The sequence below is a fragment of the Ovis canadensis genome, chromosome 5 (assembly GCF_042477335.2).
Source record: "Ovis canadensis isolate MfBH-ARS-UI-01 breed Bighorn chromosome 5, ARS-UI_OviCan_v2, whole genome shotgun sequence".
NCBI lineage: Eukaryota > Metazoa > Chordata > Mammalia > Artiodactyla > Bovidae > Ovis > Ovis canadensis.
In genome coordinates, this window is record NC_091249.1 from 75,410,671 (window position 1) to 75,471,618 (window position 60,948).

The following is a 60,948-nucleotide window of genomic DNA, read 5'->3' on the forward strand; positions in this document are numbered from 1 at the left end:
GTTAAAGGAAGCTCCCAGGAAGAATCTCTCATTCTCTTTATGTCTAGTGGTATAAGAAAGAAGAAAAAGGAAACAAAGCAGAAAGAAAAGAAACAACTACAAGAAAAAAACAGAAGGAGCAGAAACATGTTGATAAAAGAAGAGGAAAAAAGCAAAAAGATCCCTCAATTCAGAAAGTGTGAGTATGGACTTCATTTATTAATAAGTAGGTTTCAACCCATGATATTTTTTAAGAACACCAGCTGTGGAGTTATGCAGAGCTTGTCTCCTGGCTTCAACACTCAGATTCTTGTGTGACTTTGGGCATAGTTTTTCTGTCTTCTTGCCTCAGTTTGACCTATTAAGTGGAATTAAAACTAGTGATATCATAAGATTTTAGGTGGGGAGTAAATCAGTTGTAAAGCACACGGCAAGCACCCAGGGCATCTGAGATCTTACTATCAATACCATCACTTTCCTGGGGTCACTCTGAGACACTGGGGAAAGGAATTCTTCTTCCTTTAAGGTGTCTGTAAGTCGCTCTGCCCTTTCCCATCCTCATGAGGCCAAACAACTCCAATTCCTGACTGAAAAACCTAAAGAGGCAAAGAAAGCATATTATCCTCATGCTAACCAAGTCTGAGGAGGACAGTGAGAAAAATAAGAATCACTTCTTGTGTCGGTGGGCTGATCTACAGTGTGCCAAATGCTCTGACGCCCATCAGACCCTTTCTGGCTGATAGATGAGGAGGCAGAGGCTCAGGGAGGTTAAGCCCCAAGAGGTAATGTCACCTGCCCAGAGCTATAGAAGGTCGAGAGGCTATATCTCAACAGTTGTGACATTAATAGCCTGCTCAGTTTCTCCAAGGAGGAACATGCAAGCCTGCATGTTCTCAGCCCTTCAGTGACATTCTCCACTCTCCTGCTTCATTAACTTTGGGTGCTGCTGAGTGGTGGGTGTGGTGAGATGATTAAGTATGTGGTCGCTGGAATTCTGGCTTCAGCCCTGATTAGCCATGTGAACATGAGTGAGTGTTTTTAATCTTTCTAAAGTCTACTTTTGGACTTGTGGACACAGTAGGGGAAGGAAAGAGTGGAGCGAACAGAGTAAGTAGCATCGACATATATACACTACCATGGGTGAGGCAGATAGCTGATGAGAAGCTGCTATATAACATAGGGAGGCCAGCCTGGTGCTCTGTGATGACTTTGAGGGGTTGGATGCAGGGAGGGGAGGGAGGCTCAAGAGAGAGGTGATATATGTATAATTGTGGCTGATTTGTGTTGTCGTACAGCAGAAACCAATACAACATTATAAAGCAATTTTCCTCCATTTAAAAAATAAAATAAATAAAGTCTACCTTTCCTCATCAGTAAAATGGGGATGATGCCTTATGCCTATAATGAGAAGCTGAGATACGGCTTCTTGAGCAAGTGATTTACTGAGGGAGTATTCTCAGGAAAGGAGAAGGCAATGGCAACCCACTGCAGTGTTCTTGCCTGGAGAATCCCAGGGAGGGCGGAGCCTGGTGGGCTGTCGTCTATGGGGTTGCACAGAGACGGACACGACTGAAGTGACTTAGCAGCAGCAGCAGCATTCTCAGAAGGGATGAGAGGGAAGCAGAAGTGAAGAAAAAGGGAAAGGCTAAGTGAGGATGCGGTCTCAGCTGGAGACTCGCTTCAGCCGGATCCCACGGGGAATGCTGGAGCACAACTTGCATCACTGAGCTGGTCCCACCTAAAGGTCAGGGGACTGACCTTTGGATCCCATTCCCCTTAAGTAATTGGCTGTGAGTGGCACTTTCCCCATCTGTCATAGAGTGTAAAGGAAATGGATTGGGGACTCAAGGAGTCTTGGAAGGAGAGATGGAGAGATAAGGGGAAACTGAGCAGGACTCATAAGACACACACAATCTCACCATTCTCCTTATTTTTTCCTGTAGGGATATAACTGGAATTTGCTTCAAAATAATTTAGGGTACAGGGGCATTGGGTGTGGTGGTGTTTGGTTGGGATACAGATAAATAATACTGGCCAAGAACTCCCTCCAGAGTTGGGTTCACTCCCAGCACCCAGTCACATCTGCTCTTTTGAGCACCATTTGGGGGGAGGGGGCTGTTCTGGGTCTTTTTTGTTTTGCATTGGCTTCTCTAGCTGCGGTGGGTGGGGATTACTCTTCATTGCAGGGCACAGGCTCTAGGTATGTGGGCTTCAGTAGTTGCAGCTCACAGGCTTAGCTGCCCCACAGCATGTGGGATCCTCCTGAACCAGGGATCGAACCCATGTCCCCTACATTGGCAGTGGGACTCTCAGCCACTAGAGAAGTCCCCATCAGTGGTTATTCTTTACTAGATACAATGGTCTGTTTTCAGTCCTCTTTCTACATGACCAAGCAGTAGCATTTGACATGGCAGTCCTTCCCCTCCTAGAACAACTTTCTTCAGCTGGCTTCCAGGACAACACCACTCCTGGTTTTCCTCCTAGCTCAATGACCATGCCTTCATGGTCACTTTTGCTCACTCATAATCATCTTTCTGTCCTCCCCTATACTTGATTTTTGGGTTTTCTCTCATCTTTATTTGCACTCACTTCCTTGATGATCTCATCTAGTCTCTCTGCTTAACTACCATTAATTTGCTGACAATGGTGACATTTTTATCTATAGGCTGGATCTCTCTCCTCTCCACAATAATTCCAATGCCTACCTAACCTTTTCCCCTGGATGGCTAATAGGGGCTTCACACACAACAATCTCTAATTCCTCCCCACTCAAACCTATTCCTGCCATTGTCTTTCTAATCTAGTTAAAAGCAATTCTCTTTCCTGTTGCTCAGACCATTGTCTCCTCTGGCTCATATTCCACTTCCAGTCCATCAACATAGCCAACCTATTATAAAAATGTTTTCAGAAACTGACCACATTCACCTCTGTCCCTCTTGTCAAGTCATCACAATCTTATTCTTACTGCAAACTGCCTCCCAACAGATCTCTCTGTTTGTGATCAACCCAACAGACAAAGCATCCTTTTAAAACCCAAGTCAGATCATGGCGCTCCTCTGCTGAAACTCCTCAAATCTCTTCCCATCTCATTCACACACACACACACACCCCTTAAAACGGCTCACAGAGCACTATACAATTTCCACCCTCGGTGTTGCTCTGACCTAATCTTCTTCTCTTTCACTAACTCTCTCTGCTCCAGCCACAGTGACCTCGTTGTCATTCTTCAAACAGGTGAGGCACACTCCCACCCCAGGGCCATATACTATTCCCTCTGCCCAGAATGCTCTCCCTAAAAGAAGTCCACATGGCCTGTTTCTTCACCTATCTCAGGTCTTTGTTTACATTTTGCCTTCTCAGTGAGACCTTTCTTGACTGTTTTAAAAGGTTGTAGGGACTTCCCTGGTGGTCTAGTAGTTAAGACTCCAAGCTTCCACTGCAGAAGGCACAGGTTCGATCTTTGGTAGAGAAACTTAGTAAGATCCCATGTGCTGCGAGGCACAGTCATAAATAAATAAATAAAAATAAAGAGGTTGCAATCCTTCCTTCTGCCTCTAAACTCCCTCTTCCACTTTCCACTCTCCATAGCAGGTACACCTGCTGACTTGATATGTATCTTACTTAGCTGAATGTGTGCATGTGCTCAGTTGCTCAGTCATGTCCGAATCTTTTGTGGCCCCAATGGACTACAGTCCACCAGGCTCCTCCATCCACGGGATTTCCCTGGCAAGAATACTGGAGTGGCTTGCCATTTCTTTCTCCAGGGGATCTTCCCAACCCAGAGACGGAATCCTGAGACTGCACTGGAGGGATATTCTTTACTGCTGAGCCACCAGGAAAGTCCACTCGATAAATATTTACTGATAAGAAAATTAACATTTTCTCATCCTTACTTTCTTACTATTCGATTTGATTCTTGATTTCTCTAACTGTATTTAAATTTCCAAATTTTTACTTAAATAAAATTTTTAAAATATAAAGTGTATAGTTTTTCTCAGAGTATTCTTTTTTGAATATTTATTTATTTGTTTTTGGTTGTCCTGGGTCTTAAGTGCTGTGTGCAGGCTTTCTCTCACTATGGCAAAAGCAGGCTACTCTCCAGTTTCAGTGTGCATTCTTCTCATCGGGGTGGCTTCTCTCCTGTGGAGCACGGGCTCTAAGGCATGCAGGCATCAGTAGTTGTGGTGCATGGGCTTAGCTGCCCCATGACATGTGGAATTTTCCTAGATCAGGAAGATTCTATCCTCTGCACTGGCACATGGACGCTTAACCACTGGACCACCAAGGAAGTCCAGAATATTCTTTTTTAAAACACATTGTGGTTTTTTTATTTTTACTTTTTAAAAAATTTATTTAATTGGAGGCTAATTACTTTACAATAATGTGGTGGTTTTTGCCAATGTGAATGTATGGCAAAAACCACCACAATATTCTTTCTGTTGTCCTCATCTTCTTTACCTTCCCCATCCAAACGAGGTTAAGGAGAGTTTTTTGTTGTTAGTTTTGCTCAACTGTCCATGCATGTTGTTTCAGACGAAAGGGATATAGCTGTGCAACTCTGAGTGAGCTTTTCACTTTTATGATGTTTTTTACTGATGCTTTCCTAAGATCTAGCCCCATCCCCAACCCCTGTCAGTCCCTTCACTCCTGAGTTTCTTTTCCTTTCTCCTACAGTTTCTGTCTAGTCTCAGATGCTTTACATGCCCTTACATGTATTTTGGTATCTGTGGATTCTGTTTCTCTTCTGGTTTTGTTGAAAAAGAATTTGAAAAGTTTTTTTCCTTTTTGCTTTTAAAATAGTTTGTAAGAGTCAAAACAGCTATTTACACATCCATTTGCATTGGAAATCTTTATTTTTTGAGTAAACAGTGGGACCAGGGGTAGACATTTGTATAGATTGGGGAAAAGTTACCTGGCAAAGATAAGAGTTATCTGGCAAAGATATAGAGATATGCTGTTGTGTGCTAGTTTTTCTCTTTCTTTCATTTTATTTTTGGTTGCACTCAGTCTTCTTTGTGGCACACAGGCTCTTCCTTGCTAACCACAGGCTTTCTCTATTTGCACTGAGAGGGGGCTACCCTCTAGCTGTGGTGCATGTGTTTTTCATTGTAATGGCTTCTCTTGTTGCAAAGCAGGGGCTTTAGGAAGTGCAGGCTCAGTAGTTGTGACTCATGGGCTTAGCTGCCTGAAACATGTGGGATCTTAATCCCTGGTCCAGGGATCAAACCCATATCCCTTGCATTGGCAGGTGGATTCTTATCCGTTGGACACCATGGAAGTCTCTAATTTCTAATTAGGGCTTCATAATAATAAGGTTGGGCTTCCCAGGTGGCGCCAGTGGTAAAGAACCCGGCTGCCAAAGCAGGAGATGTAAGTGATGTGGGTTTAATCCTTGGGGTCCGGAAGACTCTCTGGAGAAGGAAATGGCACCCCATTCCAGTATTCTTGCTAGAGAATTCCATTAACAGAGGAGCCTGGTGGGCTACAGTCCACGGGGTCGCAAAGAGTCAGACACGACTGAAGTGACTTAGCATGCACGCAATGATAAGGTTGGGTTTCTCTGGTGGCTCAGTTGTTAAAGAATGTGCTTGCAATGCACAGGCAGGAGACCCAGCTTCGATCCCTGATTTGGGAAGATCCCTTGGAGAAGGAAAGGGCAACACGTTCCAGTATTCTTGCCTAGGCAATCCCATGGACAGAGGAGACTGGCAGGCTGCAGTCCATGGGGTCACAAAAGTTGGACAGACTCAGTGACCAAACTACCTTCAATGATAAGGCTGATAGAGTCCTAACAGTATCTGAAAACTGTGCAGCCTTTTTTTAAGAGTCTCTCTAATAACAGTATAGCAGGGTTTCCCTGGTGGCTCAGAGGTTAAAGCGTCTGCCTGCAATGCAGGAGACCCAGGTTCAATCCCTGGGTCGGGAAGATCCCCTGGAGAAGGAAATGGTAACCCACTCCAGTATTCTTGCCTGGAGAATCCCATGGACGGAGAAGCCTGGGAGGTTACAGTCTACAGGGTCGCAAAGAGTCGGACATGACTGAGCAACTTCACTTTCAGTCATCATGGGAGGAAGAATCTTAGCTACACTAAAGGACTCCCAGGTGTACATGGGGAAGGCAAATTTCCACTTGCTTCAGTAATTCCAATAAGTTCTGTCTTTCTGGGTAAAACATTAGGAGGAGCCATAGAATAAATAAAATTTGAGGCCCGGAGGTGACCTAAAAGAGGCATTCTGGACTTGGGCTCAGCAGCATTTCAAGCATAGCTCCTGGCACTGAGCAGTCAATGAACTGGGGAGTTCTACCAGGGATGGGATGAACTCATTCATCCTCTTATTTTGACTGGGCATGAATCTACATTCTTTTCTTTTTCCCTGGTGAAATGAACCAACCAGAGTAGATTTTTAAAAACATATAAATAGGTTATAGAACAAATAAAGATTTTGAACATATATATATAAAGTAGTATATGTTTATGAAATAATTTAAACAATGCAAACAGTGAAGAGTAAAAACTTAAGCAAAACCGTAAGTACTAGTATTCATGATTCTAAATTTTAACACCACGATCTGTACATGCCTATATATAGGTATTTCTATAAATACATAGCATAGTGTTTAGAAAACAACAGTAACATGATGGTAACTGTAAATCTTTGGAGAGGAGAGCGAATTTGGGAGAAGAATTTTCACTGTTTACAGAGTCACATATTGTCAAACATTTTTAATAAGGACATGTTACTGTATTACTTGTTTTTGCTGACTGTATAGAGTGTCTCCATCTTTGACTGCAAAGAATATAATCAATCTGATTTCAGTATTGACCATCTGGTGATGTCCATGTGTAGAGTCCTCTCTTGTGTGGTTGGAAGAGGTGTTTGCTATGACCAGTGCATTCTCTAGGCAAAACTCTGTTAGCCTTTGCCCTGCTTCATTTTGTATTCAAAGGCCAAACTTGCCTGGTTCTCGAGGTATCTCTTGACTTCCTACTTTTGCATTCCAGTCCCCTATAATGGGGCTTCCCTGGTGGCTCATATGGTAAAGAATTTGCCTGCAATGCAGGAGACCCAGGTTCAATCCCTGGGTTGAGAAGATCCTGTGGAGAAGGAAACAGCAACCCACTCCAGTATTCTTGCCTGGAAAATCCCTTGGACAGGGGAGCCTGGTGGGCTACAGTCCATACGGTCACAAAGAGTTGGACACACCTAAGCGAATAACACTTTCTCTTTCTTCATGATGAAAAGGACATCTTTTTTGGTGTTAGTTCTAGAAGGTCCTGTAGGTCTTCAAAGAATCATTCAACTTCAGTTTCTTTTACATCAGTGGTTGGATTACTGTGATGCTGAATGGTTTGCCTTGGAAAGGAGCCAAGATCATTCTGTCCTTTTTGAGACTGCACCCAACTACTGCATTTTGGACTCTTTTGTTGACCCTATGACTATGAGGGTTATTCCATTTCTTTTAGGGAATTCTTGCCCACAGTAGTAGATATAATGGTCATCTGAATTAAATTTGCCCATTCCCATCCATTTTAGTTCACTACTTCCAAAAATGTCAGTGTTCACTCTTGCCATCTCCTGTTTGACCACTTCTAACTTACCTTGATTCATGGACTTAATATTCCAGGTTCCTATGCAATATTGTTTTTTACAGCTTCAGACTTTACTTTCATCACCAATCACATCCACAACTGGACTTTTTTTTTTTTTTTTCACTTTGGCTCTCTCTCTTTATTGTTTCTGGAGTTTCTTCATTGTTTCTCCACTCTTCTCCAGCAGTTCATCTCCCAGGGTCCTAACTTTTTGCCTTTTCCTTGTGTTCATGGGACTCTTGAGGCAAGAATACTGAAGTGGTTTGCCATTCCCTCTTCCAGTGGCCCAGACTAGCACGGACATGCCCTCAGCCACTCCACACAACTGGACAACATGCCCAGCACCCTGGTCATCCCACTGCTCATCGTTGTTGAGCCTGTAAACCTTCACTGGCCACCAGGTGGCCTTTGCCAGGCAAAGGCCTTGCTGGAATCCACGGGAAAGGGGTGTGGGGAAGCCTGGAGTCGAGGTTGGAGGCAGCCAGGAGCGGAGGGCTTCTCGGCCCAGCTGCTGCTGGCCGCCGTGGGCCCCTTTGGCTGTCTGCATGGCCGGCTGCCGGCCAGGCTCTGGTCCCCGCTCTGGTCCCCGCCTTTCCTCTCCTCTGGCTCCTCGGCTTTATTGTCCAGGCCCAGGAAGCCCAGCCACCGAGAGAGGGGCGAGCAGTGCTTCCCAGCCTTTCATGGTTCTGCCACAGGAATTTGGGGGCTCCCGCCTCCGCCACAGTCTCTGTGAAGCTGCTTCCTTGCCATAAGTCCCCTCCTCAGGCCCTGCCACTCTACTTATAATTTTTACTGAATATTTTAACAGCTTTATTGTGGTATAATTTACATACAATAAACTGCACAAATTTAAAGTGTATAACTTGATAACCTTCAACATGTATATTCACCAGTGACACTATTACCACAGTCGAGATAATGAACGTATATGTCACCTGAGAAGTTTCCTTATGTCCCTTTATAATCACTTTCTTCTCTCCTGACCTCAACAACCATTCCCAGGCAACCACTGATGTGTTTTCTGTCAGTGTAGATTATTTTAAAATTTCTAGATTATATAAATACAATGTTTTTTTCTGACTTTTTTCAATATAATTAAGATTTATCCATTTTGTAGCTGTATCAATAATTTGTGGGTTTGTTTCTGAGTAGTTAATCTTTTTAAAGTTAAATCTTTAACTTTTTAAGTTAAATTAAAAATTTTTTAATCTTTAAATTTTTAAAGACATTTTTTTAAAGTAAAAGAGAAGCGTAGATAAGACATTCACCTCAAACATACTGAAAAGTTGTCATTCAAAAATGTTACTTAAATTTTTAAAATAGAAAGAATTGGCCTTACCTCAGAGTCCCACTTCCGGTCGCCACCACATACGTTTGGTAGAAGTTTTAAAATATGACTAAAGTTTTGAAAAGATGTATTATTTCTCACTCATAAAAGCAACATATGATCATTGAAACATCTTAAAGAAAGTCCAGCGGGTGGAAAACTGAGCCACCTTCCACAAGCCCACACCTCAGGTGACTGCGCTCTGCGACGCTGGGCTCGTGGCTGGTGCCCAGATGTCCGACGCCGGGCTCAGTCCCAGCTCCCAGAGAACCGTTGTTCCCGCAGTTTCAGCTCCCCGTCGCCAGGTGGTGCTGCGAAGCCGAGCCCACTAGAGGGGAGGCGTAGCCGCGCGAGGGAGCACGTGACCCGCGCCTAGGTTTGAGCGCCTGGGTCACGTGACGGGCCCGGAAGCGGCTGCTTGGGCAGCGGAGGGTGGGGATGGCTAGGGCTTCGAGCTGAGGCAGGAACTGGTGGACTGGTGGGCTGCTGCACCGAAGTGGGAGCCAGAGCTGGAGTCGGAACCCGAGCGGTAAGTCTGGGGCTGGCGGCGGGTGGTCGCCTTCTGCTGGACCCAAGTCGCCTTCCTCCGGGTTCAGCAGATGCTCCGGGTCTGGCACCGACCGGCCTGGGCTGCGAGTCCTGGTCTCCTCGGCTCTCCGGTGGCAGCTGCGGTGCGTTGTGGGCTCCCCTCCAGGATGAGAGGTGTTCTTCGCGCTGTCTCCTTTGACCTCCCCATCCTTTTTGACAGGTGTGGGAATAGGTCCAGAGATGGGAAGGATCACCGAAACGACTAGCTAGGGCTTCTGCTGCGCTTCCTACAATGGTCCAGACATCGCGGGGAGGTGACCCAGCAGTTGCGGGAGCCCTGCTGGGAGATGGCTGATAGCCGGTCTTTGGGTCATAGGATGCCGGAACTACCAGGACTCTGGGAAATTACCTTTTGCAATCACTTTCTAGAGCTGTTGAGGAAATCGAGGTCCAAGAAAAAGTAGGGGTTGCCTAAGGTCATCCGGTGAGTTAGTCGCAGCCTTGCGACTAGAATCCAAGTCTCCGTGAACCCCAGCGGCTCTTTGCTTTTCACCAGACTGCCTCCTGCAGAAAATTTGACAGGTTGGAAAAAAAAAAAACCAACAACACCCTTTTCCTACGTTCGTTCTTCTCCCCCTTTCAGCTTTGCATTCTCAATTGCCGCTAGATCGGCTTGGCTCTGGGTGTGGTTCCCTCATTCACTGTTCCCCGATTTTTCTGCAAACTCATCATTCTGTAGGTTTTGTTTTTAAGCATTCTGCAATTTTGTGTAAGTCATCCCAAAATATGAAATACGAAGCAAAGTATGATGCTCTTGGGAGGGTAGGCGGCGCCCAGCTGAGGTTATGGAGAATGCTAGCATTAATTTGAAGAATGTCAAGACCTTTGCTTTGTTTTTAATGTAGCTTGTCAGATTTGAGGAATGCTGGTTATTCCGATGAATGTTTTGCAGTAATTTGAGGCTTGCTGAAAGAAGATAGCTTGGTGTAATGGAAAGAACTGAGATTGGGAAATTAGGAGATTTTGTTCTAGTTCTGACACTTGCTTTGCAACCCGGGATGACTTCCATCCTTACTTGGGTTTAGGTTTCCCAGTCTGTACAGTGATGGGGTGGAATCCCTAAGGTCTCCTTCTGCTCTGACATTGTCTGTATCTCAGTCTGTTTTCTAACCAGAGAGATCCTACCTACCCCCTCCATTTGTTTCTTAATACAGTTGTCCAGGAAGCAGTTTCCCTACTTGTTTGTAGCTTGCCATGAAATCCACCTCCTTTTTTCTTACTGTTTATATTATATCTAAGCTAAATGCTGACAGCTGAAAATGATTTTAACTTTTATTATTTTAAGTATGATCAAGGGCCTCTTTGATTCTTGTTGAGAGCCTATTTTACAGTAATTAACATGATTATATGTTTAGAATGTGGTTTTTTAAAAGGTGTTCTTGAGTCAAGAGGACACCAAAGGCTTAATCATTTGCTCTGAGTTTGAGAGTGAGGTTGAGGCCTTATGCAACAGAGCCTTCTCTGATGATGATATTAAGTCCCTCTCTCTTTGTTTTCTGATTGTGCCATTTATAATTGTCTGTTCTTGAGTCCTTGTTTTGCCTTTGAAGCATGTATCTGTTCATTTGGCCTCATCCCTGTGGCAGCTTGAAGCGCTCAGAACTTTGTCTATTTTAAAGGCAGTATAAGGAGGCGGATTCCCATTTCTTTTGTAGTGTTCCAGATTCAACAGCTGGGACCAGTGGATGGAAATACCATAATGGAAGTGGATTTTGGGTGAGAATGCTGTTGCTGCTGCTAAGTTGCTTCAGTTGTGTCCGACCCTGTGCAACTCCATAGACGGCAGCCCACCAGGTTTCTCAGTCCCTGGGATTCTCCAGGCAAGAACACTGGAGTGGGTTGCCATTTCCTTCTCCAATACATGCATGCATGCTAAGTCGCTTCAGTCGTGTCTGACTCTGTGTGACCCCCGTGGACAGCAGCCCACCAGGCTTCTCTGTCCACGGGATTCTCCAGGCAAGAATACTGGAGTGGGTTTCCATTTCCTTCCCCGTTGGGTGAGAATAAGAACTTTGAAAGAAGTGCTGCTTTAGCATGTTGCAACACGGAGTATGCCAGTCCCTATCACTAGAGGTCATTGTCACTGGGCAGTTGCTTTTGGGAATGTGGTAGGCAGAGGATCAGACTAGATAAAATTTTTAAGTTTTCTCCTAACTGAGGTGATGTGAAATTCTAGGACTGGACTTGTTAGCAGGTGGGATGTGAGTTAGAGATAGTGGAGCAGCGGGTCCACTTTTGTGCATGCTTTATTTTTCTCTTTGCTTAGATAACAATTCTCATGTTAAATGCTTCTGCTTTTTCTTTTTCTTTTCCCCCTCTCTCTCCTCCCTTCCCCACCGAGTGTCTCAGTTCTTTAAGTTCTTGATACCTCTTCCAGGATCAGATGCTGAGGAGACATTACTGTTAATGATATATTCCTTCTTTCCACCCTGACTTGGAGTGAGATCCTAGAACTGGGCTGAGTGAGTGGACTTTGGTTTCTACTTTTGTTGACTCGTCCTCATAATTTCTTCCAGAAGTATGTGACTACCCCCCTAAGTCCTAGGCTGGCATTTCTCTTTTTCCCAAAGAGGAAGTTCACATTGAGTCTTAACTCAGATCTTGGAGGAATCTTGTACCTCCTTCCTTTGGCCAGGCCTAACTAGGTCTGAGCACACAAAGCTAGCTTCTATTTAATGAGTGTGTGGGGTCCATTGGATAGGACATTCTGCATATACTGAAAAGAGTAAGCTCCTGATACTATATTTGGTGCTATCTCTGCTCTTTTCTCCCAGACATTTCTCTTGGAATCCTTGACACCCAGGGCCAGTTCTCAATGATGCTCTCTAGTAGGAAGGATTCCTCTGTGCTTCCCTTTTCTGTGAAGTTCAGCATTCTGTCTCCATGGGTTACTGGGATGCTCTCAGCAGATAGATGATTGTTTCTGAGGTGAGGACCTGGCTCAGCTCTCCAGAGTGAAAGGATGGAGGAAGTCCTGTGGCACTTTATTTGTGTAGTGACTCCCTGCCTTGAACTTCCTTCTCTCTAGTAATAACATAGTTGCTACCATTAATAAGGGTCCATTATGCACCAAGCAGCATATTTAACATCTTTTTCTTCTACATTTGTAACAATATTGTGATGTAAGTGTTATTAATAACATTTTTCAGATGAGGAAAGTAAGACAAAGGGAGATTAAGGTCACATAACTAGGCTCTGAACTCATGTACTTTTTGTTATGTGGGATTCCGCCTGTAGACTTAATCCTGCCCGAGTTCTGTTCCCAGGGAGATTTTAGGAAGAGTAGGTGGTGTGTTAGAAAGAACACTGGGCTAGGAATCTGGTATGCTGGGTTCTGATCCCAAACTGTTAACCAGCTGAGGCTTTGGTGTTCTCATCTATAACTGGGAAGCTGGAGCTTGGTCACCTGTCAGTCATGCCTGGTGCTAATGTTTAGAGATTTTTATGATGGTGAGTAAAAGTCAGTTTGCTCATTCAGCTGCTGCTGTGCAGAGCCTGCTGAGGTCAGCAGCTGTTTCGTGGCTGCCCATGCACCACACTGTCAGGCAGGAGTCTCAAGTCAGGGGAAGTGATTCTGTGGTAGATCAGATGGAGTACTATCCCATGTCCTCGAAAACAAATCATGTGGATGTCAGACATTTTTACTTCCCTCCTTGTAGACCGCATATAGGAATACAGTCTATGACTTTGTTCGTGTGTTTGGAATTCCAGCAATGGAGAAGAGAGCGAATATCTAGAGAATTCACTGCTTCTCCGGGTTCTAGAAAATGTAATTGTTTTATAATGTAGTACTTTTAATCTGCATATATCACCAATCCATAAACTTTGGTAGGAGATGAGGCCTGGGGTGTACCTATCATAATAAGAAGCCTGTTAAGTGCTGAGACTGAATCAGATTGGGCCCAGAGATCGGTTTGTTTGTTTTAGCAGTTTTATTGAGATTAAAGTCACATAGCATACTATTCAACCATTTATAGCATACAGTTCAACAGCTTTTCTATTGAATTCACAAAGTTGTGCAACACAGTCATTTTCAGAACATTTCATCACCCCCAAAGAAACTCAACCCTTTAGCAGTCACCCCTTAATCCCTCCCAGCTCCCAAATGTTCCTCTTTGGCTGACTTCTTCCCCTTAGAATAATGTCTTCAAGGTTCATCCATGTGTAGCATCTATCAGTATTTCATATTTTTCTTTTTTCATTTTTTGCTAAGTAATATTCCATTGTATGGATATATCACATTTATCCACTCATCAGGTTTTTTTCCCCTCATTTTTTGGCTAATAGGAATAATGCTGCTATGAATATTTGTCTGTACATTTTTCTATGGACATACATTTTCATTTTGGTGTGTACCTAGGAGTGGAATTGCTGGGTCCTGTCCACCACTAATAGGTACATACCAAACTGAAAATGTATGCCTGTAGAAAAATGTACTCAAAGATGTTCATAGCAGCATTATCCCTAATAGCCAAAATTAGTGGGTTATATGGTAACTGTGGGCTTCCCTGGTGGCTCAGACAATGAAGAATCTGCCTGCAATGCAAGAGACCCGGGTTCAGTCCCTGATTCAGGAAGATCCCCTGGAGAAGAAAGTGGCAACCCACTCCAGTATTCTTGCCTGGAGAATCCCATGGGCGGAGGAGCCTGGCAGGCTATAGTACAGTCCATGGGGTCGCACAGAATCTGACATGACAGAGTGACTATCACTACTCTTCATGGTAACTATGTTTAGCCTTTCGAGGAACTGCCAGGCTGTTTCCCAAAGTGACTGCACCATTTTACCTTCTCATCAGCAACGTAAGAGACGATTCTCTACAATTCCTCTGCATCTTTGCCAATACTTGCTGTTACGTGTCTTTGATTCTAGCCATCCTGGTGTATGTGAAGTGATACCTCACATGTGATACTTGTTTCTCATTTACCTGATGGCTAAAGATATTGAGTATCTTTTCATATGTTTATTGGCTTTTTTCACATCTTCTGTGAAACAGCTCTTCAGGTCCTTTGCCCATTTTTAAATTGGGTTTCATTTTATTAATGAATTATAATAGTTCTTTATATGTTCTGGGCACAAATGCCTCATTAGAAATATAATTATTAGAAAACTTTTCCTATTCTGTGGGTTGTTTTTCACCTTCTTGGTGGTATCCTTTGAGGCATAAACATTTTAAAGTTCGATTAGGTCTAATTTATCTATTTTTTCTTGTGTTTCTTGCTGTCATATGTGAGAAACTGCTTAATTCATGGTTACAATGGTTTATGCTTATGTTTTCTTCTAAGAGTTTTTATAGTTTTAACCTTTACATGTAGGTTTTTGATCTGTTTTGAATTTTTTTTTGGGGGGGGGCCACGCTGAGTGGCATATGAAATCTTAGTTCTCCGACCAGGGATTGAACCAGTGACCCCTGCATTGGAAGCACAGAGTCTTAACCAGCGGACTGCCAGGAAGTCCTATTTGGAGTTAAGTTTTGTATATGGTGGGAGGTAGAGTTCCAGCTTCTTTTTTTTTGCACGTATATTTCTAGTTGTCCCAGCGTTAATTGTTGAAAAGACTTTTTTCCTCCATTGAATTGTTTTGGCACCCTTGTCAAAAATCACTTGACCTAGGTATAGAGTTTATTTCTGGACTCTCAATTCTGTTCAGTTGATTTGTACATCTGTCCTTATGCCAATACTGTACTGTCTTGAGTTTACTGTAGCTTTGTATTAAGTTATGCAGTTGGGAAGTCCTTCAGCTTTTTTCTTTTTTTCAGATTTGTTTTGGCTGTTTTGGACCTTTTGAATTTCCATATGGATTTTAGAATTGGCTTGTCAATTTTTGCAAAAAGGGAGCTGGGATTTTGATAAGGATTCAACGGAATCTGTACATCAGTTTAGGGAATATTGCCACCTTAATAGTGTTAAATCTCCTAGTTCATGAATATTGGGATGTTTTCTCATTTACCTAGGTCGTCTTTAATTTCTCTCAATGGTGTTTTATAGTTTTCATGTACAAGTTTACAGCTACTTGGCTAAATTTCTTCCTAAATATTTGATTCTTTTTGTTGCTGTTGTAAATGGAACTGTTTTCTCCGGTTTGTTTTCACACTGTTCACTGAAAGTGTATAGGAATACAACTGATTTTTGTATGTGGATCTTATATCCTGCAACTTTGCTGAATTTATTAGTTTTAATAGTTTTTAGTGGATAATATTTTTATGTGTTTACCAGTCACCCTTAGGAATGTTGTTTAGCTTTTGGTAATGAAGCGAACTGACACTTGCAGTGCCTTTCCCGCCCTCTTCTCTTTTCCCCTCCTTGACTTTCCTGTGGGCCCCAAAAGAGACCTACAAATTCATATAAATGGATTCTTCTTGTTGGAAGTCATCCTGTTTACTATACTGAAATTTGGAATAGAATGTAATCAGTAAATTAAATTTGGCCAGTCTGCTGTGCAGCATGTGGAATCTTAGCCCCCTGACTAGGGATTGAACTGGCACTGCCTACATTGAAAATTCAAGGAGTCCTAACCACTGGACAACCAGTAAAGTCCCATCACTAAACTCTTAAATAGCTGTCTTAAGAACATTTTAGATTTTCAAAAGTGAGTTCAGAAATGAGCTGCTGCTGCTGCTGCTGCTAAGTTGCTTCAGTCGTGTCCAACTCTGTGTGACCCCAGAGACGGCAGCCCACCAGGCTCCCCCGTCCCTGGGATTCTCCAAACAAGAACACTGGAGTGGGTTGCCATTTCCTTCTCCAGTGCATGAAAGTGAAAAGTGAAAGTGAAGTCGCTCAGTCGTGTCCGACTCCTAGCAACCCCATGGACTGCAGCCTACCAGGCTCCTCCGTCCGTGGGATTCTCCAGGCAAGAGTACTGGAGTGGGGTGCCATTGCCTTCTCCGCAAAAATGAGCTAACTGTTTTCAAAACTATGAGTCTGATAGGTGGAGGAAAGATGCTCTTAAAGTCTTGATTATCAGTTGTCTTTTTTTGGAAATTAAAGAAATGTAAAATAAAATAAATACAAGGAGCCATTCATTCATCAGAAATATCAGAAATAAAAATGATACTATCCATGTATTCCCTGGTTGTCCAGTGGTTAAGACTCAGCACTGTGAGGGCCCAGTTCAGTCCCTGGTTGGGGAACTAAGATCCTACAAGCCATGTAGCATGGCCAAAAAAAAAAAAAAAAAAAAGAAAGAAAGAAATAAAATCCAACATTGTCAGGGTTATGAAGAGATAGCCATGTCCATATATTGCTAGTGACACTTTAGGTTAGTTCAATCATTTGTGTAGTAAAACCATTTAAAAAACCTATTCACCTAACTCTACTCTCCAAGGATATGACTTGAAAATAAAAAATTATGTGTGGGAATTTTTTAGCTATAAAATAGTCATTAAAAGAAGGAGAAGCTCAAAATTTAACTGGGAGCTAGTGAAGCAAATTATTTTATTAATATAATGATGGACCATTATGTTACAACTAAACATCATTTGTGTGTGTACTGTATTGATTTAAGGAAGAATAGATATGAAATAAGTGAGAAAAGACCTTAAAATAGCAATTGTTGATTAGTTAAAAATAATTTTTATATAAGGGAAAAGAGCATTTATCAAGGTTATTTAAAGAGTTGATGTTTCAATTTTGGTTCGAATGTATTCTTGAATATATATATTTGTCACCCAACATGCAGACTTTTCTTAGTTAGTACTCTCTTGAATCTGAATATTTTATGGAGATTTTTTACTTTGTGTTGATGGACCACACATGTTATATAAACTCAGTTCATTGTCCTCAAGAACCTGAAGAACAAGCTTGTTTTGAGCTCTTAAATATTATATCCCTCATTTGGACAGTTAACAGGGTCTATTAAAACTCCCACAGGGCAGGAATTGGCAATTATAGCAGCAGATGGTGGAAACCAGATTTCATCACAGAGAGCTCAGGGCAGGGTGGCCAAGGAGACTAGCACTGCGTGGGGATGGCTGGAGGAAAGATGCGGAGGCCTCGGTCGGCAGAAGAGCCCTGGAAGGAAGTAACCTCCAGAGCGATCACACCCACCCTCTACAGGCTTCATTTCCTGCCTGGCAGTTCTGAGAAGGGCTTCCGCTTGGAACTTTCCAGGAATAAGATACACTATCTCCTGCAATGATCCAGTGATCCATTTGGACAGCTCCTGTTTTGTTTTGTTGTTTTCCTTTTTGGCCATCGTGCAGCTTGCAGAATCTTAGTTCCCTGACCAGGGATCAAAGCCGGTATGTCTGCAGTGGAAGCATGGAGTCTCAACCCCCTGAACCAAGGACTCAGGGAAGTTCCTGGATACTGCCTTTAATATACACACACACACACACATATATTTTTTATTTTTATTTATTTATTTATTTTTTTTTATTTTTTTAATTTTAAAATCTTTAATTCTTACATGTGTTCCCAAACATGAACCCCCCTCCCACCTCCCTCCCCATAACATCTCTGTGGGTCATCCCCATGCACCAGCCCCAAGCATGCTGTATCCTGCGTCAGACAATAGACTGGCGATTCCATTCTTACATGATAGTATACATGTTAGAATGCCATTCTCCCAAATCATCCCACCCTCTCCCTCTCCCTCTGAGTCCAAAAGTCCGTTATACACATCTGTTATATTTTTTAAAATATCCTTATTTATTTATATATTTGGCTGCGCCAGGTCTTAGTTGTGGCACACGGGATCTTTAGTTGTGGCATCTGGGATCTAGTTACCCAACCAGGGATCAAACCCGGGCCCCCAGAATCGGAAGGTCAAGTCTTAATCACTGGACCACCAGGGAAGTCCTGTGGATAACTCCTTTGAGAGTTGGCTTCCTTATGCCAAAGACCTGCCTCCCTTTACTTTCCACCTAATGATCCTGTTTCTGAGTAATCTTTGAGGCTCCAAAGGATGAATCTGATCCCTAGAACAGCTTTGAAAGACAATTTTTGTACCTCCTGAGTTTCCAGTTCTCCAGGTTGAACCTTCTCAGGACTTCCAACCATTCTTCATTTAGCTGCTTTCTTTCCCCCTAGTGACCTTGGTGCTGACCCCTGGCTATACAGCAGTTGATCATCATCCCCTTTATAGTGTGCTGCCTGGAACAGAGTACAAGATATGGCAAAAAGAAGAACAGTCTGTCATCTCCCTGGGGTTCTTTCTTGTAGTGAAACCGAGAATTGCATTAGCAGAATTGGCATCTATTGTGTTATCATTGATTTCTGTTGAGCTTATCATCAACTAAAACCAGTAAGTAGCATTATTCTCCTTTTTCAACATGCACAGTTGCCAAGCCACATCTTCCACATCCTGCAGTTGTTCACTGGACTTTTGATCTGTAGATTTTCAGCTTCTTTCTGAGCAGTCTTCTTAGTGATAATCTGCTGTGGGTCACTTCAGTTTTTACAGTGACATGAGGAGGCTTCTTAACAGTGTCTGAAATAAATTGAGTGTCTGTACCAAGAGTGGTTTCTTGGTTGATGGGGAGGGATTGGGGAACTTGTCAGTGTCTGTTTTCTGTTCCTCTTCTTTGGTAATATGCAGGGTTCACCTGGAAGGCTTCTGTTCCTCAGATGCTTTGGGTATGTTGGAAGAGACTCAAGAGTAGCCGTTGTTTGCATAAAGAATTACATTGATTCCTGGAAGAGGTGCTGAGAGATAGGTTAATATACCATACCCCCCACACCCAAATTTTTAGCATTTGGGACAAAGACCTGAGTCAAATAAGAATTGCTTCAGGCCACTGAGCAAACTAGTGATAAAAGGCAGCTTTAGCACCCAGGTCGTCTGACATGCTTTCCTAATGGCTCAGATGGTAAAGAATCTGCCTGAAATGCAGGAGACCCAGGTTTGATCCCTGGATTGGAAAAATCCCCTGGAGAAGGGAATGGCTACCCACTCCAGTATTCTTGCCTGGGAAATCCGTTGGACAGAGGAGGCTCAACAGGCTGCAGTGCATGGGATCGCAAGAGTCAGACACAGCTGAGCAACTAACACTTTCACTTTTCATACTTCTGACTTGCATAGATACTAACCTTTTTTTAAAAAAAAAAACCCAAACTATTTACTTATTTGGCATGCTGGATCTTAATTGTAGCACTCAGGATCTTTAGTTGAGGCATGTGGGATCTGGTTCCTTGATCAGGGATTGAACCTGGGCTCCTGTGGGGTCTTAGCTGCTGGACCATCAGGGATGTGTCCTGCATAGAAACTCACTTAATCGATTTTACCTGAGTAGCAGCTTTCAACTGTTCACATTAAGATACTTTATAGATTTCCCCCCACCCCAGCCTTCTTATGAGTTTAGTTGCCCCAAGAGCTTAGATGACTCCTTGAATTCTTTCACCATGTGAATAATTGATGCTCTCTTAGATGCTTAGCAAGGTTAGCTCTGGTGGTGAAGTGAGGCAGAATCCTCTCTGGGACTTTCAAGTCCTTTGCTGGCTTTCTGCCAAGCACTTTCTTCATGAGGTTATGTGGTTGAAGGAAGAAAATGAGATCACCCTGGATCACTCAGGTGCCAGGTGGGGTCTGAAGAATCCCCAGAGGCTGGACTTCTGGGGATTGACACAGAGCTGTCTAGTCTCTGGCAACTAATGTTACATGTCAGGTGGGACAGCACGTTGTGATGGCCCTTGGAGGTCCTGTCTTCTACTGGGCATCTGAGGCAGCGTATGAGATTCAGGATAGGGAAAAGCACTTTGTAGGCAGGTGGTCATACCAGTCTGCCAAGTGTCAGAAGGATTTTTATTGGTGATTTTTACTGTTCATGAACCTTTTTTTCCTTACTCAATTGCAGATTTCTGGAGGAAGTTGACTCTCTTTTATTATGATATTCCATCACTGCAACTGGCAGTGTATTCAGTAATGTTTCCAAATTCAGGCAGAGTGTCAGGATGTATGTTTACTGCTTGGCTGCTACCTGGCTGTAGCAGAGCAGGTCCCTTCAGCTTTTGGGGAGGTTGATTCTTTATCTGTAAAATGAGCAGTTTGGAGTGACCTCCAACGGCTCTTTTAGCAACAGACCCTCATATTCTGGGAGCTTACACTGCTCTTGGAACGTATACTTGTAGTGTATCTTAGCGAAGTCCTTGTTCTCTTTTCTGCTGCTTAATTACTAAAGCAAAGTCCACCCAGAGCTTACCATCTTCTCTGTCCTTCCTCTGCATGTAATAGGAAGGTTTTCTTCTTCCACTGTCTTTAAAAAAAATTGGCAGATCTGTTAAAAATGAAGACGGGTGGAAGGGAGATGTTGCAACAAGAGCCAGTGGCGGGTACCTGTCATGCTCCTAGTCTTCCTCTGAGCTGCTTTTAGCTCCGTTTCTCAATATTCATGCTGGTTGCAAGAAAAGAGTCCTAGGATGAGGGAGTGAGTATACACCAAAGAGTATAGAACATACCAGAGGTCCTGGCAGAAAGGGAACATCTTTTGTAGCTTTGGGACCTGGTGGAGAGTTTGAGTAGAATCAGGTGATCTGGACGGGATTTCTGGACTGCAGAAGGTTCTTACTGTCCTGAATGCATAGGAAAAATAGAATGCAGCTTAGGAATATTTAGGTTCCTGTCCTTTAAGAGCTTGCTTTTGGGGAAGATGGATATAGGTAAAATGTCACTATTGTCCGGGGTCCAAGAAATTAGCTCAGTGGAAGGGGTTGTCAATCCCAACCTAAGGCATAGGAAAGACTACCAAGAGGTGCCTGTCTGCGTCTCCTCCCCCTTCCCAAGCAGAACCTCGCCTTTGTTCTGTCCTGGTGTGCTGGCAAATTTAGAAACTTGTGAATGCGGCACCGTCGGTCGAGAGGCAGAAGTCAAGTGAGCTCAGCCCGCCCATGTGTACCTTGTACCTTTTTCATTTCTGTCAGTATCAGGCATTCTCCCTGTACTTAATCCATAGTGCAGCTGTCACTGAGCTCTGTGACAATGGCTGCTTCTGCCCTAGAGCTGACCCCAGGCTTGGAGCTAAAGGCACAAGCCACTGGAGGTCTGAGTGCTGCCCCTGTTCCCCCAGTGACCATGTCCACGCAGAGACTTCGGGATGAGGACTACCGGGACTACAGCTCCACCGACGCGAGCCCGGAGGAGAGCCCATCCGAAGGCCTGAACAACTTCTCTTCCTCAGGGTCCTACATGCGGTTTGGGGAAAGCAACAGCACAACGTAAGTAGCTGTTCTGTCTGCCCTAGGGGTGGGAATCGTATTCCCATGTTCTGTGTTAGTAATGTAATCCCCCTTTGAGTTATTTTTGCCTCCCGATTTTATCAGTTCCCTACTTTATGGATGAGAGTAACAGGTAAAGAGATGAAGTGAGTCATGGTGCTGAGATCTGAGCTCTTTGTCAGTTACTCTCTACTCTGTTTCTTATTTGTTCATTTCACCTGGGTTGGTCGCAGAAGGCTGGTGCTAAGTAACAGCCTGAACATAAGAAGAACTTCTAGAGAGAACATTCTTGTAATTTAGAGCCTTGGGTCATCTGTGCTAGAAGCTTCAATAACTCCAAGTCCAGTACAGACAGTCCTTTGCAAAGTCTCCCCCAGACTTCTGTCCCCATCACCAAACAACCAGGGCATTTGACAGAATAAATAGGAAGAGGGAAGAATAACTTCTCCTGCACTATGCCCTCCTCCAGGAGATCCTCCCAACCCAGAAACTGAACCCAGGTCTCTCGCATTACAGGCGGATTATTTACTGTCTGAGCCACCAGGGAAGCCCAAGAATACTGGAGTGGGAAGTCTGGGATCTTCCTGACCTAGGAACTGAAGTGGGGTCTCCTGCATTGCAGGCAGATTCTTTACCAGCTGAGCTCCCAGGGAGGTCCTAAAAGAGTCAAGACGTTGGTAAAGAAGAGGGAACTTCCCTGGTACTCCAGTGGTCAGAACTTTGCTTTCCAATGCAGGAGATGTGTGTTCGATCCCTGGTCAGGGAACTAAGGTCCCTCGTGCCTCGCTGCCAAAAGACCAAAACATAAAACATAAGCAATATTGTAACAAATTCAGTAAAGACTAAAAAAAATGATCCACATCAGAATAAATAAATAAATAAAATCTTTAAAAAGAAAAGGAAGAGGTGATTTGCTTTGTCTCCCCTTAAGAGGGCTTATACCTTATCTCTGGAAACTGAATCCCAAGTCTCATCTGGGTTAGTTTGGCCCTCTGTGGGCCTCAGTTTTTCCAAATATAAGATTGAGGACCCCCATGTGAAGCTATGCTGATTGACTCTTCAAATGAGAAGATTCAGAAGAGGGTTTTCTACTCCATTGAGTTGTCTGGTTCAGTTTTGAAATCAGCAGAGCCCTAACATTTTCTCTGGACCACAGCACCCCATCTTCTGCGGCCCTTCTGTTTATTCCTCAAGCTTTTCCATCATCCTCTGTGTGTTCCCTTGGGGGTTGGGTGTGACTCACTGAGGGATCCATTATGTCCTTGACTCACGCTGTCCCCTGTGACTGCCCAAGGAAACCAGGGGAGCTTCTCTTGGAACTCATTACTGGTAAAGCCCCCGTGGCTGCAGTCTTTCCTGGTGCATGGCATTTTCTTCAGTGAACCCCAAACTAGAGGAGACGGGTCTGCCCACATTATAAGCCCCTCTCCACCTCTAACTGGTTTTCTGCTCATAAAGGTTCCATCTCCATAGCTTCTTTCTCCTGTGGCATGCTACTGTGGATTTCCCCATATGCTTGCTGTGTTAGTTGATGGAAAAGATTGCTTAGGCCCCAACCAGCAGCAGTGAGAACTATCTTTCCTCTCTCTTCCCTAACCTTACCTACCTACATGACTTCCCCCAGGTGGAAGGAGTGTCAAATGCAGCCAATGCCATGTGATGGCTTCTCTTAAGAAGTCACTCTGGTTACTGAAAAATGCTTCTTCCAAGCTTCTCTGTCTAGTTTTCTTTCAGTTTTTGCTCCTTGTTCTGAGACCTGAGCTTGTCTATGCAGTGCTTGCCATATGGGGTCTAGGTTTTCATTTTTAGAGGGACTCCTCCAAAGTTCACAGCCAGTCATCTAGCAACATCAGGATTGGTAGCCCATAGGTTTTGTCATGCTGAAGACAATGCATGGCTGTTAGCTATTCTGAATCTCTCTCTTTTTTCACATTGGGTTATAACTAATAGTCAACGCCAAATAATCTCCCATTGTTTGCTGGAAATTGACCGATTGGAATGTTTGATCAGTGTTCTCTTGGCCTTGCTTGGGGATGTACTTTTTCTGAGAGCCCATCCTGCCCTGGTATTGTGAAACAAGGTAAGTGACCCAGGAAAACCCCTCTGTAAGTGATGGTAGGTGTCACAAACCTATCACAAGTGGTGCAGGGAAAAGTACTCCTTTGGGACGTGGAGGATTGGTTGAGTACTTGCCTGCGGCCTGGATCCCCAGAAGCGTTGCATGTAGAAATGTGCCAGGTATGATTAAGTATAAGCTGATTTGGGACCTAGTTAGCTGTACAGGTGAGAAGTGTTAGGGACAAGTTTTTGAGCTGGGTTCCTGTTCCTGGGGACTTACTCCACCATGTTATCTACTTTCCTAAAGAACAAAGTATGTGGAAAAAATACCTGGAACAAAGTACAAGAAGCAAAGTATATGCATGCACACCAGGCTCTTCTAGGGATTAGGACTCAGTCAAAATCCCCAATCAGGGATGCAGATAGGAGCCCCAGGTGCTTCCATGATAATGTGTTTGGTGAGGTTAATTTCCTAACCCTTCAAGTTATCAAGCTGTTGACTGCTTTGATGACGGCCTCAGATTTTACTCTTTCGGGCAAAGTTTTCTTGTTGCCCTATTGAGCTACATTATACTGCTCTTGACCGAGCTTTGATACTTTTTCCCCCAGGCTGGCAGGCTGAGAAACCAGTTGACTGAAACTGGTCTTCAGTAGGTTATCTGGAGTTGCCATTTGAAAGTATGGTCTTCAGACCCTTTGGGGGTCCCAGGACCATTTTAAGAAGCCCACGAAATCAAAACTGTTTTCACAATAATACTAGATGTGATTTGTCTTTTCACTGTGTTGACGTTTGCACTGATGGTTCAGAAGCAACGATGGGTAAAATTTCTGGCACCTTAGCGTGCATCAGCGGAGACGGCAATGGCAACTCACTCCAGTACTCTTGCCTGGAAAATCCCATGGATGGAGGAGTCTGGTGGGTTGCAGTCCATGGGGTCACTAAGAGTCGGACATGACTGAGCGACTTCACTTTCACTTTTCACTTTCATGCATTGGAGAAGGAAATGGCAACCCACTCCAGTGTTCTTGCCTGGAGAATCCCAGGGATGGGGGAGCCTGGTGGGCTGCCTTCTCTGGGGTCGCACAGAGTTGGGCATGACTGAAGCAACTTAGCAGCAGCAGCAGCAGCAGCAGCAGCAGCGTGCATCAAGGAGGTAACGCCAAATTATGCTCATCATTGTTTTATTTTTCACTTAAGCATGTCCTTGATGAAGCAGTCATATCACTAATTTTACTAAATCTTGACCCTTCAGTCTAGAATATTTTGTTAATATTCTTTGTGACAAAATGGAAAGTGCACATGAAAGCTTCTCTTGGAGCTCATTACTGGTAAAGACCTCTGGCTGCAGTCTTTCCTGGTGCATGGCATTTTCTCTAGTGAACTCCAAACTAGAGGAGACTGTCTGCCCACATTATAAGCCCCTCTCCACCTCTAGCTTGTTCTACTGAGTTGTCTGAAGAACTCAGTTGTTCTTCTACTGAACAACTAGGAAACTGTCGGTCATTCAGATCTGACTACTTGGCAGATATTTTCTTGAAAATGAAAGTAATGAGACTGTCACCTCAGGAAAAACTATTAAGGGACTTCCCTAGTGGTCCAGTGGTTTAAAAGTTGCCTTTCAGTACAGGGGATGCAAGTTCAATCCCTGGCTGGGGAACTACGATCCCACAACTAGAGAAAGCTCTCAAGCCACAGTGAAGATCTAGCACAGCCAAAAAAAAAAAAAACCAAAAACAACCCAGTACTATATGTTGCTGCTGCTGCTAAATCTCTTCAGTCATGTCCGACTCTGTGCGACCCCATAGACGACAGCCCGCCAGATTCCCCCGTCCCTGGGATTCTCCAGGTAAGAACACTGGAGTGGGTTGCCATTTCCTTCACCAGCAATGAAATTTGAGCTTTTGAGCAAAATCAGAAAAAATAAACTCGTATCCTGCACTGTGACCTTGACAGCTTCCCTTTTCCTAAAGACTTGTCTAATGAGATTAGGTATGATACTAATGAATGTGATTTTTTTTAATGTCGTATAATGAAATGTGCCAGCATTTGAAAGATCCATGTAGCTCAGGGAACCAGTATCTCCCGTATGGCCAAAGTGTGATGTTGGGAAATTGTGTGTGAGTAAAAGATCTATTCAAGGAGCAAGACTGCCAGTGTATTTTCACATAGTAGAGTATGAAAAGGTCAGATTCCACATTACAACTAACTCCTAAAACCTATGTGTGTCCAGTTTTGATGTAGTATCAAATAAAAAATATCACAGTTGCCTGAACAGGCTATTCAGATACATTCTAACTACATATCTATGTGAGGGCAGATTTTCTTCAGGGACTTCCATCAAAGCAATGTATCACAAGAGGTTGAATGCAGAAGATAATCCAGGTATCAAATAAGACTGAAGAGATTTGTAAAAAAAGTAAGATAGTGCACGTCTCACATTTTATTTTTTTGGAAAATAGAGTTACTTTTTGTTAAAAATTGGTTATTGACATGTAGTAAGTTTATTGTTATTTTAAATTAGTATATATTTTTAAGTTTCTTGGTTTAATTTATAAAATATATATATGTGTATATATACATATATATATCAGCAGATATAATCCATATAAGCAAAAACTATGTGGGATCCTCAATAATTTATAAGTATGTAAAAGGATCCTAAGGCCAAAAAAGTATAAGAACTATGATTTGCTAGGCTTATTTTTCCCTCTTACCCCCATAGTTAAGATTCTCTAGTCCATGGAATTGATACTGTGATAACTCATATGGTTGTGGGTAATCCCAGCTCGTGGCCATTGGTGAAAAGCTTAGGAGAAGCCACCGCAATGAAAAGCCTATGCACCACAATGAAGAGTAGCCCCCCTCTCTGCAACTAGAGAAAGCCCGAGCACATCAACGAAGACCAGCACCACCAAAAATAAATACACTGATTATTTTAACAAAGAATAATTTTGGTCAATTGCTTAGAGCCCTACTGTTTCAGAGTTGAAGTATGCTGTTCTGGTCCAGTCCTCTCATATGAGATGATAGGCCCAGAGGAGGGAAGGGAATTTTCATAATGAATTAATGGCAGAATCAGGGCTGGAGGGATCTTATCTCCTATGAAACCCAGCCCAGAGGTGTTTTGGGGAGGCCTCCAGTAGGCAGGTAGTTTTGGTGAAGTGCTTACCTTTGCCTTTAAGTGGATTAAACATTTGCCAAGATAGAAATTTGACTGGCCCATCATTCTGCCCATTATCTCCTAGTCACTGGCCCTTGATAATGGAGGAGTCACCCCTGGACCCTTGCCATCTCTTAGTTTCGTCCAGGAGAGCACTTGCCTCTTCTTATTAAGACTTGAAGCAGTTTTCTTGATCTTGCATGAGAAACTTGGGGACAGTAGGAAGGTCAAGAGATTTTTTTTCCTGGAGGTGGAGGGAGAAAGGTTACCGAGAGTAAAATTCCTTTCCATAGAGTGTAGACAGATCTTATTTATTATGGTTCTTACAAGTTAATGGGCTTCCCCGTTGGCTCAATGGAAAAGAATTCGCCTGTAATTCAGGAGACCCTGGTTTAATCCCTGGGTTGGGAAGATCCCTTGGAGAAGGAAATAGCAACCCACTCCAGCGTTCTTGCCTAGGAGATCCCATGGCCAGAGCTCCCTGGCGGGCTACAGTCCATGGGGTCACAAGGGTCAGACACAACTTAGTGACTAAGCCACCACCACAAGATAACACATGATTTGCTTTCAGTTTCTACTGAATTGCAGTTTGGAAGACACGTGGAAGCATCGTTTAGGAGGTATGTAGGTTATATGTGGAGAAGAATTTCCAGACAGTGCCAGGGACCAAATCCTGAGGAAGTCTGGGGCAGAGTGGTACCATGTTTGATCTTTTTCATGTGTCTGCCTTATTTTCCTGCAGACTTCATTGGTTTCTAGAGACTAAAGTTGACGTCTGATCCATGCAGTTTCCGCCATTGCATTAACACGGTGTTTTACACATTATAGATGATGTTTGTTGAGTGAGAAAATAATGACACACGAGAGGCTTTCCAGTTGCAGCTTGAGAGGGACTTCTCAAGGCAGAAGGATAAATTAGGTGACTGTCTGAAGAGGGCTTCTCCAGTCTTAGGACTCTATGGCATTTGACTTTTTTTTTTTTTTTTAACACACAATACACCAGGGACTGTGGGACCATAGGACTTTTACTCTGTTCACGTTACATAAAACTTTCTGACAGGGATTTGGGGCTTCTATTTTGTAATTTCCCCTGTTCTTTACTCACAGCAGTGTGTCTGTCCTTCACAGTTATGCTTGGAATCCTCTGTTGCAATTCTGGATCTGAGTCTTTATAGTGGAAAGTTCCAGGGTGAAAACCAATACACCAGGAGCGACACCATACTGTCCCTCTGGTCTAATCTCTAAGCAAGGTGAACTCAGAGATGCCTCGGGGAATGGACATTATAGCCCAGTGACTAGGAGAATGGGCTCGGGGGCTAGACAGCCTGGGTTTGCATCCAGGTTCACACTCAGGTGTGTGACCTTGAACAAGTGGCTTTATCCTGTGTAAAATGAAGTTAATACTTATCTCATGGTGTTATTCTGGGCTTCCCTGGTGGCTCAGTGGTAAAGAATATGCCTGCCATGCTGGAAATTGAACGAGATGATTCATGAAGGCACTTAGCGCAATGGTAAGTACTCAATAAATGTTACCTCTTGTTATTGTTAACCTGCCCTTTTCTGCCTTATTCCCATGTCAGATGGTTCCAGACCCTGATCCACCTGCTAAAAAGCAACATTGGCACAGGACTCCTGGGGTTGCCTCTGGCGGTGAAAAATGCAGGCATCTTGGTAAGGGTCTACATCGGTGCAAGGAAGTATTGTGACAGATTTTAGGAGATGGTGCATCTGTGTGTGTTTAATTTACTTCATATAAAACATTTTGAAATGGGAAGCTTTTCTTTTTCAAATGCAGTTGAGAAAAAGCAGAGTTCAGGTTTATTCATCTAAAGGTATATTTGAAGATCTGCTGTGTGCCAGGCACTGTTCTAGATTCTTAAGACTATTATTATTAGTGAGTGAAACAAACAAAGATCCCTGCCCTCATGGAGGCTACTTGAGGTAAGGAGGAGGTCCTGGCCATTTCCATCAGTAATATTAACTAAAGAATAACAGAATTCTGTCCATTTTCCATAGTCTTTCCATGCCCTACTCTTAGATGGACAACTCTGAACATCTTATTTTTTTCCTTGCTTGATTCTCCCCCTGATAGTCTGCCTGTCCAGAGCCATTTTGCTTTCTTTTAAAGCTGGAGATAGGGGATTTCCTGGCAGTCCATTGGTTAAGACTCTGTGCTTCCACTGCAGCACTGCAGGGGGCACTGGTTCAAACCCTGACTGGGAGCTAAGATCCCACATGGCTTGAGGCCAGGGGGGAAAAAAAATTCTTCACTGAATAAAAATGAAAATACAACATATCAACTTAAAAAAATTATATGGGAAAAGTAAAAATAAATAAATAAATAAAGTGAGAGGTAGCTCAGAGGATGGACGTGTCCTCTGCTAAAGACTGGCCTGTGCCGTTACTCTAGACAGAACTCGCCCTCTCCCACCAGCCCTTAGCCTGTCTGTTCTTCCCAGACAGTCCCAGGAGCCTTCTATTCTGCTGAGAGGCAGCAATCTTGAAACAGCGTAATCTGTGTCGTTCTCCTCAGGGAGATTAATTGTCTAGAAGGCCTGCTGAGGTTCAGAGGGTGCCCTTCCTACTCAACTAAGCTGTGAGAATGTTTGTTTCCCGAATGCCCTGCCGGAAGTTCTGTCATTGGAAGGTACCCTAGTCACGTTTTGATCATGTGCAGATTCCATTCTAACCCTGCTTGCCTGTCTCTCCCTCCCTGGCCCGCAACGCCGGGCCGCAGATGGGTCCCCTCAGCCTGTTGGTGATCGGCCTCGTGGCTGTGCACTGCATGAGTATCCTGGTGAAGTGCGCGCACCACTTCTGCTACAGGTGAGAGTGTTCCACGCACCTCTCGAGTGACAGGCTGTCCTTCCAGCTTCCGTTACCAGCGCCGGAAGTGAGCACTCAACGCACACCACTCGCGACTCTCTGTGCTAGCCGAAGGTGGCCGCTCGTTAATGGCCTTTCTCTGGCAGTTTCTGTGCCCTTTTTTAGCTTGTTGTCACCTGTCACATGGGCTTCCCGGATGGCTCAGTGGTAAAGAATCCACCGGCCACTAGAGTAGGCACAGAAGACGTGGGTTCGATCCCTGGGTCGGGAAGATCCCCTGAAGGAGGGCGTGGCAACCCACTCCAGTGTTCTTGCCTGGAAAATACGGTGGGCAGAGGAGCCTGGTGGGCTCCAGTCCATGGGGTCCCAAAGGGCTGGACATGACTGAGTGAGCACACTAACTTAAACCAGTGTGCAGAGACCATATTCTAGTTTTATGTGCTTTGTAATATGCACCCCACTGAAAAGATTTTACCAGATGATTGCTTAATTATAAGGAAAGTAACTGTCCCATTGACTTCAGACTTACGCTCCTTGAAAGCATCAGACCGAGGACTAGGTGGTGTGTCCGGGGTGGCAGATGGGAACCCGCCCAGGTCTCCGTGAGCTCCGTTGGTCCTGTCATTGTCATTGTCTGACCCCACACTGTGCCCTTCCCCGCCCTGCTTCCTCCCAGACTGAACAAGCCTTTCGTGGACTATGGGGATACGGTGATGTATGGCCTGGAAGCCAGCCCTGTCTCCTGGCTCCGGAACCACGCGCACTGGGGAAGGTAATGGGTTTCCTTCTTCTTTGCGGCTGTGGCTGCCCAGTGTGGGGGTCTTCAGATAGGGTGATGAGGGGTGGAAGGCCATGTAGCTCATGGGAAGAACATTGCTTGGGCTCAGCTCTGCCAGTGGTCATTTGTGTGACCTTGAGCTGTGTGACTGCTCCTCTCCCTTGGGCCTCAGTTTCCTCATTGGTAAGACCGAAGGGCACTGGCCTGAAGGTGGCTAAGGGCTCTTCCAGCTTTGACAGCCTGTGACCAGTGATGGTATTTTATCCCCTCTTTTTGTCAACAGACATTTGAACACATTCTTGTAAGTGGTACAAAGCAATTCCAGATATAGGGAGGATGGTTTCCCCATATTACATGGTCCTGGCTCTCCAGGAGAAGGAGAAAGATATGTGGGAGATCTGTTGAGAACAAGAGGTCAGGAATAGGGTATACCAGTAGAGAGAGTATCAGGAACTAGCAATGCACCACAGGGGCCCCGAAGGGGAGGAGCCTCAAAGATGCTCTTGCCCACTGTGCCAGTGAGAAGCGCACTTGATAGGTGCTTTCAGGGCTGGGCACTGGGCAGGAGAAGCAGGGCTTCAAGGGGGAGGTGAGGGGAATTAGAGCAAAAGGGTTAAAGGGAAAGAGATGTTTCAGGAGCTGACGTGGGAAGTGTTTGGAAATTTCTCCTTCTGGTAATTTTTCAGACACCTGGAGAGAAGTATTCTACTGTTTGTTTACCATTTGAGGCAATGGTACATTTTGATGTAGAAAACTGAAAACATCAAAGGCTGGACCCTTTTTCTTTTTAATGTTCATTTATTTGACTACATCGGGTCTTAGTTGCAGCATGCAAGTCTCCATTGCAGTGCATGGGTCTAGTTGCCCTAGGATACGTGGGATCTTAGTTCTCTGACCAGGAATTAAACCAGAGTCCCCTGCATTGCACAGCAGATTCTTAGCCGCTGGATCACCAAGGAAGTTCCCCCGACCTTTTTTTTTTAATTGAATCATATTAATGTTCTCCAGAAAAACTCCTTTTGTGATCATAGGGAGACTTTTACCTTCACACATAGTAAGCTTCCTCCTGTGATGCAGGTTCCTATAATTCTTTCAGCAAAATCCTTTTCTGTGCCTGCAGAAGCCAAGTTGCCAAGTGACCCCTGTTGGTTGGTTGGTTGTTGGCTGAGTCTTTCTTCTTCTCTCCTTTCTTTTTCTGCATCTCTGTTTTTTTCTCTCTCCTCCTCCTCTTTTTCTCTCTCTCCCAATTCCTTGCCCTCTTTTTCTTTCCTCCCTTCCTCCCTACTTCCCTCCCTCCTTTCCGTCCTTCCTTTAATAAAATTAATGTGTGCTCATGGTGAAAAAAACCCCAGCAGCAACAACAACTTTTTTTAACAAGATAGAAAAACATAAAGTGAAGAGTAAAAGTATAGTCACGGTTGCATGAATATTCTCCTGGAATTTTCTGAGTATGTGAAAACATGTACAGATTCCTTACATTTTTTACGCTAATTACCATACTATGCATTCTGACTGGAAACTCAGTGGGATTTTCTTTTCCCTTAAAGGTCTTTAGACATTTCTGTTTTGGCACACGTAGATTTAACGTATTCTTTTTACTTGCTGTGTACTGTTCCATCTAAAATGGCCTATAATTTAAGCATTTTCCCTTTGATGACCCATTAGGTTGTCACTAGCTGCTATTGTAACTGTGCTTAAACCACAGCCGGTTTTGGTACATCTCTTTTCATGTCCTCATGTGAGAGTCAACTGGTTTTTTGATCCAAGTTATAGAAAGAGACTGTGAAGGGGTCCGCTTCTTGGGCTCTTATGCTAAGGGCCCCATGTAGCTTTAGGACAAACATGATGAAATGGGACAGGTGGGCCAAGGGACGGGCAGTGGTCCTTATGTGTGTGCTCCACTCCGGCCAGTGCGATCTCAGGACTGTCTTGGGCCTGCCTGACTGCGGGTAGCATTCCTGGCATGCAGCCAGGAAGGTGTTCTTGGGAACCACACAGGTAGCACTTCCCTTACCTTCTTCCAGGGCTCTAGACCAGTGACACACTTTCTCCTCTTATGAGGGCACACTCATCCTTGTAACCTGATGGGAAGGGTCTCTGATGACTTGGGAGGAAGCACTGTTCAAACCCCCATCTTTCTGGCTGTCTTACTTTCTATTGTTTGATCTTTTATCTTCCTTTCTTCCCCACCCACAGGCACATTGTGGACTTCTTCCTAATCGTCACGCAGCTGGGATTCTGCTGTATCTATTTTGTCTTTCTGGCTGACAACTTTAAACAGGTAGGCCCTAGTGAAAAGAATGGCAAGAGATGAGTGGGCTTTCTGTTTAGGATCCCTCCCAAGCCAATTTTGTTCAGCACGAGAATTGAGATCTTAACACTTTACATAGAACAGGGTCAGCATCGTTTGATTTTATTTAAAGACCTAGGCCATCGAGAAACCTCGAGATGTCTTGCTGTCCTCTTGTCTGTATTTTTATTATTTACATATTTATTTATGGCTGTGCTGGGTCTTTGTTGCTGCACACAGGCTTTCTTTAGTTGCAGCGAATAGGGGCTGTTCTTTAGTTGTGGCATTCGGGCTCCTCATTGTGATGGCTTCTCTTGTTGTGGTTTGTGGGCTGTAGCGCACAGACTCAGTAGTTGCAGTGCATGGGTCTCATTGCCCCGTGGCATGTGGGATCTTCTTGGACCAGGTATCAAACCCATGTCCGCTGTGTTGGCAGGTGAATTATTAACCAGTGGACCACCAGTAAAGTCCTTTCTTGTCTTTAGGTACGATGTGATCAATCCCAGCTCTGACAGTTGGGTTGTTAATGATAATTAGGAAGATCTCTGAAGATGGTTCCATGACCACTGACTTCCTATACGACATTGTTCTCACACTGAGCATTTAGCCTAGAACCCCTTCCGGTGGGAGGGTCACTGGCCTCTGTCATCTGAGAGGCTGTCTCTGTTTGTCCCCTTCATTCTAGGTGATAGAAATGGCCAATGGGACCACCAGCAACTGCCACAACAACGAGACAGTGATCCTGACGCCCACTATGGACTCGAGACTCTACATGCTCACGTTTCTGCCGTTCATGGTGCTGCTGGTGTTCGTCAGGAACCTCCGAGCCCTGTCCATCTTCTCCCTGTTGGCCAATATCACCATGGCAGTCAGCCTGGTCATGATCTACCAGTTCACTGTCCAGGTAGGAGCCCAGCCTTCTCACTGTGTCTTATAAATAATCAGAGATACCAAGAGAGGAAGTGAGCATAAATAGGGGTGTTACTTACAAGCAGTGTACTTAGATTAGGGCTTCTTAACATGGGCACTGTTAACACCTGGACCGGATAACTCTTTATTGTGGGGGCTGTCCTGTGCATCATGGGGTGTTTGGCAGCAACCTGGTCTCTGCCCACTAGGTGCCAGTAGCAACTGCTCCCCAAGTTGTGACAGCCAAAAGTGTCTCTAGATGTTGCCCAGCATCTCCAGGGAGGGCAAAACCACTCCCACTGAAATCGCTAGTTTAGACTTTTTCCCAGTTAGATGATAATATATGATCATTGTATAAGATTGGAAAATAGAGAAAATATTAAGATGACTCTTAAATATTAAATTATAAGATTTATGTTTTTATTCTAAGTAATAGAAGAATCATGATATAATATAATCAGGAATATTATATTATTATTTTACCACTCCAGTTTTGTGTTTATTTGTCAGAATTCTAAATCCGGTGATCATTCCCCCTCATGTAGCCCATGTGGTTAGGTCGGTGGGGTGGTGCAGGAGAGGACATCTGTATATAAATGGGTAGAAGATCAGGCTGAGGATCTTATTTTTATTTCCATGTTTCCCTTCTATTTTATTTTTTTAACTTTGTATTTTATATTGGAATATGGTTGATTAGCAGTGCTGTGTTAGTTTCAGATGTACAGCAAAGTGATTCAGTTATATATACACATGGGTATTGTTTTTCAAATTCTTCTCCCATTTAGGTTGTTATGTACTATTGAGCAGAGTTCCCTGTGCTATACTGTAGGTTCTTATTGGTTATCCACTTTAAATATAGCATTGTGCACCTGTCAGTCCCAAACTCCCTGACTGTCCCTCCCCCACCACCCTTCAAAAGGATAACTTTAAAGAAAGATTTTTGTTTGTTTAGTCTCCAGGTTGTGTCCAACTCTTTGTGACCCCATGGACTGCAGCACTCCAGGATTCCTTGTCCTTCATCATCTCCTGATATTGAATGTAATTCCCCAAACAACTTACCAATACATGCTCATTAAAATACAGACAACACAAGTACCTATGAGCAGCATGTCCCCACCCTGAATCTCCTCCACTCTGGGACTCGCTACATGTGTTTCTAGGTCCTTTGAATGGGTTTACGTATTGTATTCCTATGTAGAGAAATACAGAAAACAAAAATTGGTGTTGTGTTTTTTTAACATAATTCTAAAAATTATTATATATAGTGTTTATCTACCTTTGTTTTTTTCTTTAACAGTGCCTCAGAAAGCTTTCTATGTTGATAAACCTGTTTTTACCTCTTTTTAAAAAATTATTAAATAGTATCTCAGAGAATGAATGTGCCATAGCTTTGTAGTTTATTTAACCAGTCCCCAGTCAGTGGCCTGTCAACTCATGCATCACCTCAGTGTTATTTCAGTATTATGATAGTATCCTTATGCTTATCTTTTTGTGAACATGTATAACTACTTCTCCATGTATTTATATAATATATGCATACAGAGGAGCTGGAGGTATACTTGCTGGAGAGTATACACTTTAGAATTTTTATACTGCCAAGTTGCTTTTTCCAAAAGCCATTTACCAGTTTTACAGACTCCTTTCCACAGTTCATAAGCATCCCATGCTAGCCACACTGGATGTATCAATCTTTTTAATTTGGGCCAGTCTGACAGGTGAACGTTACCTCATTTTCACAGTCTGCATAACAGTGACCCAGATACCCACTGATGAGGTTCCCTGGAAAACAGTGGGGTATAAAACTCAACGACTTTGTATACTGAGGAAATGACATAATGAATGTAGATAAACACTGTGGTCAGTGAGCATTCTCTGTTTTTTCCTTCAGGTGGGTGGCGCATACGGACTCTTCTCCTGTAGAACTGTTTAAAGCATAAAATAGACAGCTTTCTCTGTTCTGTTTTTTTTAATGGACTGGAAGGAGGACCTGTGAACACATGAATGACCATAGAGTTTCTTCCCCTATCTTTGGCCCATTAATAACACAAGGAAACATAAATAAATGTATGATTTAATTTTACAATTAGAGATCTCAGTCGGTGCTTAGGACATGCTGCAGCAAACGTTTGCAAAGACACAGGAAGTGAGGCCAGTTCACGTAGACACCACATTTAATTTCATACCACTGCAGATAGCTGGGCTGGTCGTTGTGATTGGAGGACAGGGATGGAAGTACAGGGTCCATAGCATCTCAGTCCCAGCTGAGAGAAGTGTCTGTCCAGAGGTCTGTCTGTGCCTAGTACAACCTGCGCTTTTGGACAAGGCAGCCTTGCTGAGGCCCAAGAGCGATTCTGAGCCTGCCTCTGGGCTCAGTGGGGAGGAGTGTTGTGACCCGGGAGTGCTCTGTGTCAGGGCTGGAGAGGGGAGAATGTGGTCTGGCTGGGTGGCCAGCAGCTTCTTGTTGACGTGGCACATGGCTAAAGCTGTCCCTCTGGTTGTCTTTGTCACTGCTCTTACTGCTGTCCCCTCTTGGTATCTTTCCCTCTTTGTCCTGATAAATCCCCCAGTGTCCAAAGTTCCTGAATTTTCTCCTAACCTTGAGCCTGTGCGTGGCTGGTGCCCTTGCGCATGTCCTTATTTATTTATTTATTTATTTATTTATTTATTATGGCAGTACCTGGCAGCTCAAGGGATCGGACCCATTCCCTCGGCAGTTGAGAGTGTGGAGTCCTAACCACTGGACCACCACGGATATCCTTAATTCTGAGATATATTTTTTCGCAGTTAATAATGTTCCTAAAATTGGAGTACATCCAGCAATCCTTATGTACATTTAACAGCCTTTTCTCAAAAAGCTGTTATAGTTACATGATAATGTGGTGCAAATGAGGAGATAATATGTTGAAAATGACCTGATTTTAATTTGTACGTTTTTTGCAAATTAAAAGTTTTTCCATTTAATTGGTTGGGGTATAAGTCAGTAGCCATCATTAAGTATGTGAAATAATAAATTTTTTCTGCTGGTCTCATTCACACCAGTATCCCCAGACATGTAATTTGAAATTCCCTCTGTGATGTCTCAGCCCAATGTATGACCCTGGGCAGTTTTCAGAAACTCTAGTTATACTATGACTCAGGGAATTAAAGGACAATCTCACCATCCTATTTCATTAAAAAAAAAAAAAGAATCTTTACTAGTCTCAGCTTCACTGAGGAACTGCAGTGGTTCTCATAAAGAGATCTAACTGGTTTCTTAGCAGGGGCTTGGAAAAGAAAGCATTTTAAAAATTCTTCATATTTTAAGGAGACTATAGGATCAATGTAATTGCTTTGAAATCTTTCAAAGAGAAACCTACTATAGAGATTAATAGTAGGTCTCTTTTCTGTTCTCTGATGTTATTCTGCCACACTATTAGAACAGGCTCCATATTTATCTAGATACCTCTATAGTTAAATCAGCTTTAATTATTGTAAATGGCAGTTTTAAAGACATTTTTAAATCTAAAAGTCAAATTCTGAAAGAATGGCAGCTTTTGTCTCTTGAGTCCTGCTCCTTCGATACCGGCCACTGGGGAATCTTGCCATTGGTCAGCCATCTAGGTACATTGTACCTGCCGTTATCAATTGCCTTGGTTTTTGTTTGCCTTCTTTTTAAAGGGCTGTTTTTGCTAATTTCCCCCCTTTGTGCTGTCGTGTACCTGTCAATAATATTTTCCAAGTACTGATTCACTGAATTTTTGAAAAAAGAAAGAGAGGAAAGTAGAGGTGAAAGAGAAAAATACTCATCTAAAAACCTACCCCCTTTTCTTCCAGCGGTATCTGTGTAGAATGTTTATGTAGTTGTATCATAGTAAATATATAGATTTTTAAAATATTTTCTATTATGTCATTAGCAGTTTTTCATGTACTGCTTACCCCACTTTGTACTTTTTGAAATAGTGCAGTAGTGTGGTTTAGTTGATGTGCAGTACACTAACAGGACAGATGTTCAGGAACATTTAGGCTTGCTGTTGCTTACCATTCAAAGGCTTTGCTCAATTTTCTTCATATTTTAATCATCTTTTCCTTGTCAGATTATATTTCTGAAGATGGGAACACCTGGTGAAAGAATGTGATTCTTTTTATATAGTCTCTAACATTTGAGTTTCCCCAAAGCAAGTAGACTTTTCTTGGCTTGAAGGAAAAAATAGAAAGGCTATACACAACCCCAAATTATCTCTCCGATGTCATAGTGTCATACTTTTTCCCTTAAGAGAATCTTAGATTTAGGAAAAGTTTGACCTGTCTGATGCTGGGGTTGAAATCATGAATTTCTGTATAGCCTTTGCTCTATTTTGTTCTCTCTCTTTCAGAATATCCCAGACCCCAGCCACCTCCCCTTGGTGGCTTCCTGGAAGACCTACCCTCTGTTCTTTGGCACGGCCATTTTTGCATTTGAAGGCATCGGGATGGTAAGAGATGCATCGTGATTCTCTAGTGCCTTTGGTGTCCTTAAGGTCCGTTTTAAGCAATGCTGAGGAAGTGCTGCTAGAAATTATCTTTAAGGTTTATTGGCCATTTAATGAACAGCATTTCAGAGACTCCACTGAAGTTTCCTAGCTCCAGTTTTTGTTTGCCTTCAAGCCTCTCTATTGCACACTCATCTCCTGTGCGTGCAATAAGCAGTGGTGGGTGACAATTTTGAATGCAGGGTCTAGAGCTGGACCAATTTGGGGTTAGGCTCAACTCTGCCAAAGAGTACCTATGTGACCTTGTGCAAGGTCTTGCCTTCTCGGATTCTTCATTGCATGCTTCTGTAAAGGGAGCCTAGTGTTAATAGTTTTTAGGATTAAATGAGACATGTCTAAAGTACTTCACATAATCCCTGACATGTGGTGAGCATTCAGTAATTTTTGTTTTCATTAATAGTATTGATATTATCATTAAATCAAAAAACATATGAAACTTTGTTGAGCTGTAACCAATAGCCTTCACTCTTAGCTCAGCTCCTCCATCATTGCTGCTATTTCACCAATTTCCCCTAAAGAGAGGAATCTGTCCCTCGGGTGTACCTAATTAGATTTTTACTTGTGTTTTTCATAATAAAGGTCCAGATTTCTTTTCTGAAGAAAGCTATTAGCATAGGGCTTAGGAAATGGGAAGACAGTTCTCCTTTCATGGAGTATCTTTTTGTCACTATTTGATTGCCCTATCACTTTACACGCTTTTTAAAAATTAATTTTCACTGGAGCTTTACAATATTGTGCTAATTTTTGCCAAACAGCAAAGTGAATCAGCTATACATATACATATACCCTCCCATTTGGACTTCCTTCTCATTCAGGTGTACTATCTAGGTTTTCTTTAAAGTATATAAGGTGAGCATCCTTATACACTTTTAAGAAAACCTCAGAGGTGGACATTTTTTGTCACAATTTGAGGAATTGCCCTGATGGTGTCAATAGAACATATTAATAAGACTCTTAACACCATGGGAGAGACTTTTTGAGTGATCATGTGTCTGTGACTATTCTGAGGTTTTAAACCTTCCCTGGTGCTTGCTCTTGGGGCTTCTCATTGCCCAAGAAGAACATCTCACCTTGATTCACAAACATATATGGTTTCCTTGTTGCTCAGGCAGAGGCCTGAAGGGCCCCATATTACAGTAGGATAAAGAGCTCTGAAGCACTCAGATCTGGAAAGAAGAGGCTGAGTGAATGTGGAAAGATGCCTGGGGACCCTGTGTTCTTAAGGAACATTGTGCTGAATTTATCAGCTCTCCCTAACAGCACAGGGCAGAAGTTGTTCTTTGCTTCATTTCATCAGCAGCGGCTCAGATGGAGAGGCATTCTGTTACCGTCATTATCTGTTAATTCATGATTGGTCCGTGTTTCTTCTTTTTAAAATAGAGATATGGCTGTTTTGACTCTAAGGCCGGATCTGAGGGTTGTTGGGCATGACCAGGAAAAGCTCTGGGCTCACTGAGCTTTCCTGTGCTCTCTTGTGTTCCTGCACCCCTGGTCCAGACTGGCTGGCCTGGAGGAGATGGGTTCCCTGCCTTCCGGCTCCCAAGACTCCCCATAGAAAGAAACCAAAGGAAAGCTTAGAAACTGTTTCTTGTTGGATTGTGGATCAACTGAAGCTTGAGCCCCTTGATCTGGTGTGGGGGATGCTGAAGGTCAGTTGGAGATGCAGAGCTGTGATGTACCCCGTAGCTGTGGGCCAACAACAGGCTCATGGTGTCTGCTGTCTGCTGGTGTGTCTGGCTGAGACGTGCTCTGTCTGGTGGCCAGAGGCCCTTGTGGAAAATGGGCATAATGACAAGATCAAAGACAGAGGAAGGGGCCAGTTAGATGTTTCCCTAAGTTGCTTTTCCTGCAACAGCCCAGCCAGGTGCGGTTGATAGCAGATCATGAAGGTAGTCATAGTCACATTTGGTCTTTTCCCTGTTCCTGTATGAACCATTCTTCATAAAATGCCTTTCATAATAGTATGGAGGTTCCTCAAAAAACTAAAAACAGAGTTGCCATATGATCTAATAGTCGCAGTCATGGGTTATACATGTCATATATACCCAGGCAAAACTCTAATTTGAAAAAAATACATGCATCCCTATGTTCATAGCAGCACTATTCGCAATAGCCAAGATATGTAAGCAACCTGTATCCATCAACTGATGAATGGATAATGAATACACACACATAGAAACACGCACAGGGATATTATTTAGCCATTAAAAATAATGAAATAATGCCACTTGCAGCAACATGGATGCAACTAGAAATTATGATACTAGGTGAAGTAAGTCAGAAAGATACTTATATATGGAATCTAAAACGAACATATCTATGGAACAAAAACAGACTCACAATTAAAACAGACTTATGGTTACTGGGGGTGGTGTAGGTGGCGGGTGGGGGAAATGGGGAGTTTGGAATTAGCAGATGCAAATTATAATGTGTAGAATGGATAAACAACAAGGTCCTACTGTATAGCACAGGGAAGTATATCCTGTAATAAACCATAATGGAAAAGGTTGCAAAAAGGAATATGTATATGTATAACTGAGTCACATGACTGTTCAGCAGAAGTTAAACACAACATTGTAAATCAACCATACTTCAATATAATTTTTTAAAACTTTTTCATAATAAAATTTTAAGTATTAAAAAACTGCAAATAAGAGGCCTTTCCTTGGCTTTAGCAAATGTTAAAATCCTCTACTGTGAGGGAGGAGGCTGCAGGGTCAGTGGTTTGAAATAGGAGTCTGAAAACTGGGTTTTGTTATACATCTCCACAGACTTCAGCCTCCGGGATCTTCTGTTAAGTCATGCCACCCCTAACACCTCAGTTTCTCTAAGTTGGAGGTTTCACTTGTCACTGCTAGTGCCCACCCCTTTTGAGGTAAGGAAACAGTTTCTGGGAACTGGAGTGGCAGTTTTCCTTGACCTGCATCTTGCATTCTTAGGACAGGTTAGCAGAGCTATGATCTCAGTCGAGGTAACAGTTGGCCTGGGCCACTGCTGGGTCTCTTCCTCATCATGCTGAGTGGGCATGATGCAAGAGGGCCTGTTGGGAGCTGTGCACTTGCATTCAAGGTGCAAAAAGCACTCCCAACCCACAGGAGGCAGAGAGCCAACCTGCAACAGGAATCCTGGCTTCCGGGCCTGCCCACGATACCTCTTGGGACTTCCTGCTTAGACAGTAGGCTCCAAAGCTCCTCCAGCTCGGCAAGTGTTGTTGTTGTTGCTAAGTTGTGTCTAACTCTTTGCGACCCCGTTGACTACAGCATCCCTGTCCTTCACCATCTCCCAGAGTTTGCAAGCATAACGTCTGATGAACAGCTTACATTTGTCTGTCTAGTGAAAAACAGATGTGCTTTGGGGAAATTCTGGGGGAATAAGGAGAGGTTACATTTTTCTGAGAATATTACTTGATTATTGTTGTTGACCATTAATGGTGCTTTCTTATCTCTCACTATTCTCCTAGGTTCTACCCCTTGAAAACAAAATGAAGGATCCTAAGAAATTTTCTCTCATCCTCTATGTGGGAATGACTATCGTCACTGCCCTCTACATCAGCCTGGGGATTCTGGGTTACCTGCAATTTGGAGCTAACATCCAAGGCAGCATAACCCTCAACCTGCCCAACTGCTGGTATGTAGGGGAGGAAGGAATCCTAGGAGCATTGGGTTTTTTTAAAAAAAAAATCAATGAGGGTCATAATGTGTGTATTTCCTCCTTCCTGTCTCTTAAATCAGCCCACTTCACTTTAGCCCCTTCTTGCCCCCAGTCTCCAGGCCAGCACCATCCTCCTTGGCTGCCCATCAAGCCTTTCGGCTGGTCTCCCTGCCTGAGTCTGACTCTCCCTCAAATCTGTTCTTCTCCTGTTGCGGTGGGAGCCATTTAACCCTCAGTCCTGTCATGCAGTCCCCTGTCGAGAGGGCACAGACACTTCCCTTAGTTCTTAACGACAAAGAGGAAACCCTGAGATGCAGTGAGGGCCACTCAGGCTCTAGCTCCAGCCCCATCTAGCTCCTTCTCAGTGAAGAGGCCTCATGCTGGGAGTCACTCTGTTTGAGAAATCCTCTAATGTCTCACCGACTGACGCGTCAAGTCTAGGTCAGTGGCCCTCCTCTCTGCTGCCACGGGGTCCGATGAGGATACTGTCCTAATTCTTATTCCATTGTGTTGTAGTTGTCTGTTTACCCATGCTGTGCTCTCCCTACATTATAAGCTTCATTCATTTTACCCCAGCCCCCTGGCACAATGCCTGGCATACAGTCAAAACCAAGTGAAAAATTTTTGAATGAAAAGGGAGGACTAAGTGCTGAGGCGGCGAGGCATTTATAAATGAGGAGAGCTCACCAGGAAGCCACTGGAACACAGAGGATAGAGGTGGTCCGCCATGTCCCAGCTCTCTATAGCCTTGGACAGGCCGCAGCTTCCCACTGTCCCAGTTCCCCTTTCTGGGAACTAAGCCTAGTCATTTCTGTCAGAATTGTCATGCAAATCAAATAACATGCGTGAGCTTGGTACTAGTGTACTGTCACCGTGGAGAAGTAGGCTGGTGCTGAGCTTTATACTTTGGATGAGTCATTCTGATGGAGACAGATGCCTCGTGGATTGATTGATCCACTGACTGATGGTGGCCACTTCTCCCAGGAGATCTGAGCCCAGAAGGGTCAAGCATCCAGTCCATGGACCTCGAACCTTTCCAGATACACCAGGAAAAAGGAGGGCAAACTTGCCTGGTCCCCAGCTTCTGCTGTGCCTGTCCCAAGACTGCCGCTTGCTCCGTGTGCAGGTGCAGGCGGAGCCTCTCCCCGTGGGCTGGGAACTCTTCTGTATCTCACTTTCTCTAAGTCATGACTGCTGTGTGCAGAGAAACACCAAGACATACTGAAATCCTTCCTGACAAGGTAAATGTCAGAGGGTGTGTCCTAAGCAGCAAATTCTTTTTGGAAGATTAAAATTTCATTGCAGACAGCAGCCGTGAGCAGATGCTATAAAGCTTGTCGAATGCCCTAGGGATCAGAATAACCTTTCAGGTCGGCCTGGTTTTAGAGGTCTGATGGGTGAGGCATTGTACAAGGACTGACTGAGGAAATTGAGAAAAATGTTTTTTCAGTAGGATCAGTGTTTAATACTGGTCACCCTGATCAGCAGACAAGTGGTAACCCTGAAGTGGGCTGTTTTCTCCCAAAAGTCTTTCTCTTTCCCTCTAATGCCTGCTTTTCAATTTCCAAATATTCATGCCCTTTCGAAAGAGAAGAGTCAAGTAGTAGCTCAGCATAACTGAAGATAAATGGATCAGGAGCAGCAGAAGCAGCCGACATAATCTGAAGCCATAGGCGAGCATCTGTCTTCTTTCCTCTGATGTTTCCACCCCAGCTCCCCTAATCTTTCTGCCTCTCTTCGGGTATGATTTATTTAGCTGTCTCAGCAGGTGGCTATCCTGAATCTAGACTTCTCAGCACTCCAGAAGGCTTTGGGGCTGCACTGAGTTTAGTTATAGAGCTGCTAGCTGGTTTTTTCCCAAAGGGTTTTTAATTATGTATTCTTGGAGCAAAAGACCTTTTGTCAGTCTCAGTTTCTCCCAGGGTGTTCTCCTGCTTATAGCATTAGAACATCTTCTAGGTGTTAAGTTCAACCACAGAGAAAGTCAGTGCACACCATGAACAGTATAATCACTTTAAAAAAAGTCTCTACTGAATTTTTACAATATTGCTTCTGTTTTATGTTTTGGTTTTTTTGCCCTGAGGCATGTGGGATCTTAGCTCCCCAACCAGGGATTGAACCCACGTCCTCTGCACTGGAAGGCGAAGCCTTAACCTCTGGATCACCAGGAAGTCCCTATAATCACCACTTTTAAAAGATTTCCAGCAAGGGAGGGAGGCCGCAGTTTCTTGCTGGTAATGCATGAGGGTCTTCTTTGAAGTGGAACTTTGCTTAGGGGCAGGATGGCCTTCTCTTTAATGGGCATGTCAAATCTGAATACTTACTGATCAGACCTTTTTTCTACTCTTCACTGTCCTAGGTCTTGGATAAGACAGACGTGTCCCGTGGTAGGTTAGCAGTCTTTCTGAGAAGCCTCCCATGAAGCAGTGGTAGGGTAGTAGCCAGCCCTAGTGGGATGGAAAGATGGCTTTTGTTCCTGTCTGTTCATTCTGTGTGATCACCATCTGATTCTAGGGAGCACTGAGTTGGATGGGAAGGATTTGAAATGCCTGTTGCATTTGAATTGTATTTTTTTTCCTGCTGTTTACTCCTTTTTTTCCTTGCTTTTTAAAAATGTTTTTGTTTTTTAATTTTTACAATGTCATGTTGGTCTCTGTTTTTATTTGTTAAAGGCTATATGCCTGTGGAAAAGATTCCAAATGTTCAAAGGGTGTACAGAAAATATTAGGTTTCCACTTGCCTCTTCAGGACCCCTGTTTTACAATTTTCCATTTCGGGGTTGACCATTGCCAGTTTCTTGTGTTTTCTCCTCAAGATACTTGGCGTATATAGGAATGTCACATGTATGTGTGTCTGAAAGGGGGTGTTTTTCCTTCTTTTTCCTTTATTTTAGACAGTGGGTACCGTACTGTCAACACTGTTCGGCTTCATGCTTTTTTCCACTTCATTGTATGTCATGGAGGTAGTTTCATATCAGCACCGGAGTTCTTTCTCCTACTTTTTAACACTTCTGTGGGAATGCCGGTTTTCCCAGGTGCCGCTAGCGGTAGAGAATCCACCTGCCAATCCAGGAGATGCAAGTGACATGGTTTGGATCCCTGAGTCAGGAAGATACCCTGGAGTAGAAAATGGCAACCCACTCCAGTTTCTTGCCTGGAAAATTCCATGGGCAGAGGAACCTGGCAGGCTACAATCCATGGGGTTACAAAGAGTCAGACATGCCTGAGCACATTGGGGTGCCATGATTATTTAACCAATTCCCTCCTGATTAACACTGGAACTCTTTTTAATCTTTCAGACTTAGAGCTGCAGTGACATATTTTTACTGTAAGTTTATGTGTGCATGTACAAGTATACCTATAGGATAAATCCCTAGACCTGAAATTGCTCATCCAAAGGAGACATGTGTTTATAACTTGGAGAGATATGGCCAAGTCACCACAGGGCCATTTTGCAGTCTCACTGCTGGGTATGTGAGTGTGCATAGCTGGCTCTGAGTGTGTCTCGACTCTCTCTGCAGGCTGTACCAGTCAGTTAAGCTGCTCTACTCCGTTGGCATCTTCTTCACCTACGCCCTCCAGTTCTATGTCCCTGCCGAGATCATCATCCCTTTCTTTGTGGCCCGTGGGCCTGAGCATTGCGAACTGGTGATAGATCTCTCCGTGCGCACCGTGCTGGTCTGTCTGACATGTGAGTAGAAGACAAGATCATTACCTTGTCTGTTTTCTCCCCAGAGGGCGCCCAGTCCCCAGGGCTTTTGTGAGGGAAGGCTTGTGTCGTAGCCAGTGTTGTGTGAGCAGGGAACTTGGGGCGCTGTCTCAGCATCAGAGTTGAGGCATGTCTGCAGAGGGACTGAATTGATTATAGGTATGCTCTAAAGCATACAGTAATGGGAGTGGTGATTTCTTTATAGAGACAGCCTAAAATGTGATGGCAGTGGTCATGATGCTTAGTAAACGGGTGCAATTATTATTCTGTCTGAAATATGGCAGAAGTTTAACAGAGATCCATTTAACACACACGCATAATGAGTACTGTAATTTCTTTGATAGCAGGTGTATCTTTGTTTATTTCAAATAATCATGTTTCCAGTGTGACAGTCTGTTCCTTGGATTGCATTTTGAGACTGCTTGATACTATTCTAAATACTTTTGGATGGTGGTCTCACTAAAATCTGTTTCATAGAAAATTTCTGTTGACTACCCTAGGTGTTTGTTTTATCACTTTGTGTTTAATTCCTCTCTTCTGACCACATACCCAGGAGTGTGAGCTGAGAGACAAGATAGCACCTTATTTGTTCTTGGTTAAAACTGGTATAATTCAAAAATAAATTATTTTTTTGAAGCTCCTGTGAAGTTGATAAAATAATTCTTGAATATATTGGTCTCTAATATCTAATTTAAATTTTAAGAGATTTGCAGTTTCTTTCCAAATTGAAATGCTTGAATCATAGATGTCTCTTTTTGGCCATGGTTAGTTTTTTTTTTTTTTTTTTTTAACTTTTACGTTTTTGGGAAAAGAGACATCTTTGCTTATCATATTGGAACTTTCCTTAAAGTATGCAGTTCAAGCCTCTGTATTTGGAGTAAAGCTGGTATTTCTTTTAATAGGTTTTTTAAAGTTATTTTTTAATTGGAGGAAAGTTGTTTTACAACGGAGTGTTGGTTTCTGGTTGCAACAACACAAATCAACCATAATTATATATGTATCCCTTCCCTCTTGAGCCTCCCTCCCCTCCCTCACCCCTCAGGTGATCACAGAGCGCCAGGCTGGGCTCCCTGTGTTATATAGCAACTCCTCACCAGCCAGTTTACACATGATGGTGTATATATGTCGATGCTGATCTCTCCATTCGTCCCACTTTCTCCCTCCCTAGCTGTGTCCACAGGTCTGTTCTTACTTCCGCATCTCCATTCCTTTCCTGCAGACAGGTTCCTCAGTACCATCTTTCTAGATTCCATGTATATGTGTTAATATACGATATTTGTTCATTGGACCAGAATGGAGTGTTTTAGGGATGAATGATGTGATAGTTGTCTAACATGCACTCATAGTCTGGAAGGTTTGAAATGACTTCATTGGTTGACTGTTAGCAAGAGCAGGGCAAACAAGAGGCTGTCATCCTTTCCTTCCACCTACGTAGATGTAGGGAGCAGACTGGCGCCCATCCCAGGATGGCCCTCCCCCAGCCACCCACAGGTACCTTCCTGATGTTACTTCTGGGGCAGTGGGTGGAAGCTCAGTGTCCCAGGTCTGCATGGAAGGAACTCACTGGAGCTGAGACCTGAAGACCTTCCTATTTAATCTTGGGGAGCTCTCCTGCTGAGGCGTTCTTGTAGTCTGGACCTGGGTAGCAGAGTGCACACCTTGGTTTCACCAGCCCCAGAGAGGTGAAGGAAACCAGGAATCTGACCCCTCATATTCTTCACTGGACAGCCCTTTGGGCTATCTCCTTAGACCAGCCTGGAAAACAGCCCACTGCCTGCAGGCCACTGCTGCCCCAAAGTGATTGAAGGGAAGGAATGTGCAGGGTACAGCTATGACTTTCGACTAAAGCACCTGAATGTGTGGTAAGATCAGAGGCTTGCACTCTCCTAGATTTTACTGTTTCTTGCTGGCAACCCTGGAGGCTTTGATCAAGCATGTATAATTCCTCTACAGAGAAATTAGATCTGAGTGTTGAGGAGACAGCACCCATGTGCACGGTGTTCATAATGTCAACTCTAAGGCCCTGATTCTTGAATCCAAGGGGTACTAGAAGAAAGGATAGGGATAGCTCAAATAATGGGCTTTGTTTCAGAGTGGTTACTATAGAGAAAGCAGGCCTGTCTGTGTACATGTGTTGTCCCTGCTGGAAGAACTGGGGCACTGAGCTGGCCCTGGCTCCTCTCACTGCCCCATTTTCTTCTCAAGTTTGGCTCAGCCTCTGGTAGCATATGTCTCGCTTCCTGCCAGGTTCCTCTCCACTGCACCCCACGGCAGCCAGCAGTCCTGACTCACAGACCTCCTGCTATCCTTAGATGCCTCTCGGTTTTCACTTCGCTCTTCCTAGCTCTGTCTATGGGTCTCACCTCCCTTCTGCAGTGTGACGCTCAGAGGATAAGAGCTGTGTTTGATCTTTAAGCACATTGGGTTGTTTTCCCCTTCTCCTGTGATCTCTTGTGACTTGACTTTTCATTGTCATCCTATTAAAGGGTGCAACCCCTTCATCTCTGAGTGCTCAGCCTCTCTTGCCTTCCCTGGAGACTTTGAAGTTATTGTGGGATTCGGGAGCGGCATTTTACTGTAGCACCAACTTAATTGCATTTATCTGACTTCATTTTGTTTTTTTACCTCTGTAACTTCAGATCCTTTGGCCGAAGGTTAATTGGTATATGATTTTAGATCTTTGATGTAACTGATTGTTTTCATTTACAGTCATAAATTTTAATGGCAGCTTGTTTGATTGCTATTTGGGCTATTTTCTTGTTTTCTCCCCAACTTTCTCTCCACCTGCTCACTCTCCATCCCCAAGGGAGCAGGAAAATCTGGTTCGGCCTCATTTTTTTTTCCACTTAGAATTCAACTTTCTCACCACTCTTCCCCATCTGCCAAAGATGACCATGTCTGCTTTTTTGATGCTTTATTGCACACTTTTGGAGAGGAAAGGAAAGAAAAATATGCATGTCAGAGATTGGTGCTCATTTTGTTACAGTTTCATATGGGACAGTAGTTTCTTCCAGCCCATATGTTTGGCCATGCAGACCTAGCAGATCACCTTATGTCCAGACCTTGTGTAGAAGGAGAGGCCGGGAGAGGCTGCTCCACCTGAAAGAGGCCGGAGATGTGCAAAGAGTAGTTCCTCTGGAACTACTAACCTGTCCTCCAGTGGTTTGAACTGATCTGCTGTGGCACTTGGCACATGACACATTTTATTTCAGTTAGGTATGAGAATGTCATAAACCTGTTATTGAAGACAGAATAGCAGCACAACCATCTCAGTTAAGAGATCTATCACAGCCTAGAATATAAAGCAGTCCAAGCAGCCAGACTCTTAAGAGAAGGAAGCTTCCAGGTCCAAACAAAGTGGCTTTCTCCACCCCTTTTGGCCTCCCACACATCTCGGTCTTGCAGCTACAAAGAGAACAGCAGCACTAACTGTGCTCTGAGCCCCCATCCCCACCACGGGGTCGGTCATGAGGCCTCAGTGTCTTCATTTGTAAGATGTGAAAGGGATCCCCTCACTTCATGTCTAAAACTCTGTCATTCTGCACTAGTACTCTGAGCTTGATTTTAAATTCCTACCAAAATATTGCTCCCCAAAAAGTTAATGTAATAAAAGCATTTGAAGATTGTCTAGATCTAGAGTAAGTGAAAAAGCAATTCCCAATATCCCAGTGACTTAAAATAACTTTTGCGTTTTATCTTCTGTGTTAATCCCCATGGGCGCTTTTTATAAATAATTGCAGTCCTCATATACATGTGACTTTGTCTTTGGCATTTTGTTTAAAATTGTCTCATGACTATACATATCTTTGGAAATATTTTTTATGACTGCACGATATTCCTTTTTATTGGTAGATCATGTTTACGAAACCACTCCTTTAACACTGGACATGTAGGTTGTTTCCCTTGTTTTTGTATTGTTTTTAAAATTTATACTCCCACTAAATGAAATTATACATTCTGTTCAAGAGTGTTATTAATTTTAAAGACAGATTTCTAGCCGTTTGAGAGCCACAGAGGTGAGCTTCACCTACACTGATGGTAATAAACAGCAGTAAGCACTTCTGGACACAGGAGCTGTAAGTTTCCAAGGGCTTTCTCTCAGTGTGCTTGTCTCTTAAGTGCTTTCTCTGCTCTGTGCGTAAGTCAACTCTTTCTGTTGTGGTCTAAAACCACAGGCTCAGAATTCCAGTCAGTTCCTTCTCTAAACATGGCTCTTGGCCTCCTGCTGCTTCAGCAGTTAAAAGATCACATTTTCAGTGCCTCTTAACCCAAAGAGAAGATGTTTTGCAATACCATTGGAGACCTCTTGACTAATCATGTGATCTGCCCGTTCTCAGGGCCAACAGCTAAGCTGTTCATGTCATAGCTAGGCTGCTGCAGGGGGCTGGGGAGCTGCCTGCCAGTGGGGAGTGTGCTATCTTTGACCCTCTTTGTATGAGATGCTCTTTCTGTGGGGGAGTAGGGAGAGGGTTCCTGGAGGAGGGCATGGCAACCCACTCCGGTAATCCTGCCAGGAGAATTCCCATTGACAGCGAAGTCTGGCGGGCTGCAGTCCATGAGGTTGCAAAGAGTCAGACACAACTGAGCAACTGAGCACAGGGAGAGGGTATTCCCAGTTGGCTGCTTCCTGAGGCATCTGCCTTCTTGGGTTTCTGTTTCTTAAGGGCTTTAACTCATGGAGTAAAGACATTCAGTGTTAGAAGAGGTTTTAGTTGCTCCCATATCTTTCCTGAGTACCTGATTCCCATCTCTGGAATTAGTGAAATCTAGTTTGCCTGGACAGGGAAGCCTGGTGTGCTGCAGTCCATGGGGTCGCAAAGAGTTGGACATAACTGAGCGACTGAACTGAACTGAGTTTGCCTGGTGTTTGGTAAACAGAGGCCTTGGATATTAGGCCCTCCGTTTGGGTCTCTCTCCCTTCCTCCTCCCCCAGTGTATTAACTAATGGGAAGTTCATTCTTCCTGCCTTCTCCCCTCATTATGTTTCTCCAGTGTCGGGCTGCATTTAGGGTTCAACTGTGTATCCGGTCAAGCTAGGACAGGAAGAGGGTCCTCCCTTTGCAGCCCTGTGGTCCTGGCTTTTTAAAATTTTGCCCTTTAAAAAATATCTCTATTAAGGACATTTGTGTTAAACATACTTATCTTGTATATCGGTAGTCAAGTCAAGAACAAGTTTTCAGGTTGCTATTTTAAAGTCATGATGAAATGGAACATTTCCATCCAATCTGAGAAAAGATTCTGATCTTGCAAGCTTCTGTTTCTGTTTTCACTTAATTCTTATCAGAGTGGAGCACATGTGACTTCACTTAGCTCATATCATGAAGTACCCATCTGTCCTCCAGGCTAATATGCAAGAGGAAAGGAGAGGACAGACCCTCAGCACTGGGAGGGGCTGGGCAGGTCCTCTGACTTGTCTCCTCCAGGTACTTGTCTCAGCATAAATGCCTGCTTTCTCTTCAATGGTTGGAGCATCCTGGGGACCAGGAGGAATAAATCACACTTCTTTAATAGTAGAAAACCAGAGCTACTTACTTGGTGGTTTAGTAGCTGAGTCATGTCCGACTCTTTGTGACACCAGGGACTGTAGCCCTCCAGGCTTCTCTGTCCATTGAATTCTCCAGGCAAGAATACTGGAGTAGGTTGCCCTTTCCTTCTCCAGAGGATCTTCCCAATCCAGGGATTGAACCTGGGTCTCCTGCATTGCAGACGGATTCGTTACCAGCTGAGCCACCAGGGAAGCCCTAGTCAGGGGCGGGGGGCTAGAAGTTACATTTTTGGCCCAACCATGTCTTCTAAGATGGAATCCTGTCCGTCAGCTGTACCACTCTGGAGCAGCACATGGTACTTCCCAGACAGTGAATTGAGGGACATATTCCAGAACACATTCCCAGGTGACTAAATCTGCATTGTGCAGTTCCTTAAAATTTCAGCAATGCAAGTGATCATCCAGTGTTAATGAAGCCACCTTACTCCATGGGTAAATGAACTAAGGCTCAGAATGGGAGCTGATTTCACACCCCAGGTCACACGCAGCCTGCTCCTGAGCAGGGATGGGTAATGCTGTTAGCTAACATTTATGAGGCCTTTGTTATGTGTGTAGTACTCCAAGTTCTTTACCTGAATGATCTCATTTGACCATCCCTATTTAGCAGTAGGGAAGATGTCTTAACTAGGTTAAGTAACTGACTGGTCAGTAGTGGTTTGGAGCCTAGGTTCTGAGTCCAGACCCTTAATCACACTCTTATATCAGCCTCTCCAAGGCTCAGATCTGATGACTGCCTCAGCTGTTTCCACCCCACTGCTCACCTGAACTGAAATATCTGGAGCCACCACTGTGTGGTTAAACATTAGGCAGAGAGATCCAGACCCCAGAGAGGGCAAGTGTCTTACTCCAGGTTACACAGCAGATCAGCTCTTGTTGTCTTAGGTTTTCCGTGATGAGAGCATCATTTTGTCATCAACCTACAAACACTTCCAACTTTCCTCCAAACTCAACCCTGACGATTTGAGGGATATCAACTCTATTTAGAAATAGCTGAAGGCTGAAACAGACTATTTTAAACTTGCAGAGCAAGTTAAAAGCTTATATCTTTGGTAGACTCTGAAGGCTTCAGAACAGTTGAGGGTATTCTGAGACAATTGTTGTGATGGTTCAGTGTAGAAGAAAGAAAGAGGAAGGGATTGCCCTGGGGTTGAAAAGCCCTGGGCAGCATAGGCAAATCTGAAACTCATTTTCCTTGTACCTCCTTTTGTTATCAGGCTTCAAAATCCTTGTCTGGAGTCCTCTGAAAAGCAGAGAGGGGTCAGGGCTGACCTGTACTGGATTTTACCTCATCATTGTGGTGTGTCTCTGGGAAAGCTAATCTGGTATCTGAACCCCTCAGTTCTTCACAGACAGGATCTTTCTGCTGATCAGCCGGATCCCCTGTTCTCCCTCCTCCGGCTCATCCTATTCTGTATTTTCTTGATCATCAGGTCTATGATGTTACTGAATCAGGGGCTTGAGGCCCTCGTTCCAGCTCTGTCACTTTCTATCATGTAAATTCTTCAGGGCTGTCTTTCCACAGAGACCATAATAATGTTGTGGAGGTCTGTACCTATGGAGCGGAGGCGAATTCAGCTCAGCGAGTGGTTGTTTCCCAGTGCCTTCTGCTAGACAGTAGACGTTCTGTGTGATGGGAGTGCTCCGGGTCTATGCTGTCCAGGATAGTAGCCATGAGGCACAGGTGGCAGTTGAGTCCTTGCAGTGTGGCCAGTGTGACTGGGAGACCGACTTCATTCAGATTTGGATAGCTAGTGACAGTGGCGTTATTGTACAGCACGGCTGCAGAGTGAGTGAATGTGAGACAGGTGACGTGGCTCTGCTCATCCCAGTTCCCAGCCTGCCTCTTGCCTTCCCGCATGGAGTGGTGTTCCAGGCAAAAAAGTGAGTGTTTCTCTTAAAACCTGGCCTCTAAATGCAGCCCACTGCTTTCATCTGGTGCTCACCCAAAGGAGCAGCAATCGATTCCAATAGTCCATTTGGAGGGTACAGTCGGCTGCACAGGATTATGACGTTCTGGCGTCTCACCACTGTGATGCCTTCCTCAGAGCAACTGGACCTCGCTTCTGCTTTATGAAATGAATGTAGGATTGAAACCCTCCAGTGTGAGTCTACTGTGTCCAGTGTGAGTCTCTTATAGAGATCAGGGAGGAGATAGATGTGCTCTGGATTACTGTCTCAATGCTCAGAACTGCTGGCCAGAGCCCAGCAACGGGGAAGACGATTCATCAAAATAATTTGATTATTAGCAAGTTAACGGTGCACTTGCCATGAGCAACGAAATATACACTACTACTGATAATATTAACTGTATTGTGTGCCTGGTGTACACCAGGCCTTTTAAGTGCCTGTGTAACCTCCCTTGATCATCACGACCTCCCTGACGGGAGCTTTTATATCTTCATCTCGTCAACAAGAAGACTGGGGAAAAGAGCCATGTGTCACTCAAGACAGAGCCAGAGTCCAAACACTAGTGCCCAGTTCCAGAGCCCATAATCCTCAATAAACCTATGAAACGTTGGCCTTCACCACTACCCGTCCCCCAAGTGGAGAGCTGAGTTAGGGCAAGTCGTAGGGTCAGTGGGCAATGGAGAAAGTCCTCTGCTTGGATTTAAACAGCGCTGTCTGACTAGCTGGCCGGTGGTAGAGATGTTGGTGTGCTGTGGAAAGCTGTGGCGTTTCCTCATGCGGTCCTCATTTCATCTTTATCATCTGTTGCACCTTCTTCACATACACCTGGGCTAAGTGTCAGGTGTGGAAGCCACCGGCTTGTCCTAACACACGAATGCAGTCTTTGTAGGGGGCTTTGCTCTTGAGGTCAGCCTGCACACAGATCTGCTTCTCTTCACTGCGTGAAAGCACTCTATGCCATGGGGCGTACATGGGATTGTTCAGAACGAGGGTCCCCCCAGCCCCACCGTTTCATTTCTTGTCTTTCAAGTAGAGAGGTTTGTGTTGGAGGTACCCTCAGGGGTAAGAAGATGAGCAGTCGCTCAGAAAAGGTCTACCTCTTTTTCTGCTCTCCATTCACTCTCCTTTGGTAGGACCAGATTGCCCTGGAATGTAATTTGGCTCCTTTTCCTCAGAAAGATGGAAGTCACAGACTGTGACAGGAGAAGCTGGGAGATCTGGGTTCCCATCCCAATTCTGCCTACCTTGCAGTGAGTCCCGGGTTAGGCCACCTCTCCAGGCATCAGTTTTCTCATCTGTGCAATGAGAAATTGAGCTGGATTATATCTTGGCTTCCTTGGAGCTCCCCCTTCTGTGAGATGGACTTGCTAGATTTGCTGATGGTGAGATGGCCTCTCCCAGCTCTGGGTGGTCCTCAGCAGGCGTGTCCTCTCTCCCACAGGCATCTTGGCCATCCTCATCCCCCGCCTGGACCTGGTCATCTCCCTGGTGGGTTCCGTGAGCAGCAGTGCCCTGGCCCTCATCATCCCGCCACTCCTGGAGATCACCACCTACTACTCAGAGGGCATGAGCCCCATCACCATTGTCAAGGACGCCCTGATCAGCATCCTGGGTTTCATGGGCTTTGTGGTAGGGACGTGTCTGACCCTGTATGAGCTGGTCCAGCCAAGCAGCGCTCCCATCATCATCAACTCCACCAGTGCCTTTGTATAGCAGGCTGGGTGCGTCCCTGCACCTGCCCACTCTACCCTGTGTGTTCCCCCAGCACCTGGCTCCAGAGCCTCAGGTAGAGTCCAGGCTCTGGGGGAAGGTAAGGTCGCTGTCTGGGAACCCCTTCCTGGCTCCTGGGTACCCTGGGTCAGGTAGGGATGAAGACACGGTAGGGTGTGGGCAGCAGATTCGCTGCTGTGTGGGAGGTACCTCTAGCGGCAGCGCCATCTCTGTTCATTTGTACTTATTTTAATCCGGAACTTTTCACCTCTTTTCCCTGATCCCACCTCCTCCCTTCACTGCCTGCCTTTCTCCTTCTGACCCCCCTCTCCAGATTATCCCTGTTGCACAATTCACTTTATCTAAAAATTTCAGTGTCTCTCACCTCATGTTTTCTCCTTGTCCGGGCCAAGCCTAGATGGAATAATGTGGGCATGCCCCTCTTTATCAAGCCAGGCCCACCTCTTAGCTCTCTCCCAAATGTTTTACCTCAGTATTCTCCTGCCTATTCGAGTCTCCGCCCAGTCGTGGAGCCTACCTAGTAGTTGAAAACCAGCCCCCAAAGCTAGAGGTTCCAGCCTTCACTCTTTCTGGCTTGCCGTGACCCTTGGCAACACCACCTCCTCTCCGGTTTCCTCGCATGGGTCACGATACTGTTATCTTAGTTGCTCAAACTGCTGAAAGATATCAAGTGCTGCCAAATTGAAAATATTTATATTTTATTTAAAACCAGCTTTTGTTTTTAGATTCTGTCTCTAGATCTGGGACTATTTGCAACTTGTTCCTTCCTCAGTAAACTCTCACTCAACTACTCCTTCTGAGAGGAAACTGAGTCCAGGAGGTGTCTACGGAGGCCCTCAGCACCCTTGGCCGAGGACCCCGGAGCTTTCAGTCAGGATCATCGAAGTGCGGACCTCTGTGGGGAGTCACGGACTTTGCCTCCCGTCGACCAACCTGATTGCCTCCTGAGAAGGCAGGAAGGACTCAGGAGATGTTTGCCGACGCACGAGGCGGAAGGGAAGAATGGCGATGTGGGGTGGGTTTCTCTCCATAGGAGGCTTAGAAAACGGCCGCTTTGTGCATTCAAACCTGTTCCCTCACCTCAGCTCCTGACGGACAGAGGGCACGGCAGCATCCAGACACCCCGACTCTTGCCATGAACGAGAAGATGAGGCCAGTGTGAAAGGCAGTTCCCCGAGTTTGCAGCAGCTGGTCCGACCCTACATGTGGTGCTCGGTTGTTTACAAGCCCTGGAGGACGGGGCGGGTGGGCAAGTGCCCAGCCCCGGGCTGCCTCCAGGATCTGGACTTCTAATGGAACCACTTGGTTGGGACTTCGGTCTCCTGTGCTCTGAACACTAATCATGCCCTCTTCCCTCTCCCCCCACCCCGCATGCCTCCCTGGGTATCAGAAAAGAGGCAGCCTCAGGGCTGACTCACCTCAAGGTCAACCTTCAGGTTTGGGGACAAACTGCAGAGAGAGCTGGGAAATGTCCATTGCGCTGTTGGCTGCCTCTTCCCTCTTGGTGTGACAGGTATCACAGAAGGCTGTTCACTGAATCTCCGTCTCTTGAGCTGTGTGTGCGTGTGTATGTAGGTACACGCACATGCTCCTGTGTAGGTAACAGGGTCGTGCTGTCGTCCACCCCTGCCAGCCTCTTACCTGAAAGTGGGGAGAACAGCACTCCTTTATCAGGGGTTTACTTTTTGTGTGTCACCAAAGCTCCTGGGGGCTGGGACCCAGCCTCACAGCCCCAGCTTTTTTCTTTCTTTTCTGTTCCAAAGCCAGACTCTCATTCAGTGACACTTGACCTACCTAATCACTGTTCACTTAGGAAGATGCAGTCAGTGGTGATCTGGTCTCCCTTAGGAAAGTGAACACTTTCCCCCATTCTTTCGGCTCTTTGGTGGTCACTCACAGGTGCTCACGTGACCAGGGTTCTAGCTGGAGGTGGCAGTGGCCCTGCCCTCTGGAACCACAAGCTTTCTAAGTAACTTCTGGTTACCAAAGTGTAACTTCAAGAACCTTTAGCTCCCATTTGCAAGCCCAGGCTCCAGCAGTCTTTCCAGAGCAGTCCTGAGTCTTGTTTCCAGCGAGAAGGCGCAGGCCAGTATTAGGGACTCAGACATGTGTCCCACCCACAGCTTCCATGGTGGAGGCTTCTGTGTGCTCAGGGCACTGCTAGAGGCAGTCCTGTCCAGGCGGCTCTTGAGACCTGGCCTGGGATGCTGGGACCTGATGACTGGACAGCACGATCCTGAGGTCTCCTGGCCCCAGGTCTATTGCTTCAGGGCCCCTGCCCAGGGAATCTGGTGTGTAGGAGAGACTGCTGCAGCCTTGGGGCTTCAGGAAACTAGCTTGGCCTGGCCTTGGCCCTGTTCAGTTATTTCTTGTGCTTTGTCTTCCCGGGCAGCCTGATCACATGGCTACTTCGGGAGACCCAGGCAAGGTGGATGCCATGGGGACCTTCCTGCTTGTGCAGCTGCACAGCAATCAGTTGTCAAGTAAAGGGTTGGCCAGACGGTTGTAGTGGAGGAAGCCCTTTCTTTTACAGAAGTAGCCGGCAATCCAGCTCAGGGAAGCTTACTCCTCTGCTCCCCACGGGGATCAGGGCTCCCTCCCTGCTTCTTTGCAGCCTCTCCCTGGGCCCTGCCTTAGTCTCTGGTGAAGAAGCCCCAGCATAAGTAGGAGACCAATCAGGGAACAAAAGAGCGAAGGCTTGCAGGGATGTGAGGCCACATCTTTCTGACCAAAGGTAAACAATAGGGCTTTCCGGCCCAGTGCTCTTCCACTCTATGTCCTTCTCCAGCCTCCCCAGGGCGGCCCCGGGTTCCATCAGCCCAGAGGTAGCTTCTCAGAGCCCCTTGTTCCCTCCTGCAGACGCCACTATCAGGAGCAGGTTTCCAACTCCCTGCGGGCAGTATACCTCTCCTTAAATGCAGGTTCTTGCTGGGAACAGCACGACCTGGCATCCTCTAGTCACTTTTTCTAGAAGTTGTACCATTCACAAGTGGCATTATTTATATTTATGTTGTGCTGCTAAGAGCCCTTCATGTGCACAGACCCTTGCCAGACGGATGTGACTGTGTGGTGTGTCTTAGCCTAGAACCTGCAGCTTGGCTCCTCTGTCACTCACCTCTCCAGTCAGATTCACTGGCTGATAAAGCTCACCGTTTACCCTCTACCCCCACGAAAGGCAAACTTTGCAGTTTGCAAAGTTGTCTTAAAGTAATGATCTCCAAACAGGTATGTTAGGAAAATCTTTTCCCCCTCCTTGTTCTCCTGCCTGGCTTTTTTTCCTCAAATCTCTTCCTTCCTAAATTGTAGAACATCATCTCTGTTTAACACTACATGTTCACCTCATGTGTTTTGGAAGTGCAGAATCTCAATTTATGTCTGTTTACAGCTCTCTCTATTCACTACTCACTGCAAGGGAGTCTGTTTTATTTCATGGCTGTTTGGATGTTCAAGTGAGCCCTGGCATCTACCTAGCTCAGAACGCAAAGCTGCTTCTCCTCAGTGGAAATAAAATTAAAAAGGCTTGACTGGATGTACAGGAGTCGGCTCCAAGTCTGCCTTACAATTTAATTTTCCAAGGTACATTACGCATCTCCAAGACCATTAAGAGGAAAGAGTACGGTTTGTATTGAAATCATGGTTAATACTTTTAGACAGTCCCGCTAGTTGCAAAGCTGTTTGCGCTCACAGCATCAGCCTGTGACATTTCTTCCCTGTCCTTTGTACCCCCGGGTCTTTCCCTGGCCAGGGGACATAAATGGTGCTGAGCTGCGGTTACCAGAGTCGCAGTGGGGAGTAATGGTGAAGTTGCCTGCTGTCAGCCATGTTCTTTTGTTTCAATCAAGGTGATGCTGTGGAAGTGGTTTTGTTTTACTGAACTTTGCTGAACAATAAAATTATGTGACTGTTGTAAACCATGTCAGGGAATGTGTGAATAAGAGGAAAATGAAAAACTGCCATCCAGCAGGTCTTGATAACTAGACAGTCCTGTGTATGTTATGTGCCTTTATGGATGTGTATGTTCTGAATGGTACATGGAGAAATAAGGATCATGCAGGAACTCATGGAAGATTTTGTTTTGGGTTCTGCACACGGATCATGTGTTAAACTTTTCCTTAATAAATGAGCTTTATTTTTTATTTTTGAGAACTTGGAGTCTGTGTCTTTGTTTCTCTCTCTCTCTCTCTCTCTCTTTTTTTCCCCAATTACTCAGATCCCTTTACTGGATCTTAGGTCAAAATGTTTCTTGGTTTATGTCACAGAACTCATCCAGGGGAGTAGTGTGAAGAGCAGACACACCTGTGGGTGGAGAGTCCCTGAGAAGGGGCAGGTAGTTACTTTTCTGTTAGACAATCCTGCTCTTCCTAAGTCTACTCCTGCTTCTCTTGAAAGCTTGAGTAGAAATTCGTAGCCCCCTCTGTGCATGTCAGAGGACCACCCAGGACAGGCGTGATGGTTTTCAGTGTCACGGTGGTTGGGTGATTGTATTGAATAACCCAGTTATTCAATTAAACACTAATCTAGGTGTTGCCGTGGAAGCATTTTGTAGTTGTGGTTAATGTCCACAGTCAGTTGCTTTTAAATAAAAAGATAATCCCCCAAATGTGGGTGGGCTTCATCGAATCAGCTGAAGGGCCTCAAGAGCATAATGGAGGTTGTTTCACTGAGAAAGAGAAAATTTTGCCTCAAGACTATAGCATTGACTCCTGCCCAAGAGTTTCCAGCCACCAGCTGGCCATGCACATTCTGAACTTGCCAGCCTGCACAATCACACAAGTTCAAGGCCTGTCTGTGTCTCTCTCTGTCTCCTCCTCTCTCCGCCCCCACCACCTCCCGTATGTTTTCATGTGTGTACATCTCCATCTTACGTGTCCTGCTTCTCTGAAGAACCCTGACTGATGTAAGAAATAATACTTGTATTACCCCCATCTTTCTTGAAGTGACGAGATAGATGTCAGGACATGGAAGAGATGATTCCCCTTCCTTTTTTGTCACACTGAAGAGGAAAAGCAAGGCCATCCAAGCTGCCCCAAGACGATTTGAAAACTAATCTTCGTGGGCTACAAGATTAAGTAAGTGAAGTCACTCAGTCGTGTCCAACTCTTTGCGACCCCATGGACTGTAGCCTACATGGCTCCTCTGTCCGTGGGATTTTCCAGGCAATAGTACTGGAGTGGATTGCCATATCCTTTTCCAACGGATCTTCCCGACCCAGGGATTGAACCCGGGTCTCCCGCATTGTAGACAGATGCTTTACAGTCTGGGCCAAGATTAGACTTCTCTAAAAGCAGAGCCCTCAAGGGGCACTGTTGAGGCACAACACTTACGGAGGAAGGTGGGGAAAGATGACTGTTTTCTGTGATCAGTGTTATTACTGGACCTGAGGGGCTCAAAGGCATTCAGTGACTGTTCCAGGACAGCGGCCAGCAAGGGACAGAGTTGGGATGCTTACACAAGCCTTGTGGTTATGGAACCCAAGCTCTTTCCTGAGGCGCTGGCTGCCTCACCCTACTTGTTGCAGCCTCAGGTGGGAGGGCCACCCTTAGGGACTGTTGAGAGGCTTAGGGAGAATGCTACATGGTACCTGGCATGAGGGGCTCATGAAACATAACGTATTAGCTGAATTGAAGAAAACCAAGATTTGGAGAGAAGCTGTTTTACTTGTATTTTTGGTTCTGTGTTCATTCATTATAATCTTGTCTTGCTCACTGGCTTCAGGCAGAGCATTCAGCCCTTCTTAGACTGTTCACTTCATGTTTTTATTCCTGCTCATATCCATACATAATGGCCATAATCCCTCCTTCCAGGTAACAAAGGCCCTCAGGGTCAGCCCACTGCACTCACACAGACATAAGCTGAGTGGACAGGACCTGGATTTGGACCCTAGATCTAGCTAGGGCTTTTTGCTAAGTAGGTTGGTTTCCTCAGACCCAGCCCATTGCAGATGTGTGCCAAGAAACCGTGTGTGTCTTCAGCCAGTACCCTTTAGATCCTTGGCCACTGATATCCTCCCACCTTTGGGAGAATAAATAGGGATATAATTTACATATGATAAAAGTCACCTGTTTTTTTTTTTAAGTACACAACTTGATGAGCTTGGGCAAATGCATGTAGTCATCTGGCCACCATTTCAGTGAAGATACAGAATGTTTCCTTTGCCCCTCCAGGTCCCTTGTGTCCCTCTGCTATCAGTCCCATCCCCATGCCACTCACCCTTGGGAACAACTCATTTAACTTTTCTGTCT

At 44.6% G+C, this 60,948-nt stretch overlaps 1 protein-coding gene and 1 non-coding gene across 3 annotated transcripts; both read left to right on the plus strand.

Moving 5' to 3' along the window:
• Nucleotides 1-5,833: 5,833 nt before the first annotated feature.
• On the plus strand, nt 5,834-5,905 carry TRNAC-GCA (transfer RNA cysteine (anticodon GCA)). The gene has a single exon. It is a non-coding gene; the product is annotated as a tRNA-Cys (tRNA).
• A 3,373-nt stretch (nt 5,906-9,278) lies between these two features.
• Nucleotides 9,279-58,852, plus strand: SLC36A1 (solute carrier family 36 member 1). Of its 2 annotated transcripts, XM_069589973.1 has the most exons (11): nt 9,287-9,427; nt 21,486-21,633; nt 28,433-28,523; nt 29,590-29,678; nt 30,355-30,450; nt 32,653-32,737; nt 33,432-33,650; nt 38,008-38,106; nt 41,624-41,790; nt 45,335-45,504; nt 54,417-58,852. In XM_069589973.1, the coding sequence occupies exons 2-11, from the start codon at nt 21,491-21,493 to the stop codon at nt 54,686-54,688; spliced, it is 1,431 nt and encodes a 476-aa protein (XP_069446074.1). In that variant the 5' UTR covers nt 9,287-9,427; nt 21,486-21,490; the 3' UTR covers nt 54,689-58,852. The 2 variants fall into 2 exon arrangements, with proteins under 2 accessions (XP_069446075.1, XP_069446074.1); XM_069589974.1 differs by lacking the exons at nt 38,008-38,106; nt 41,624-41,790; nt 45,335-45,504; nt 54,417-58,852 and adding an exon at nt 34,608-35,033 and having other exon boundaries at nt 9,279-9,427.
• The last annotated feature ends 2,096 nt before the right edge of the window (nt 58,853-60,948 follow it).

Coding starts and splice junctions, on each gene's coding strand:
- SLC36A1 (XM_069589973.1), top strand. CDS start 21,491: ATGTCCACGCAGAGACTTCGGGATGAGGACTACCGGGACTACAGCTCC. Junction 30,451..32,652: donor AACCACGCGCACTGGGGAAG/GTAATGGGTTTC, acceptor CCCCACCCACAG/GCACATTGTGGACTTCTTCC. Junction 41,791..45,334: donor CTCAACCTGCCCAACTGCTG/GTATGTAGGGGA, acceptor CTCTCTCTGCAG/GCTGTACCAGTCAGTTAAGC.